At 35.5% G+C, this 72,089-nt stretch overlaps 1 protein-coding gene across 1 annotated transcript; it reads left to right on the top strand.

Annotated features, from left to right (window-relative positions):
• The first annotated feature begins 30,331 nt into the window (after positions 1–30,331).
• Positions 30,332–61,183, top strand: RpL24 (ribosomal protein L24). The gene is made up of 6 exons (XM_081768693.1): positions 30,332–30,473; positions 30,600–30,675; positions 39,157–39,242; positions 40,770–40,931; positions 52,213–52,273; positions 61,060–61,183. The coding sequence occupies exons 1-6, from the start codon at positions 30,469–30,471 to the stop codon at positions 61,135–61,137; spliced, it is 468 nt and encodes a 155-aa protein (XP_081624819.1). The 5' UTR covers positions 30,332–30,468; the 3' UTR covers positions 61,138–61,183.
• Positions 61,184–72,089: the final 10,906 nt, after the last annotated feature.

Genomic DNA, 72,089 nt, shown 5'->3' with positions numbered 1-72,089 from the left:
ACTGAATTACTGTCTTTTACATTTGCATATACATGCAGTGTTTCATTAGGAAAAATATTTGTTCGTAATCGTAATGCATCATTTGTTTTTTGAGTTAAGTCAAATAACAAATAAGTGTGAGGTTCACGTGTTACATCTTCGAACACATTCACAACTTGTTTACTATATCGTGGCATAATTTGTCTTGCTAAATATTGTATTTTTAATTTATCACGAGGATTTTTAAATACTATAATATAATGTGCATTTAAACTTATATCACGAGCATGTTTTCCTTTTGGAAATAAATTTTGAATAAATATTACTGTTAATTTTTTATGATGTGCATATTTTGTAAATAAGTTTGCAACATCACGATTGGTTTCAGACATTAAGTCATCTAATATTAATAGTGAATTTTCTTGTATTTCAAAATTATTCATATCTGGAATACCTTCTATAAAACGAATTTCTGAACTTGTATCTAAATTTGGTATGACTGCACCATAACACCAAACAATTTCATTAAATTTCATAGTAAACATTTGATCACGTTCATTTAATAATAGATTTACAAAACATGTTTTGCCTGCACGTGAAGGACCAGCAATTAAAATGGTTGATGGATGTTGAAACTTTTAACATCTTGTATTAAACTGAATGCATACAATAGATACTTTACTTTATATACAGTGATTCACACACTCACTCACTCACACAATTAACAAAATAAATCTATATATATAAAAGAGAACGTACAATTTTTTGTCCGCTCATCACGCTAATACGGCTGAACCAATTTCTTTCATTTTGGGGGGGTTATTAGGATTTGGACCCTAGATGGTTTTTATCATATCACTTTAATTTTTAATTACCAGTGTCTTGAGATAATTGACCATTCAGGTGTCCATAACGTACAAATCCTTTGTTATTAGTTCATCATAGGTAAAAATAAACGTATTTATATGCAACCCGCATGACCGTGTCACTCGGCGGGTTAACATAAATGACAGGCGATATAGTAGTACTCCCCCGCGTTTGCGCGAATGACTCATCCTCACTCTCTTTTACGACCAGGATATTTGAACTTCGTTCCCTTTTACGGCTAAGATGAATGCTTTGGTACCTCGATTCTGATTGGCTGAGAGAGGTCACGTGACGTTAGGCCCCGCCCACGCGGGAAATTCAAATTTTCAGGTCACGTGGTATGACGTCATGAGTCACCCCGACCTCACCCTGGATTTTTGAAATTTGTTCCCTTTTACGGGTAAGATGTGTGTTTCTGATTGGTTGATAGCTGTCACATGATTTTACACCCTGCGATATTTGAAATTCGTTCCCTTTTACGGGTAAGATGAGTGTTTATGATTGGCTGATAGAGGTCACGTGATCTTAGGCTCTGGGATTTTTTAAAATTCGTTCCCTTTTATGGGTAAGATGAATCCTTTGGTACCACGATGCTAGAGGTCACGTGATCTTAAGCCCTGTGACTTTTGAAATTCGTTCCCTTTTTATGAGTAAGATGAGTGCTTTGGTACCTCGATTCTGATTGGCCGACAGAGGTCACATGATCTTAGACCCGCCACACACCCCATGAGTGAAATATAGAGCGATATGTCGGTGATCCTGGATTTTAGAATTTTGTTCCCTTTTTTATGGTTATCCTTAAAGTTCCCATGGAGGGCTCAACCTCCTCCTTAAATAACCCTTTTTTTGGTATCATGATATTGTACTGAAGTTTACATTAAATATTATCGTTCTCTTTGACAGATAAGATGATTACCAGCTTTTTTACCTTGATGGAGATCCTGTCCTTGAATTAGTAGCCTATGTCTCTGGAAGTAACAATGGTGAAAGAGGGGTGTCGCTTGTAGATTTCTTATAACACATTGTTGTGAGTTTAAGCGATTTTTTAAACGCTCAGTAAGCGCTTCATTAATGGAAACAGTGTTGCCAGATTTTTTCTACCTAAACTGCTCCGATTCTTTTCGAAACGGTTCCGCAGAGTACAAGAAATTTTAAACTAAAAATTTTTCGAACTAAAAAAATTTGTAACTAAAAAATTTTAAACAAAAAATTTTCGAACTAAAAAATTTTGAAACAAAAATTTCAAAAAAATTCGAACTAAAAATTTTAAACTAAAAACTTTCGAACTAAATTTTCAAATCAAAAAATTTTCGAACAAAAAATTTTCGAACCCAAAAAAAAATTCGAACTAAAAAAAAATTAAAAATTTTTCGAAAAAATATTTTAAACTAAAAACTTTCGAACTAAATTTTCAAATCAAAATTTTTCGAACTAAAAATTTTAAAAAAATTTCGAACCAATTTTTAAAAACAAGTTTCGTACTAAAGATGTAAACCACATTTGAAAATTTTCAAATTAAAAATTTTTCGAACTAAATTAAAAATCAAATTTTGGACACTAAAAAAATTCTTTAATTATTTTTTCGAACAAAATCATGTAAACCAAATCTTGAATATATTTTCCACCTTAAATTTTCAAGATTACCATTTATTTGAAAACAAGTGTTCAGGGTTTCAAGAAATAATAAAACATATTTTTTTTTCAACTTGTTGTATTTTAACGAAAAGTATGTGGTCTTCCTATACATGTTTATTAACATAATAAATACAGGATCTAGTTTAATGAATATATTGGACGTATCATCATCTTCGAATGTTGTAGACGTATCCTGTAAAGAAAAAGAAGAAACGACGGATTACTTTATGAATTTCTTTTTTCTGAAACAATAAAAATGAGTCAATATTGATAAGAGAGAAATAAAACTTACTCGTAAATGATGGATGTGCTTAGGCTCATCTTCCCCCTCCTCGGGTACATTTCATCCACTGATGGTGGTTTACGAACTTTTTTCTGGGTACTGCATTTTTCTAGGTGTTGCTCCTTTATGGTCAAGGTTCCTCCTTCGGTACGAGATGACTGCATTTCTTCCACTGATGGTTGTGTTGATGGCTTATGAACTCTTGTGGGTACTTCATTTTCTTCTTGGTGTTGCTGCTTTGTGGTTAAGGAGTGAAAAAAAAGGAAAAGGAAAAAAAGAAATGGCGGCCTTATTGGGTATTTACAGTTTTTTCTTCTTCATCTTCTTTTTCCAGTTCCATCTTCTGTTTTTTAACGTACCCGTACGGAACCGTATCATAAGAATTGAATTCTTTAAATCGACGTTTTGTGTACTGGATACTGTACATTTTTTCTTCTTTGCGTGTGACGATGGTATGGTCTTTGGTCCTGCATATCTTATGGGGGATAGTGATGGTGACTTGTCCACGGCATTGATTTGTAATCATTTCTTTTAGCGTATTGAAATTTAATTGTTGTCCTGCATTGTAATTTAATGTAAATCCTCTAATTTTGCATATGTAACTGGTGACGTTGGTATCCGGATTGTATATTTCTAGGCTGTAATTTTTTGGTCCTCCACTGACAAATGTTTTGATGTATGCTCGTGGTCCGTAAGACTCCATCTCGTCCGATAAGCATCCCAAGTACGTTGAAGGTTCAATGGTTGGCTCCCCGGGCTTCTCCGTAAATATTACAGAATCCGTGTCGAAATATAAAACACGTTCCTGCAACATTTCCAGGTACTTGTACAGTTCCAGACGTGCCTGACATGTTGTAAATGCACCTAACACGACATTGGTGTTTCGGTTTTGAACAGGCACATGTTCATTGTACTCCCAGAACGCATACAACATCGTATCATTGATGGGTACAATTTGATGGAGTTTAATGTCGGGGGAAGTGAGTTTTTCATAAAATTCTTCCGGCCGATCAATAATTGTGGTCTGGCTAAAGTTTGATCTTTGCGAAAGTTTTCCCCAAAGAGCATTAAGACAAAGCTTAGATAAACTTCTTCGTGTAGGATTATTTTCAATTTTGGACCGATCCAATGCAATACCTTCACGCTCCAGGACGGTTTGTATGAATTTTGATTTGTCTTCTTCGGTCACACAGGAACTAGGCCAGCCAGACGCTTCCATTTTTGATTTTAAAAATGTATTGATATATTCCGTGAACAAGCCACCTGTTTTCGTGATGGGATCATATTGTTCAATGTCATAATCCCAAATTTCAAAAATTTCCACTGGTTGATATCCCAATTCTATTGCTTTCTGGATTTCATATGATACCCATGTTCCAGTGAGGCATCGCTCCTGATCATTGTGCGTACACGTTGCTGTAGGGTCTGGGTTCATTTCTTCGGCACACGCAGCACACAGTGGAAAGAGTAGTTTCTTGTTACATCGGTAAGGCAGGAGACCATGATAAAGATGGCGACTTGGTAATATCGTCATTTTGATTAGACCATTGACTTTATTTATTGGTGGTATATTTTCATCACCCTGTAGATAAATTCGTGGATGGCCTACAGGGTATTTAGCACACTTATTGATGTAAGGATAAAGCGAGACAATATCGTAATATTTTATTACTTCCCCCGCTTTTTCATCGACTTGGTGGTACAATTTCACGCAATTGGTCCTTCCTCCAAAAAAGCTATCTCTTGGATTTAATGGTCTGCGGTTCATGTACGGGTGATTTTTCAGATACGTCGCCATTGCAGGATTTTGTTTTAAGAACTGATTAAATTCGCACTCCCACATTTCATGTACAATGTACCCCAATTCACGCAGTCTTGCATTTTTGCGTTGCGTTCGTTCATAACGGAATTCCATGGTGTCTTCTGGATTGCTGTAGATGGGCTGATTACGGCCTGTAGTAAAACATACTTTACACCCGTGGTAAAAGCAGCCGGCATGCTCGTAGACGTGCTCCTCTAACGTCTCAGGATCTTGGTAGTAACCATCAACATGGAATCCCGCAATAAACACTTCTTTTTGTCGGGCCGCATGTAAGATTTGTTTTTCTTCGGTTTTTTCAATGTAGGCCAGCCATTGCATTGCAGCGATCGATTGGGTACTTCTCCATCGATAGCCATGTGCCGGTAGAATTCCAATGGTATTGGGTTTAAGGAAATTCCGGCGGAATACTAAATTAGAAGCACTGGCAATCGTGATCGTCTCCAAGAAGGGATTCACTTTGGTTTCTGTTTCAAATGACGTCATAAACGAAACGCATGCTTGTCGCAGTACATTGACATCTTGAATACAATACTTGAGAATTTCTTTCTGGAAATCAAACGTGTCATTACGATGATCGTTGTACCACTGCATGAACTTGTTTCTGTCTTCGACGGCCATTTCATCTGCACCATAATACTTCGTTTCTGGAAGTGGTCCAATATACGATTGATTCTCCTTGGTGTTGAAGAAATGCGGGAAGTAGCCTTTGGTTGTGGGTAAATTGAACGCTTTTGACAATTTACTTAATGCCATAGGTAGGAAGTTCAACGAGTCAATGAACGTCAGATTATTCAACGTTAAACTCAGTATCTTGGTCCCATTTAATATGACGTCAGGTCTCCATTGACATTGTTCTACCATGGTCTTTAGGATAAAATGTCCATCGTATCCCTTAGCATTGTGCGCGACACAGAAAATCCTATTTATATTGGGACGCCGTTCCCGCAAGTACTGAAGAAAATTATAAACTGGATCCTCTCCTTGGAAAATATGCTGGCGCTGACCACACGTACTGCAAGACTGCTGGATATTATTGTTTTCAACACATGCGTAACATACTTGTTGTGCAACCAATAAATTTGGAATGTGTACATACGTATTATCGCCAATATTCGTGTCCTGCATAGATTCTATATCATAGAATATCAACAAGGCTTTCTTTGCGTGCATGAGTGAAGGAACACCAGGTTTCAAGCATTGGCGATCGGGAAGCATAAAACATTGATGTGATCCTGGAACAATCTTCTTACAAACATTGCAAAAGATCTCATTGCAATCATGATGTCGTTGTCCTGTATGCACAAAAGAATATACTCTGTAACATCTAGTACATTGCTTCACCATTTTGCATACAGGTTCCCCTTGATGATATACAATATTACGATGATTGTTAAAACATTGTTCGCCATAAAATTGACGATTGCAGTCGTTGCATAATATCGGCGTTTGGTTCTTGTCGCATAGTGGTCTCTGTAAACATTTGGAGCATGTTACAGGACAATTTTTTACATGTCTGTTACGATGATCATACTTTTTATGGCACGCTTCACAGTAGAACTTGGTTGCAAAACAAGCAGTTAAAGATTGGATGATGTCAAAATGGCCAGCCAAACAAATCAAATTTATGGGAGTGCGATTTTCGTCGTTCGGTCCCTCGTACATGATGTCACGGCCTGTGAAACTAGTATACACAGTAATTTTATATTCTTTGAGGTATGCCTGGAATTGTCGAATTTCATTTACACTGGCACCATGATCCAAATTCACTCCTGCATTTGCACATAGCGCATCGACTTCTTGATCCACAACACATTTCGATTGGCGTTGATATTGCCAATAACGTTGCACATCTACATTCTTGTATGCCTTCAGACCAATAGCAATAACAAGGGCGTACGCCAAGCACCTTGAATCTTGATTTTGTACACGTACAATCCCTTTTTTGCAACGTAACAATTCTTCATTTTGAAGTACTCCTTGCCGCAAACCGCCATAGCCACGTGGAATATCGACACGATGAAAATGCACGGTGAATGGCTCGTGCAGGAGAAATGCATTGTTACTTTGTAACACTCTTTCGAACGAGGCCCACATCGTTTCCAGTGTCAGGTTTCGTGCTTGGCGAAAACTCACCCAAAACGGTTTATTCGTATTCCGTGGCGATATTACTGATAAACCAACCATCGCCTCATCGTCGACATTGGCTAACAAATGGTCTAGCATTGCTTGGAAACTGTTGTGTACATACTGTATGATATCGGTTCCTACGGGCGGTGCGTTGAATTGAATTTCGAGCATTCTGCCCTCGATGTTAAATCGTCTATAATGGCGAGTGATTTCATTGCGCACAGTAAAACCCGATTCGGCCATGGTTAAAAACAGGAGAAAACAAACAAACAGGTACGGTAAAACAAATATGTAATGTGGGGAAAAAAGGAATTGAGCAGCGTGAATTTACTACAAAAGAAAAGAAGAAAGAAAAATCTTAATCACCTGATAACATTCATGATAAATTCTTAACTAAGCAATTCATGTAAAGGTCCTGAGTTTGATTCCCTAGCGGTGACGTTCAGAATCTCATTATGAAAGCACGTGTACTAGAAATCAAAGTTAAAATAAATAAATAATTATGTTACTGAAATGAGTGTTTTATTGTCGTCAAACTCGAGACCTTTACATCAGCATATAACTGACCTATCATTCTATAGTGATAAAAAGAATGCATGAATGAATGTTTCATCAGTACTGAGATGTGATAAAGTACGCGTAAGCATTTTTTTTCCCCACTCACAACGACCTTTAAATGATGCGTTTGCAAGTTGAAGAGATTCATCAAGCATTAGCGTAACACATACGTAATTGTCGAAACAAAATCTGTATAGTGTATTTTTTTTTTATTATTGTGACTAAGCGGTTAGCGTACATGGTTCGGACGTGGAAGGTCCTGGTTCAAGCCTCGGTGGGTTTGCTTTCCACGTCGGGGCATGTCAAGCCTTTTCTGTAATTTAATATTCTCACACGTTATCATACATTCTTTTCAAAACTAAGCTAAATGGTTGACGTGCACCCCTCATAATACATAAACGTACATAAATCGTCTATAATGACGAGTGATTTCATTGCGAACAGTAAAACCCGATTCGGCCATGATTAAAAAATGAAAACAAACAAACAGGTACGGTAAACAAATATGTAATGGGAAAAAAGGAATTGAGCAGCGTGAATTTGAGTTGATTTTTTGATTTTTTAGTTTAGCGTCCCTTTCAGCAGCGAGGCTATATGAGACGTGGACCTACTGATTAACGTGGAATCCGAACCACATGAGCTCCCCGCCGGGAATCGAACCCTGGTCTCCCACGCCAAAGGTACGTATGCTAACTGCTTAGCCCAGGAAATCATAACATTCATGATAAATTCTTAACTAAGCAATTCATGTAAAGGTCCTGAGTTTGATTCCCTGGCGGGGCGTTCAGAATCTCATTATGAAAGCACATGTACTAGAAATCAAAGTTTTTTTAAATAATTATGTTACTGAAATGTGTGTTTTATTGCTGTCAAACTCGAGAGCATTACATCAGCATGTAACTGACCTACCATTCTATAGTGATAAAAAGAATGCATGAATGAATGAATGTTTCAACAGTACTGAGATGTGACAAAGTACGCGTAAGCATTTTTTTCTACTCACAACGACCTTTAAATGATGCGTTTGCAAGTTGAAGAGATTCACCAACCATTAACGTTATACATACGTAATTGTCAAAACAAAATCTGTATAGCGTAAATCTTTTAACCAAATATTCATGCACTCTTTTTTATTTAAGCGGTTAGCGTACATGCTTTTAACGTGGAAGGTCCTGGTTCAAGCCTCGGTGGGTTTGCTTTCCCACATCGGAGCGCTGTCAAGTCTTTTTTGAAATTTAATATTCTCATGCGTTATCATACATTCTTTTCAAAACTAAGCTAAATGATTGACGTACACGCCTCTGGCCTTGGTTCAATCCCGGGCGGTTGCTCGAATATCACGTTAAGCTGAAGGGGCCGCTAATGCTTTCAAAGGGAATCGAACCATATTATTCTCAGGCATAGTTTCTGAAATTTTGTAATGCATTCTTTTCAAAACTAAGCGCACACATTTTTCTGGCCATGGTTCAATTCCCGACGGGTGCTCGCTGAAGGGACGCTAAACCATATCATTTATCGTGCTTACTTCTAATGTGTGGGGGTTCCTGATTCGTACTCCCACTTTCCCATTCCACTAATTTCTTCATAGTCTAAATATTTCGTACTAAAAGTAAAACAGTGTATGAGTGATCCACCCCCACAAATATAAAATAAAAATGATTTTCGAATCTTGTGTGAAAAATAAAATCTCACTGAACTTACCTCAAATTCAATGAACACAAAGTCGGTGTAGTAAAGCTTCTTAAATGAAGACACTTTTCAAGAACAGATCTTCTTCACACGATAGTTGAGAGCGATGTAGGATTTGAAAAATGAAATTTAGATTTTTATTTAGGTCGCTGTGAAAACGATGTCACCGTCAGCCAATCAGAAACGAGGAAATTTATAAAATGACATCACAACGAACCAATCAAAACGCTCGCTGCTTTTCGTCATGAATCACGAACCAAAACGATGTGTAACAATCGATCGTGACGTCATTCAAGTTTCTCAATAGTTACAACATCTAGTATCGCAATTCCGATGCCAATTCCTTCTGCCAGGATCATGTCACTACTTGTCGTAACTGTGACGACATTTCATTTTCCTCATATTCCATACGAGAATGTCAATGTTTGCTTTTTTCCATGAATCATGCTGACACGTTCGTAGTAAAACAAAAAGTAATGCGATCCGCTGACGTTTGCATTTTTTCAATCATATGTGCTTCTATGTCGTCACACAAAGAAGTCTATCAGCATTTTATTTTAATCCACGTTACACTGTCAGATTTATTTTCTTAAAGTGTATGTGTATCCTTTTCAAGGACCATGGTTCGAAACCCACCAAGCATAATTAAATCCGAATTCATTCATAGCTAAGCGGTTAGGATTCACATCTTTGGTTTGAAAGACCTGAGTTCGATTCCTGGAGAAACATTTCTTAGGATTTTTCTAAACTTGGTTTCAATTTCTAGTTCGAAAATTTTAAAAGTTTAGTTCGATAAAAAAAGTTTGATTTGAGAAGCGTTACACTGTCAGATTTATTTTCTTAAAGTATATGTGTATCCTTTTCAAGGACCATGGTTCGAAACCCACCAAGATCGATTAAAACCGAATTCATTTAAGCGGTTAGCATACACATCTTTGGTTTGAAAGACCTGAGTTCGATTCCTGGAGAAACATTTCTTAGGATTTTTTCTTAAACTTGGTTTCAATTTCTAGTTCGAAAAATTTTAAAAGTTTAGTTCGATAAAAAGTTTGATTTGAAAATTTTTAGATGTGATTTACATCTTTAGTTCGAAACTTTTGTTTTAAAAAATGTTTTAGTTCGACAAAATTTTGTTTCAATTTTTTAGTTCGAAATTTTTTTTGGGTTCGAAAATTTTTTGTTTGAAACTTTTTTGTTTCAAAATTTTTTAGTTCGAAATTTTTTTTTTGGGTTCGAAAATTTTTTGTTTGAAAATTTTTGTTTAAAATTTTTTAGTTCGAAAAATTTTTAGTTTAAAATTTCTTGCACTCTGCGGAACCGTTTCGAAAAGAATCGGAGCAGTTTAGGTTAAAAAAATCTGGCAACACTGTTTCCATTAATGAAGCGCTTACTGAGCGTTTAAAAATCGCTTAAACTCACAACAATGTGTTATAAGAAATCTACAAGCAACACCCCCTCTTTCACCATTGTTACTTCCAGAGACATAGGCTACTAATTCAAGGACAGGATCTCCATCAAGGTAAAAAAAAAAGCTGGTAATCATCTTATCTGTCAAAGAGAGAACGATAATATTTAATGTAAACTTCAGTACAATATCATACCATAAAAGGGTTATTTAAGGATGGGTTGAACCCTCCACGGGAACTTTAAGGTACCAAAAAGGATAACCATTAAAAAAAAATCCAGGTCGAGGGTGATCACTGTCATACCACTCTGAATGTCTAGCATTGGGGTGAGGGTAAGATTATGTGACTTCTATCCTCCAATCAAAATTGAGGTACCAAAACATTCATCTTATCCATAAAATGAAACAAATGAGTGAGGGGTTTTCCCACGTATTCTGTTCACCGTGTGATGGGTCTAAAATCATGTGACTTCTATCTTCCAATCAGTATCGTAATACCAAAGTATACATCAGAAAGGACACCCTAATTTCAAAAATCCTAGGACCTAAAATCACGTGATCTCTATCATCCAATCAGAATCAAGGTACCAAAGCACATATCTTACCCGTAAAAGGAAATGAATTAGTGATGGATTTCCCCGCAAGGGTAAAACATGACGTCATACCATGTGACCTGTTCACCGTGTAGCGGGTCTAAGATCATGTAACCTCTATCAGTCAATCAGTATCATAGTACCAAAGTACTCATCAAAGAGGATACCCAAATTTCAAAATCCCAGGGTCTAAGATCATGTGACCTCTATCAACCAATCAAATTCAAGGTACAGGATTCATCTTACCCGTAAAAGGGAACGAATTTCAAATATCGCAGGGTCTAAAATCACGTGACAGCTATCAACCAATCAGAAACACACATCTTACCCGTAAAAGGGAACAAATTTCAAAAACCCCTGGTGAGGGATTTCCCCGCAGGGTGACTCATGACGTCATACCACGTGACCTGAAAATTTGAATTTCCCGCGTGGGCGGGGCCTAACGTCACGTGACCTCTCTCAGCCAATCAGAATCGAGAAATTTTTGCTGACTCGGCGAGATATACGGGGACCAGTACTACTGATATACAGCGGAAAATAGCTTGAATATTCTGTTTAAAATTTTTAAATTGATTTGCTTATTTTTACAGACACTTTTACAATATGCCAGCACCGGGATGACCGCAGCGAAGCGGGGCGGGTTAACATAAATGACAGGCGATATAATGTTAAGATTTACTGCAATCTTCTATGGTTTTTATCATATCACTTGAAAGCGAGAAAGTAAAAATTATCTAAGTAACAAAGTTTATTGCGTTCCGGGGTGACCGCAGCGAAGCGGGGTGAACGCTGCTAGTTAAAAATAAATTAAGAATAAGTTAAAAAATAAATATTAAAACTTGAAATGACTAGAATCACAGCTTAGCTGATATTATGAGTATACTTTGGTTTACAATTTATGAGTTTGCACAGCAAACGATGGAATAAATAAATAAATAGTGATACTCTACTAATGTTCTGTTAAAAATAAATAAATAAATAAAAACAATCACTTATAAGCCAAGCTAAAATTATTATTGTACGTATCCATGAGGTAAACTTCTTGTCTTTGGTACTGGATCGTCACTTTGTATATCGTCAATACGTTTACGTTTTCTGTTTACCTCTTGGTGTGTTTTTGTCTCTTTACGTGAAAAGATAGTGAAGCCTTGTTTCCGCACAATGCTATTTGGATTTTCTATAGTTGTACAATTAATATTTCCTGTCACTAATCCATAGAAACTCTCAAAGTTTATTCTTTGAGAGGTCCTATCATTTAGTATAATTCCCCGAATTTTGAAAATATTCTGAAATTCCCCTGCGGCATTTTTAAGCCGCATACTATAATTTTTGGCCCTAAGCCTATAAACGTTACAAACTCCCACCCTTCTTCAATTTCATCAGTGAGATCACCCAAATAGCTTCCAAGCTTCAACGGAGGTTCCCCATCTTTTTACACGTAAACATAATACTGTCTGTGTCACAATAAATTACGTCTTCAGGTCCTACAGTCACAAGTAAATCATATAATTGTAGCCTGGCCCATGAAGTAATAAAACCAGCAAGGACGACATTGGAAAATTACAGAGGTACATTTTCAGTTTCCAAGTCTTTATATGTTAGAATAAGATGTTCATCACCAACTGGAATAACACTATGAACCTCATATCTCGGTGTAGCAAGGTACCTATGGAACTCTGCCCCACTATCAATAATTACACATTGTGTCATATCTACGTTGACCCCATTTTCCGTATAAGGAATTGAGGTACAACTTCGCGCATTGTCTAAGTCCAGGGTTCGACCTAATATTATCTTTATTTAATTTTATGCCTTCGTGAGCATAGTAATCGTCAATATATTTATCTTTGTCTTCTTCAGTTTTACACCAAGCAGGATAGCCTGATGCTTCCTGCTTCATCTGAAGAAACGTATTCACATAGTCCCGGAATAAACTAGGTGAATTCCGATCTTCAGAACCCATGAGTTCAAATTCCCATATTTCATAAATTTTGACGATTTTATACCCGTTTTCAAGAGCACGGTGAAACTCTGGTGTACAAAAAGTTCCAGTTAATGCACGTTCAGTATCACTATGTGTGCAATTATCAATAGCTTCTCCTTCCATACATAACCTACAAAGTCCAAATATTAATCGGCTTTGCGCTACATACGGTAAGATGGGAAAAAAGAGTTGTTTAGGAGCCAATACAGTATATTTTACAATCCCATGAAGTTTTCCCACATCTGGGAAAACCGGCCCCTTATGCATCTTAGGTGCCCCCACCGGAAGAGGTTTCCTTGCCATTACGTAGGGGTATAACGATGTAATATCATAATAAAAAATAGATTCATAGTCCGCACAATTCACATATGAACGAAACACTTCAGTACGGCATCCGTTGTATCAACTCTTAGGAATAAGAAAGTCGGAAGTAGTATCACAATGTTCTTTAAGGAACTTTTGTAAATCTACATCTGTGCGTACTTTATTATCCCAAGAGCACTCCCATATTTCATACAAATTCATTTTTAGAATTTCTGTGAAATATTTTCGCCGGATTTCAGTATGTTCGTACCTTTTTTCAAATGTGTTGTACGGACCATGTGCATTATCTATTATGGCATTACGGTTATTTGGAAAACACGTTTTGCAGGCATGCCAGTAACATCCCATAAATTCGAACAAGGCATTGAGCTCTGCATTGTATCCGTCAACATTATACCTTCCAAAAGATTGTTCTCCGTTTCGTCTAGCATGCTGGATTTCTATACCCAAATGGTGTTCCATATATTTTAGCCATTTCATTGCTTTTTCACTGGTTTTCGTTTTATAATGGTACCCCAAAGGTGGTATAACAGAAATACTTTCTTCTGGAAGATATGATGTACGATATGTTTGCATGGCTAAAATTGCAATCGTAGACGAAACTAGAAAACATTTTAAACCACCCGTTTTCTCTTCTATGATATTACTAAATTTAATAACAGCTTCTGTGAGAATTCTCACATCATTTTCACAATACTCCAGCATTTCCTTTTGCAAATTAAATTGCTCTCCCAATTGCACCCGTTCTTGGTGCCATCCCTCCCACCGCTTTCTTTCTTCAGCAGATCGCGATTCAGGATCATAGTACTCTATTCCCGGATATGGTCCTACATAATTTTGGTTCTCTACTGTATTAAACAAATATGGGAAATCTCCCTCGTTAAATTTGCAGAAAGACCTAACGTTTTAGGTAATTTTGATAACTTTACACCAACAAATAAATAACTATGTCTAAAAATGATTTTATTATGAATAGAAATACTAAAAATCTTTTGACCCTGAATTAAAGTTTTTGGAATAATATGCTGGGACTCAATGAGAGATCTCAAGCAGAAAATGTTATCAAATCGACTACCATTATGACTAATGACACATACTTTTCTAAATATGAGTCTATTTAATAAAATATGTGTAATAAATTCATCAATGGTTTTAAAAAGAAAACGAGCGGTTACCGTTTTCATCACCACATGTACTGGAGGCTTCATCAATGCCTTTGTTCATACATTTATGCCATACATGTCTAACACATACCAAGCAAACAACGTGTTCCCGCTCATTATCCGGTTTGAACATGGTTTCTACGTGAAAGACAATATAAAGAAACCTCTTGATATGAGTAGGTTTTACTTTCTTCACATAACATGAGTGACCTTCCTGTAGATGTTCACGACACGTACTGCAAAAGTATTCACCACATGTATGATCGGATTTTCGTGTTCTTAAATCATAGAGTGCATTACAGTTGATGCAAACTTTGACATATTCACACACATTTTTGCCAATTTTATTACCTTTTAAGTGATTGTCAAAACATTCACCCCTAGTAAAATATCTATTGCATGCATTGCATTTCATTTTATACATCGTAACATCTACTTTGTGCATATGTTCGCAAAATGAACACATTAACTCACACTTATGAAAACGATTAATACCTTTAAAACCTATTAAACAATGTAAGCAGTACTTTTCTTTTCGTAAAAATGATGTTATTGTTCGAATAGGCCGGAAATGCCCAATACTTCCTCTTTCATCGTAATAAATAAAGATCGGTTTTGCTGTTCTGTAACTCGGGTCTTTGTACTTGTGTTTCCGGGTAACGTACTCTAAATTCACGTTTGCTTTCGGGAACTTTTTCATAGATAATAATTTGGTAATTCGGACTTAAATTTTTTTGAAATAATTGAAATCGTCATTAAAATCGCAACCATCTTTTCCTTTAACTCTAACACCTGCCTGAGTACAAAGCTTAATAGCTCTACCTTTTAATGTATCTCTAGTTGAATCTGTAAAATTACTCAAATTTCGACGTTTTTCGGTATGCTTTGCTATACCCCAAGCAATACTTTTAGGCAAACAAAGTTTCTCATTATCGGTTCCCGGGAGCTCAACCAAATGTACTAAAAATTCATTTAACGGTAAATATTTATTTAGTGTGGAATTATTGTCTCGTGTTCTTCCAGCACCAAACATTGAATTTACTATATGAAATCGAAAGAGGACATGATTACCTAAAAGGAAGTCTTCATTACTATTTAACACTCTAGTAATAGAAGCTAAAACGGACTTGGCAGAAATATCTTTGCGGCGTCTCCATGGAACATACACTGCTTTCTTATCCTTACTATTGGAGGAATCAATGTACATTCCAACAAAATCATTAGGTCTCGCATTGTTTAGTACATTATCCAATGCGAAGTTCATTAGGTTTTCAATATAGGCCGCAGGATTTCTAATTTCTTCATTTCCCATTGGCCTTACCGCAATTTCATGTCCCACCAAGTTAAACTTAGTGAAACTTTTTCTGCTTTCATGTACTACTTCGAAATTACCTTCCCCTGTATTTTGAACATCTGTATGTCCGCTACGTTCACTTGGAGGAACGTAACCGGAGGTACTAGGCTGTGGAGACCCCATTCCGTAACCTCGAGTATCCCGTGAACATTGTACACTTGATACCTGTTCTTCATTATTTACAACATCCACAGGATTTTGTCCATTTTCACATAACTCGTTTAATAAAGCCTCCACATAATAAGATGTTCCAAACTCATCGGAATTTACTAAAACTGCGGAATTTTGAATTGTTTGTGTACCATCTGCTGCTTCATTTTCTATTTGTTCAGTAATAATTTCATCAATTAAATTAAAATCTTCTTCTTGAAGTATGTTTTCCAAGGGTTGACTTTCTTGGTGGACCGAGGTTACGGAATTTTCAACAGATGGCGACACATTATTATAACCCAAAATAAAACGCGATCCATAATTACAAAATTGGGCTACCTTTGCTGCATTTATCCTATCACCTTGTGCACAATTAAAATAATTAAAATGTACGAATTTGTCATGTGCCCACTGGTACAGGACTTGCTCACGGAAGAATCCGTGTGCAAATAAGTCAACGATGTCAGCACTAGACATCGTGTATTGCGATATAAGTGCTTGATTATCATGGTAAAAATTAAAAAGAGCTGATAGCAAGGTACCATACCTTTCACTGCCACGAAATCCTTGCCTCTGCTTATCCATAATTCTCCACCAGGTCTCCAACACGCGTTCCTTTGTGTTCAGGCCTTCTATAACAGCAGCCAGGTAAATTTCATCGATTTCATTGAACTCGTTTACCAACGATGTGCCGAGGAATTCCATCTGAAAATATACGTAAAATAATTTTCAGTATTTTATAAACAAACAAACACATACAACCTATACAATAAAATTTTCATCTTGAAAAAATCATCAAAACTGCTATACTGTTGAAATATTAAAATTTTTAATAAAACACTTAACGAGTGTAAACCGAAAAATATTTAAAAATATGATCTTAAAATAATAAATACATGTGTTCGCTAAAATCGTTATACACAAATGTATTAAGTTTAAATAATTGTATTGCTTTATTCAAATACACTCATATATATATATATATAACCTAATAAGTATCTAATAAATATCTAACCTATAAGTATCTAATAAGTAACCTAATAAAAATGGACTTACGATTTTCTTCTAATTTAATGTGCTAACTCTGCTGAAAGTCACAACAGTTCTTTTTTCCCTTTAGCGTTTTTTTATGCTGTCTCTTGTGCTCTCTGCTATTCTTAAAATCTTCTTTATATATGTACAACTGCAACAATACAGTTAATATTAATACTCTTTTCTAAATATAATATTTTAGTATTTCTTTTAATATATGTTTGTATAAATGTAATCACTAAGTAAATATCGTGTTGAAGGTATGGTTACCAGCAATCATATGATAATATTTCCTTAGCAACGGGGGTATATATACACAATGCCTAACAAAGAAAACAATAAAACTAGTTTAAACCGGTTTAAACACCTGCAGCAAGGCAAACAAAAGAAATTCCTAGCATTACTGACAAAGGAATTTTTAATCCAGTAACATAAGGGAACAGCAATCATCTTTGGTATGCTCACACAAAGTGTTCGAGTAATTTATTACGAGATGTTAAATAAATAAAAGAGTTTGCACAGCAATTTAAATACGATCACACTCTATGAGTGTTCTATTAAAAAAGATAAGCACCTAAAATTGTTTCAAGTGTTACAAACTTTAATAGTGCATTTACAGATTACATCACATTGTGTAATATTACTGTTACTAATTTAAAATATGGTAAAACACCTGCGTACGAGAATACAAACTATTTGCTTTTGGGTACGAGACTACAAACAAAATGCGTTTGGGTACGAGATTACAAAACTAAATGCATTTGGGTACGAGATTAAATTTTACGCAACAAACTGTGTTACATTCTATACAAGTAATAGTGTTATACTCTGTATTGATATTACAACTAATATCGTTATAAAATTATATTTAATGCAAAGTATACGTATACTAAACGTGTACGGGAATTGTTTGTTCGGTTAAGTTCGGCAACGTTCGGAACCATTCGTGTGGTACATTAGCAACATGTACAGAAATTGTAGATAAACTCTTATGTTTATGTTCGGCAATGATCGTAAAACTTCTGGAAACTTCGGCAATTTTCAAAAATCTTTCATGTTAACTTGTTTAAAATTCCAATTATTACTATTTTATAATAAGATAATACAATATTTGAAAATAACGTTTAGTAGATTAGTTGTAAATTTTTTCAGTTATACAAATATTATAATCTTACTACATATAATACATATCATTAATGCAAAGAAAACACATTAAAATCCAACCGCCATGTTTGTTTTTTTAAACAACGCCATCTGTACACATAACATTGACATTAGTGTGTATAAGACTGTGCTTGTGTGTACATGTATCATAGCAAGTTACCGAGTGTTGTTTGTTTTTATAATCGGCAACACCCCGCGCAGTTTCCGAACGGCAATATTTTACGCGTCCCGCGTCGCGAAAACCTTTTTCCGGGCGCAAAAACCACGCGGCGCGCACCGGTAGCGGAAAAAAGGCGCGAAAATAGTATTTATTTTAGTAATATCATTTATTTTATCTATTCATATAAAAATATCTTCTAATAAACATATTTCCAAAGTTTCAAAAAAATCGACGCCATATTGTTTATGCAAATTCATTAAAGTTTTATTTTAAAGTTACAATGTTCTAACTGATATCGTAGTGTTCCTTAGGTCCTAAGGTTCAAGAAAATACCTTTCTTTACTTTCTACGACGAATAGTTTGCCGTAAAAAGCGAAAAATAAAAAATGTACTTTTTGAACACCCCTTATATAAATTCGAAAAAAATAAAAATTGTTCAAGTTTATCATGTAGGGTGTTTTCCTATATAGATTTTGACCTGATAAATCGATTTCTGTTGTCCAATTTGTCCTACGATCAATAGTTTACGTTTTATGATTATTTAAAATTATTTTAAAGTTACATTGTTCTAACTGATATGGTACTGTTCCTTAGGTTCTGAGGTTTAAGAAATTACCTTTCTTTACTTTCTACGACCAATTGTTGGCCGTAAAAAGCGAAAAATGAAAATGTACTTTTTCAACACCCCTTATATAAATTCGAAAAAAATAAAAATTGTTCAAGTTTATCGTGTAGGGTGTCTTTCTATATAGATTTTGACCTGATAAATCGATTTCTGTTCATTTTGTCCTACGATCAATCGTTTACGATTTATGATCATTTAAATTTATTTTAAAGTTACATTGTTCTAACTGATATCGCAGTGTTCTTTAGGTCCTAAGGTTCAAGAAAATACCTTTCTTTACTTTCTACGACCAATAGTTGGCCGTAAAAAACGAAAAATAAAAAATGTACTTTTTGAACACCCATTATATAAATTCGAAAAAAATAAAAATTGTTCAAGTTTATCATGTAGGGTGTCTTTCTATATAGATTTTGACCTGATAAATCGATTTTTGTTGTCCAATTTGTCCTACTATCAATAGTTTACGATTTATGATCATTTAAAATTATCTTAAAGTTACATTGTTCTAACTGATGCCGTACTGTTCCTTATGTCCTAAGGTTCAAGAAAATACCTTTCTTTACTTTCTACGACCAATAGTTGGCCGTAAAAAGCGAAAAATAAAAAATGTACTTTTTGAACAAGCCTCGTATAAATTCGAAAAAAATAAAAATTGTTCAAGTTTATCATGTAGGGTGTCTTTCTATATAGATTTTGACCTGACAAATCGTTTTCTGTTGTCCATCTTGTCCTACGATCTATAGTTTACGAAATACGATCATTTAAAGTTATTATACGAAAAAATCTTAGTCTTTTTCCATCAGCGCCATCTATATACCAATACATGTCAGTAGTAAACAGGCTTTTGTGCCGGTAACACCAAAACTTATCGGGTTAGTCTTATTTGTACAAACGGCAATGCCTCATACGTTTACCGACAAAAATATTTTGTCATTTTCCGTATTTTTTCCGCCATATTTTAGTTGTTCCTATACAGTTCCCGTATGTGCTTGAAACATTGAAGAGGATCACATTTTGTGTTAGGTAAGTATCAACGTTTTAACATTTTTATAATTTGCGTGTGCTTTGCAATACACTATAATGTAGCTTTACATAGGCATATCTGCTAAATCCATTTGTAATGTTTCAAATGACAAACATATCTTTAAAGTAATGATAAATAGCTAAAGAAAAAAATAATCACTTAAAAGCATTTACATGTTCACTTACAATCTCAATTTATTCTGAATAAGCCGCGCGCATAATCATTCTGCATACGCCACTAATTTTAACAAACAAATTATTCGATTTCGTTAATTTAATTCAATCATTTACTATTCGTTTTCTCTTGGGTTACGCGAACTTGCAGTTTTGCTTTTGAAAAAACAAGCTTTTTTCCTTCCTTTCAAAGGTCGTAAATTCCATTCCATTCAGCTAGCAATAAAAACCGCCTAAAGCGTACGTAGCAACCGGAGCTATTCACGCTTTTTTTCCTCGCCTCTCACACACACCAACGCATTTATGCGTGCTTCGAGCATTCTCTCTCTCTCTCACACACACACACACACACACACCAACGCGTTTATGCATCCTTGCAGACATTCTCTCTCTCTCTCGCTCTCTCTCTCTCTCACACACACACACACCAACGCATTTATGCGTGCTTCCAACATTCTCTCTCTCTCCCTCCTTCCTTCAAACTAACAACAACAATATACCCTCCCGCCCTCTCCTAGTTTAATCTTTCACGCAAACTTTTTTCTTTTTTTCTCCCTCTGTTTCGTTCCTCCTGTTGCCATTCATAATTGTTTCCAATGGTAGGTAACCTGTCTGTGCCCTATGCGCTTCTTGACGTTTCAAATTGTAGCTAAACCATTTTTTCAACCTTCATAAAACTATCCATAAAATACATGGCACGCGTATTTTAATCTTAGAATCTTCACAAACAAAGCTCAATGTCTTTTTCGCTCATAACAACGGTTATATCCTACATTTGTCCAATAAATAAAAGCAAACACAAGTCATTTTAATTCATGTAAATACATTTAAAATCCAAGTTCAATATTTTTTATCATATTTATTTATATAAATGGTAAATTTTAACTTACCTTTCCTTCCAGTAATTCCAAAATTATTCTCTAAACAACACACACCAAAATACACAAGGCAAGTTTTCACAACGCCAAAAGCACACTATTTAATCTCATCTCATTTCAAACTTCCTTATATATATTAGTTAACCTGCGTGCTTCGAGCATTCACACACACACACAACTGTTTTCACCCTTCCGTTTTTTCACCAAAACAAGTACAATAGCTATTCTTTAAAGTCAACAAGAATCTTTTCCAGAAAAAGGCTTTTTCTTTTTCATTCTATTAGGGTAGGTACCATGTTAAATGAGAGATTTTTCTGTCTAACAAGTCAAAAAATCTTTTTTTCTAAAAGGGTTACATTCAACTCAAAATTACAGGGGGCTCTCAACCGTCAACAATAAATGCCACATACATTTTCTCAAATAACTTTCATAAGTGACATCTAAATGCTAACAACTCAAAAGGGTTACACATACAGGGGGTCGCAAGTAACATGACGTTTTCTCATCCACACAAAAAGGTTTCGCTTTCTATTGTAGTAATTTTCTACATGTCCCTTTACGTGTCAAGGTCCTTAACTATTACCTAACAACTCGCACGCCAATTAAAAGCAACCCTTTGCTCAAAAAGAAAGTACAGTTCCCATGCAATCTTATGTCTGCTACCTCAGTATGGGGCCAATACATTAACTTTTTACAAAGTGACATGTGACATTTAACTATCTTATTCTTAAAATCTCTATCCTTTACAATAATAAGTGCTATTTCTCCATAGGGTTCAAGTCTCAGCCCAATTTAAACAAGGTCTTTTGCTCAAAAAACGACATTAGAATTCGCCCCTCCATCACCCTGGAACACACACACACACACAACCAGGTGTCTCTCTCTTTCTCCTTTCTTTACTCCCCCATCAAAGGGTTCTCTGCCTCTTTTAACTCTTAGCTTACATTTTGAAACTAAGTTATTTGACATGTCTGTCTCACTTCCTGCTGTTAGACTATTCTCACACATCTATATCTCACTTTTAAGTGACAATATCTTCTTTCTTTTAATGACAGAAGGTTCAAATTATGATAGTGTTATAAAAAGCTTCTCAATTTCAAATTCTAACCTTTCCTATTGTGATTCCAATGTTTCTAAAAGTTATTTAACATGTTTTTCTCACCTCCCATGGTTAGACTATTCTCATACAACCATATGTCACTTTTAAGTGACACTTTCTTCTTTCTTTTAATGACAGAATGATGAAATTACGTGACACTGTTACAAACAGCGTATGTTACGATTACAAAGGGTTTCCTATTGTAATTAACACCCCCCTTTTTGAGCACATTTTACACCAAGACTACTGCCCATGCAATCTTTCATATTCAAAGCTGACTTTTTTCCTTCGTGCAATATTAAACCTAGACATTGATGTTAAAGTACTTCAGCTCTGACAGTATACAGTACATCGCCCCCTTCAAACGAAATTTGCACCATAGAATGTGTTTGTAAAGTGAATGCTGATCCTGGTTTGAAAATACCAGATCAACGGCCACAGTAAAGGCACGTTACTATTAGCGTAATATGAAGACTGTTGGACAAGACGAGTGTAGTTAGGTGTAGATCATTCCCGGGACGACATAAACGAGACACCTATCCTACACTTAAAGTAGCCATGTACAGAGGTAGTGGGGTGGATGTTCTGTTGAGTTACAGCTCGCGTGTAATGTTGCGTCAGTGGTGTCAGTGGTGTACATAATAGAAAGCAGAGTGTTTCTACAGCCAATATCTCATGTTTCGCGGAAGTGTTCCTAAAAAGAAGGATCATTCGAGTCACTATAACTAACAGGATGACAACCGCCAGGAAATCAGAACTACCAGATTTCCCCAAACACTAAACACAATGAAAGCATGAACGCTAAACAATCGATTGTTGAATATTAGTCTACTATTCTGCGTCACTTTCATACGATAAATTCTGACACCTGACCATCGACAGGAATGCTTTCCGTCAGAAAAGAATGTAATTACAAAACGAATGAAAGTGGTATTCAGCGACGAGAATACTTTTTATCTTAGATACAGGTATCGTTATGTGGGTGTATGTAGACTTGCAAGTGAGAGGGAATATCCAGTGTGTTCTCATTCGTTATATAAGACCCACAATCCATTTTCTGGTATTTGATAAGAGAGGGGGAACTGACTTAATCCTGCTTTCTCTCTGTCAAAGGAGTATGATTACTGCGTCGTCCATTCAGAATTTCGTTAATCCTGTCTTCCGGTCTTATCGGGATACTTTCTGGAAACTCTCCTTCCAGTAGCATATCGCATCTTTTCATGCTGCAAGATGAACCAGCGTACTCCACCTGGTATACTCCTTCTACTCTAGCCTCCTGAGTGTCCGGATTTAAGCCTTACTGAGCACGTGTTGGGCATGATGGAATGGTGCCTGACCATCAACCTGGCTTTGAAAGCAACAATCTCACTATATAAACATCCAACTATATGTCCGAATAGTTGCGTGGTTGTTTGAAGCAGTTACACATCTCTATTGAGACTAACACTATACGTATTTTCTAACATGTTCAGAATGTGCCATGGGCGCCTTATTAGGAACAGTACAATCTATTACCACCATGTTTTTGTATACTAATTTTAGGCCAGATCAGTGACTATCCATGCGGTTGCGGTTACGCCAGTGTAGTTCTATAATCCTTATATATATATATATATATATATATATATATATATATATATATATATATATATATATATATATATATATATATATATATATATATATATATATATATATATATATATAGTTAATGAAATATTGTCTCTCTTAAGGAAATCTTATGACGACTCTAGTCATTCCAAATATTTATGTATCTCTTCTAATTTATTCTTTAAAAAAGTAATATGTATATGGTCTACTTTACATTTCCATTATATATATTATCTAACTTGTCGATTAGCATCTCAATTTCTTTGCGATTTCGTTTACTTCGTTTCCTTTTTTAATGCCCAAAATACACAGTTTATGCTTTTTGTATATAAGTCAATGCATTCTTTCCTTCACCTCAAGTATGCATTTCGCTCGTTAAAAACTAATTTCCATTCTTAGTTTATATACCCTCGTAGTAATTTCAACTTGCAATCTTTCTATTTCCATGGAATATTCCTCTATATAGATCATTCAAATTTCTCTATCGTTCCTCTTATCGTCTCTACATCTATTATATATCTTCCCTTTTTGTCGCTTTCCCTTCTTAATTCATAGTTCAATTTTCTATACATTATTTTACATTCTTCAGTTCAACTTTGTTTCCATAGTTTCTTTTGAATAATTTTCCAAAGTTTCTTATTGAATGCCACTCATTCTAGCTTTGGAACTTCTTGTGTGTTGAACAACGGATAGACAATTAAAAGTTTATGTTTTTCAAAAGTGAAAGTTATTCATACACAGGTGTGCCAATTAAAAGTTTAGCTCTTAAGTGAAAGTTGATCATTAAAAGTTGCATTTGTATTAATTAAAAATTGCTAAAGGAAAGGACGAATATGATTGGTTCATGGAATACCTCCTCTCACTTTAAGAAGTATATAAGCTGTAATCTTAGAAATTGTATTTCATAATGTGTCTGATGAAGGCAAAGTTAATTTGCCGAAACTGTAACGCTATTATTTATTAGTTAATATATGCTTTGGTCAGAATTTGTCTGTTATTTTATACAAGTTTCTTATATAACCCATCTTTCATACCTATGCTACGTTCATGATATCGTACGTTTACTTGCGAAGTTCAATATGTTTCCACAATTTGTTAGTTCTGTATTTACTTTCTCCCAACTCATATACTTTTCTTTGAAGTTTCAAACAAATCTTCAAACTTTTCCATCTTTTAACTTTTCAGTACCTAACTTGTCTCCTATTATTTCTCCTATGTTTTAAAATGGTATTCCATCTCAGTGAGAACAAGATTGTTCAGTTTCAGTTTCAGTTACCTCCCTTACGGGAGATTTATAAAGGAAGTCCCAGCCTTAGAGCGCTGTGGACTACGTCACTATATTTGGTTTAATTACAAATTGTTTAAAATAATAATATGTACTAAAATGGCACGTGCCAAGATGGCCGATTTTGCCTGTTTGAAATATAATTGTTTATCACACTATTAAGGTGGATCACTAGGTGTTCTCGGTACTATGCTAAACGCTGCTTGAATAGTGCAGGGTTGCCAGATATTGTCGAATGTTTACTGCTGCCATATAATAAAGGAAGTAATGATGGAATTCTACTTAAATACTTACTGGAGAAATTAGTTTTCGACCCTTACCGCAATTCATAGCTAAGTTCCGCTTCTCAAACTTCAACGCTAGAATCCCATCATTTTCTTATTGTGACTACCACACTAAACGTTCAAATTTAGCAGCAACGCATTTTGGCGATCTGTGCAAGTTTCTTGTCAAAATTTATTTCCTTAAATGTAAATTAATATTTAAATAAAATATGAAACATAATACGAAAAACGGTCAAACAATATATCTACTTCCTGATAAGATCATTACTTTAAAATACTTTACACATACAAATAAACATTTCATAAAACTGAGAACTTCTATTAGACTAAGATCTAACAACAAGTGTCATCTTGTTTGCTCATTGTAAAACGAATCAAATATTTTCTTTTATTTACAATCTTTTCCGATATCAGAAGGCACAACCAAATCAATCAGTGTCTTGTGTTGTAGCTGAAACATAATTCTACCTTATAGTGCAATATTTACAATATATAACGTTTTATTGCGCAGTAATTAAGGAAATGAGCTAAAATATGTATTATTGACTTCCGGGTGGTGATCCACCTTAATGTAATAAGGAAAGATAAGCGGTGTATGAACATATTGAAAATGTAAAACAGTATATGAAGATTGTTATAAATAATAAAATTGTTCAAAGTAAATAATTGTAAATAGTAAAAATTGAATAAAAAAGGAGAGCAAAACTCCCTAATACTTAGTGTTTACAGCGCCATCAACAAGATTGTGATCTAACAACTTTTGCATTTTTACTGATCATTGGCATTCAGCATTGTTGTCATGACATAACCAGTGGTGCCTCCCCCCCTCATGTCCATGACACCCCCCCTTAATTGTCTATCCGTAGGTGTTCTTCCATGAAAAAAATCTTTTCGATTAATTTTTACACCCCCTAAAACATATTTATATAGATTTTAACCCCCCAATATTTCAATGACGCAGTTTGCGTCATAGCCCCCCTTTGTGGGCACCCCTGACATAACAATCATACTATTTAATACAATCTATTAATTGTAGCGTTTCTGTACATTCTTTTGTTTTATTCACCATACTACGGCACGCAGAAGAATTTTTTTTTAGAAAACAGACAATTTTATGTACTGTAATTACATACGCAACGTAATACTACAACTTAAGAACAATCATAACTTTCACATGTTCCTTCTATTTCTTTAGTTCTTCCATGTATGTACTTTCAACCTTTATCCATTTTCTCCCTATACATTTTTTAGGAGGATGCGTCTCGCTGGTCCCCAGAGATGCTCATGGAAATCTGTCAGTTTTACGTCCCACGTTTATGCCGTGCAAGCTAAAGGAAATTGTGTTGATGAGAATTAATTAAATGATGGAATGAAGAAAGTGAGAGGAAACTAGAGAACCCACGCACACGGTGTTTGTTCACTATAAATCTCACTTGGTGCAAGTTCGGATCCAACCAGGGGCACTACGCACCAGAGGTGAATACTTTATTACTGAGTCCCTGCAACCCCTAAAGAGATTCGAAATAAATAAGATTGATAACTAAATAATGACTAATAACGTGTCTTTGAACAAATTCTACACATAGGTAGTTAGTTCATTTATCTCTTCGTAGAAGTGCGAAATGAAATTAGGGTAACATTCCACGATTATGAGCTTTACGCTCAAGGAGATGGATGATTACTGAAGGCTAAAGGGGATGGAATTATGATGAAATTGAACTTTTGTGTTCTTCTATCCGGAACAAAACAGGGGACCACATGCAGGAAAGCACACTCGCTAGCCACTAGGCAAAAGGTTTAGGCTTGCTTCTTTGTCTTTCAGTTAAGCTCATTCCCTTTTATTACGAGGGGTTCTTGTTGTAGGTAAGGAACTCAATACACGTACTTTATTACCTTTCATATTTTCTCCTTTTCTTTAAGCTCCGTATAAATAATCGGTATTATGATATAGTTATTCAAGGCCTTAGCAGTCATTCTGCCCCGTGATTAGAGGGATACTAAAGAGTTCGACTAACATATGTTTCCTAAAGTACTCAGGCCTTTAGTATGACGCTAATCATACGTCAAAACGATTCTGCTTAAGGTGGTCATTGTCTGCAGTATCTTATAGACCCCCCAAAAGATATAATTAAGTCGTTTCGCACACTATCTGAACTAGGAACAGCAAATCCTAACTGCAAGAACACTCATCACGTGGACCTAATTATGCTTTTTCCAGAGAATTCGGGTGACATTTGTTTCATTGATACCTGCAAATACAGAAAAGTGTTTGGAGAAATATTTTAAGGGACATTTTATAACAATGGCTTATATTCATTTTTGAATTTGACATGGAAATCCACATTGGTACAAACTTGGTCTGAATTTTAAACCATCTATTCTCCTTTATTTCTTGTTCTCAAATAAGCATATTGTAATACGTTATTTTGTTTGTATTTGGAATTGACAATTTTCAACTCCCTTAAGGATGCAATAAATTTTTTGTACCGAAACAAAATTAAACCTAGGGTGTTATTTCATTCCGTATTGTTCTTTGCAAAATTTAGGGATTGTAAAGCAACGCAAAAATGAAATAAAGAGCAATTATTGCCCACTTTAACAATTAAGGCAAAGTAAAACGCAAATTTTGCAATGATTTTGAGTTTAGCGTCACTTATAGCAGCAATCAGCCAGGAATCGAACACGGGCCGAAGACTCATACGCTAACAGGTTAGCCACGAGTAGAACAAATTTTGATCTTTGATGTATGTAGTTACGGAGCGAAGTTTCTCGTATTAGGAAAAATTTTACGCTTATTGTTGGATTTGACCAGTGATGCCAATTTAGCCTATTTTTGTCTAAATCTAACCTATTTGCAGAGGCATTTAGCCATACAAATGTATGAAATTCTTATAGCCTTAAATATAGCTTATTTAATAAAACTCTTGCCATTTTTGGCTTTTTTAGCAGTTACATTAATGCTAAAAATACCTTTTCTTTGAAAATAAAGTGTATTTTTTAATTAGCCTATTGTAAATTGTCATTATATATTATCGTATTAATTGATTTCTCTAGACAGAGAGTGTTTTATTACGCAACAAACACTTATTGTTTTATTCTTCTTCTCTCTTCTCACCCACAGATTTACAACTACTTAACAATAGGTCTAGTTATTGACTGAGAAAGAATTTTAATGTCACTCTAGTGACGGCCCCGTTTGCTATTTTTTTTTTTTAATTTTAGAACTTTATTGCAAGAATGAAAGTTTTCTAATACAATTTTAGTAAACTGTTCGGTTCTTCAAGCCACAGAGATTGTTTCTGTTTATTAAAGGGAACAAAAGCAGTAGCGATTTGTGGTCTGTAGAAGCACCGGTTGCAATGTTGCAATATCAAAAGTGTGTAGGTACGCGCAAGTGTTCCCTTCCTCCAGCATTCTTGAATCTTATCCAAAAAATATTGAGGAAATATGAAGAGGAAAGTTCTTTTAAGCTCTACTTATATATTTACTGATTGAAGGTATTCTCTAATATTGGTTTAATATAAGCTATTTCCGTTTTTCTAAACAACCACTATCAATGTACGTTTATACACTATTTATAAACAAAACTTCTTCACTCGTGTCATTGAACAAGAGATAAATTGAATATATAGCATGTGCTGTAAGCCATGAATGATATTGTTAACCCAGAAGGAAGAAAAAGCAAGAAAATTGCATATATTCATGCACGCAGTTAAACAAAATTATTTAATTAAGTAAACTATGCATTTTTTTAAAAATGCAAGATCTTTCTCCGTTCTTTTCGAGCTTCAAAATTTTCTAACTTTATTGAAATCTGCAATGCTGCTCGCCAAGTTTTTCTGAATAGAAAGCATCGCTACCGCAAATATTTTCTGCTTATTTTCTTTAGGGTACAGAAACACCTCTCTCCTCCGACAATATGCATTTTGTTAGCATTTCTTTTATGAATAGAAGGGACAGAGTCCATTTTCAGTAACCACGTATTTTTATCTGCTGTTCTACTATAAAGAAGCATGAAATCTAAGATTTTTTCCTTCGAAATGAAAAAAATATTAGTTTAACATTCCAGCAATTTAGGCTAAAGAAGACAGATGGGTATTGAAAGTGAAGGATTTGAGATTAATTTTTTATGCTCTCCGCCGAAAATCGAGCACGGGATCATGTGCACGAAGGACACAGAGCTAGGAATTAGACCAGTGGTAAGACATTTTCTGCTTCAAGACGCAATTGTCCTCGCCCCCTAGAATAAGATCCTTTTTTATTTTAAAAATAAAACCTATAACAATAATGTTCACCTTTGTATTATAAATGTAAAATAAAACCTATTGACTTCGAACGACCGCCCTCCCCCAAACATTCAGCCTAGATCCGCCCCTGCTACCACCAGACGCGTATTTGTTCTTTGCGAGTTTCTGTTTTGTGAATAACTTCTTTCTTCCAAGCATGTGTATCTCACTCACTCTATCAATTGAGTCAAGCGCTGCAAAGCGGAGGAATTCGTAACTAATACAGAAGTTGACTATATACCTGTGGCAGACAAAGATGCAATTGGAAGGGAGCAATACGGGAGGATAGCAGCGACGCAGGAATAAATCCACTTCCTCATGTTAAGAGATAGGAGCTCGCTGCCATATGCTCAATGTTACTGCTTCCAGTGGCAACGCTCACTGCAACTGGATATGTAAATCACTCTCTTTATTTAATTTTTTATTGCATTTTTTTAAGAAATGCATCAATACTGTTTTGAGCTCAAATAAAAGGTTGATTCCATCCAGTTCCAGCGAATCGGCTAGTTGCAGCGATATCGATGATGACTTATTTAAATTCAACTCATAATATGGTTGTTGACTTTCACAAATTAGATGAGTTGTTGATGGATTTTATTGTAATTTACAGTCATGTATGTTGCTTCTTAGTATTCAACGAATAAAATTCAATTTCAAATATTACTATACCTTACTTATAATCTTACACACAAAAAAGAAATTTAAAATCTACAATGTGGGTAATAGTTTTTTTTTTTTTTTTTTTTTCGTAAAAAGGCTTATGTTTGAAGGCATATGTTGAAGGCCATCTTCAGAGGTTATTGGCAACACTGGATTTGACTTCAACGCTTCAAGCTGGTAACATTGCTTTCTCTTTCGTGCATGTGTTTTTGTGTTGGTGGCAACTCTGACCGTGAAAACGTAGGAAAGACAATATGAAGTAAGTATTGAATATAAATTTTCGTAATTAGAATCTGATTTAATACTAATCATCTGGCTATAAATGTAGAGTTGAATGGTTATGTGATTGTTTCAAGATTATAAATATTCGTTTTTCCTATTTCAGGATAGGATTGTGTGCTTACAGTGGGTATAAAATATACCCAGGACATGGGAAAACTATGGTTAAAGCTGATGGCAAGGTAAGGTTACGTTCTATTACATTTTTTGGCCGAAAAATGTTTTGTAACAGTTACCTAAAAATATGTAGTATTTCTGTCTAGATGTGTTAGTAAACAATAGGTGCTGTTTCCCACAGTAGCATAATAAGTGTTCTACCGTATATTGGCTGAGTTCTAGAACGCCCGCATCTATTGAGTTATAGTAAAGTAATCAATCTGGCTGCTAACCAGGCTTCACTCGCTCACTTGGCAATGATAATCTGATCTGCGTATTAAGCTTTGGTAAAGAAAGGAACAAACGACTAATAACCCACTTTAACCTGTGTGTTAGGGCCAGCATCCTTTGAGTTGAGATTGAGGATACGTTGGCAAACTTTAGTTAGCAAGAAATTGGCTATTTTGTTCCAAAAATTAGTCTATGAACACATGGAAAAGTTCTGATTAAGAGTAGTCATACAATAATTTTACGGTTAAAATGAATGAGTACTTATAAAAGAATTTTATAGGACATTATATTGCGCTATTAGAGGAATTTTTCACAACGTCGGGAATCAGTATTTGTGTACTAGTGTAATTTATAAGTATGCAATAGTACAAGTTACAATGGCTATACTAGAGTTAAAATGAGCTCAAATCAAAGACTGTCGTACAATATATTGATTCCTACCGGTGGAGTATTTTGTACAATGTAGGAAAGCTTTTATGGATATAGTATACGTAAAGCCGCGTCAGTTCCGGAAGGAGCAGGACGCTCATACTTTTAGGGATTATTCATTGAGTATCTACGAACTTACCAAGGGGGTAACAAAGCGACTTTTATTTACTTATCGACTGATACGAAAATAAAAAAGAACGTACCTGTACTTTATATCTGCATGTGTAGTGCCCTTGTACTTTATCTATGTGTGTGTGTGGGGGGGGGGGGGGAATTGAACGCATATCGCATGTCTTGTGCACATGAATACTTCTTACTATTGCACTACGTAGAAAATTTATGGTATTTCATGTAGAAGCGGTAATAGAACACAGAAGAAACGCAGATCAGGGGGTTCTCATGTATACTATTACCGCTTGTATCTTTTGCTTGCAAGTATTGAGTTATTAGTGTGAAACGTACAAATACTCTAATCTATATGATTTTAGTGAATGTTTTTTTTAGGCTATCCTCGTTTGTGCATACTCCGCTCCCCCGTTTGCTGACGCGCCTTCTTCCTGTGGACGCGGACCTCCTACTGTTGCATTCCTACTTTTACTCGGTTAGATAGCAATCTCACCTTTAATGTCCACGTAGCACAAGTTGGTTCGTGCTTTTTGCAGTCGTGTTTATGCCGTATGTCCGAAATGAAATCTTTGTTTTACGTCCCACGAGTATGCCGGTTAGGCTAAAGGAGACGGTGATTATGTGAAATGAATGAAATGGTGGAATAAAGAAAGTGGGAGGAAACGGGAGAACCCCGAGAAAGCCCACGAGCACGGTGTTTGTCCACCACAAAGTCCACACGGCGCGAGATGGGATCGAACCAGGGACCCCAAGCACCGGAGGTGAACGCTCTACCACTGAGTCACCGCACCGAAGGCGTATATATATCCATAAGGGGAAGTTCTCTCGTAAATTAATTATTCCCAAGATTGCATACTAAGAATACGCAATTCCCAAGAATGCAATTCCTAAGAAACGATTTGTAAGGTACTTATTAAATAATTGCATTTAAGAAGATAGGGCTTTTGTGTCAAAGAGTAGGTCCAGTATTTTGAAGCTTAAAGACATGAAAGTGTTATTTATGACGGAATTGACTGTCACTACCTTGGGAAGAATTTCCCAAGAATTCCAAGGTGTACATTCATTTGAAGAGGCATCCGTTGTGCGTGTAACTACTGCGTCCGGAAATACACTATAAAATTTACAATGTAAGACCCATAAACTAACATGTACTAAGTGACCAATAAAAGGCGCGAATACTATTTAACCGAGTCAGGGCAGGAGCGCAACAGTGGGGTGAGTGGCGCGATGTGTTGTCAGTGATGGTGAATGTGCGCATAAACTAAGATGTTGCTAAAAACACTAGGTTACATTAGGTTAGTTTCATTCTGAAAGCATTCACTGCTATTAATTACCTTTATGTTGTGGTAGATGACTTCAATAAGTACTCTGATAAATAACCTTTCATGTGGTCACTTTTTTATTTTCACATTTAAATATGTAACTTTTTATGTTTATAGTCAGTCTACATTTGAGACGTTTTCAGCTTAATTTCTTGAATTTGTGCCCCTTCACAAAACGTAATAACTTCTGTTCTTCACCAACATATGCTATGACACTGAAAATCGAAATGTGACGTGGAACTGCCATTTTTCAAGAAGTTGCCTCATTACAATGTATATACGATGTTAGCGTGCTTCTACTTAAAATAGTACCAATATGGCGATGCTTTTATCATGTCTAAATAGTATTCTAATGTTTTGTATAAATTTTATGGAAAATAAGCGATTTACTATTTCCTTCTGGTAAAGTTTATGTATTTTTCGGTTTTTTGGGCCAACTCTCCGGCGGTTAACTTTAAGATAGCAAGTGTTAGGATAGTGCGTTGTCATTTCCAGGGCACATTAGTTTGCACGCATATTGTCAATTCGTAAGCAATTATTTGGGCATGCGCCAGTGTAATAACAATCCCCGTTGTCTTAGTGAATCATTTAAAGCAGGAAACTAACTCCGAAGTCGCACAATGCACGAAGTTGTATTACAGTAATGACTTAATCCTTCTACTATATCAATGTTGTTTTAAAAGTATAATTAAGGTAACACCCCAAAAATCACAATATTCGAAAATGTAGAAAGCACTTTCCCCTCCGACTGACGCGAAAGGAGAAAAAAAAAGTGCTCTCAATATCACCCGTAATAGATGAAATGTAACCAAATGCCTCACAGCGCCAGTACGCACATAGTACGTCAATATTATATAATCCATTCACAGTGCATAACACAATGAACCATTACAGTATGGTGAGAAAACCATCAGCTAAAATAAAGCACTATATCAAACCGTTCTCAGTGAAGTGAGCCAAATTGTAGAAGTCGATAAGTGAAGCTTGTGCAGTGCCTTTTGGGGACATTTAAGTATCGTCAAGAAAAAATTTTAGACCAGTGAAACATCACAGTAATTGATATTCGAAATAAACGTCAGAATAATACTAGGAATCGCGATAATTTCAGACTATTTAAACTATCAAGTTTATAAACACCAAAATTAAACTTTATATTGAATTTTTTTTAACAAGAACAAGTTGACGAAAGATAAACTAGTAAAACACAAGGTAAGAATATATGTAATGTCACGTAGATTTATTATCTGCGATATATTTCAAGGAAAACCCGTTCTCGACTTTGGGCAGCGACCATTTTGATAATTTATATCACCCTATTCTTATTTTCCATATTGTTTTACTGCTTATCCTAAGTGTATGAAAAAAAGTGAAAATTAAACAATCAAAGAGTCAGGGTGACTAAGTGGTGGAGCACTACTCAGATGCAAGTGCTCCTGGGTTCGATCCCGACTACGCGATTTTGTGGTGAATAGCTTCGATATATGGTGGTGTTTTTCAGGATTCTCGCGTTTCTTCCCACATTCTTTCCACCAATTGTTCTATAATCATTCACTTTCATTGCTCATTGGTCTCCTTTAGCATATATTTTATTAAAAAAGTAATTCTACTTACATGATAATTCATAATAAATATTTGAAGATGATACACATGGTGAATGCTGGAAAACTGTGAAGATGTATTCCTGACTTTAACTCGCATATTAAGGTGATACCGAATTCGGTCCATTTCCAAGCTTTCTGTTCTCCGGCGGAGCCTTTTGTTCACCGAATATAGATATAGGAGTGAAATTGATAAAAAGCATCAAGGAGATAAAAGAAATGAACGTACCGGGATAAAGCAGTGCAGAAACATGTTGGTTATACGTTAAAATGACTATTATATCGTATATGAACAAGATTACAGGGAAGAGTCGAAAGCTTGAAAACGCGAAAAAATTTCAGGAATCAGTATGTCAAGTAAGTGATATGGTTTGTTAGATTTAGTTCCTTAATGAACTAACTGGATTCGTATCGAATATTAATAAAATTTGTACTTAGAAAAGTACCTGAACATAAAAATGGTACTCGTGACAGTATAAAATTTAGTGACTACTTGTCAGCTATGTCAGTATCTGTCCACTCCAGTATTTCTTAAGAAGCTTTTTACGTTGCCTGCAGAATCGCAGTATCAGTATAGAAATAATATTTTCCTACGTGTATCTAATTTATTTCAGAAATACCGTATTTACTCGCGTAATTTTTGCACTTTTTTAGACAAAAAAAAGTTGTTTTGAAACAAGGGTGCGTAAATTATGCGGGAGAAAAAATTAGCCACATCAGTGAACATCATCTAATTTTTTCCCCAGTCAAAATAACACGAGACGAGGGGGGTGAGTAATGAAGTACTTGTTTTGTTTTGTTGACAGGGCTCAATGGAATGCAACAATGGCTTTGCTGCATTGGCAATTGTTCATTAGCTACCGTAATTGATTCCTGGAAAAATGCTGTTTCACAAAAAGTTTCCGCGTGCGCAAATTACGCGAGGAAAATAAAATATGCAGAAAATGCCCTTCAAAATTGGGATGCGAAAATTACGCGAATATTTACGGTAACACTTGAAGGGTTAATGAGACACTGTTCTGAGGTCCTGCTTTCCCTTTTCCTGTGTTCGAATTCGAGGATAAAGAACTGACGCATTCACTTAAATTTCGCTACTCGCTCAGCAAACCAATACATTTGATAAAACTATTCTCTGAGCAAAGCAATGCTTTTTATTTTCTTTTAAAGAACCTAACATGTAACCGATTTGCAAGCCACTTACGTATCAACTAGCCAAACATGTAATTAATTTTTAAAATAAAAAGTGCTGTTCTCAGCGAGTACTTTTATCAATTTAAGTCTATAAATAAGCAAAGATAGTTTATATGAAAAATATGACGTATTCAGTTACAAACCCAAACGTTACCAGAACCTTAGTGTTTCATCTTTAAAGTTTTATTTCTAAATGTAGAAAACATTCATAGTCGATAAGAAGGTGGGTGTTTTTTTTTTCGTACGTTGAAGAAAACCTATTGTGTGATTCTACATGCAACGTAATATTCCTTAAGGGATTCGAACTGGTGAAGGTGTCAAATCATTGCTGAAACATATGCAGTCAAAATTACCAGTTTTATCGTTTGGGGACTGCTGATTACTAATTTACTTAATATAGATCTAGTTCCTCTATTGTAGGTCTCTCATTCGGTCTCAAAGTTAGTTTCTGGTGGACATCGGGTCCGGGGGTTTTCTCGGGGTACTTTCGTTTCCTCCCACTTCCTCATTCCGCCAATTCTTCCATCATTCACTTGCTTTAATCATAGTCCCCCTTAACCTAAGGGTCATAAGAGTTAAAGTTAATTAAAAGGAGTTCTTATTTTGTCTTGAAGATTTAATTTCAGTTTTTTAAAATGTTTCACTATTATGTTCTTTAGACTAAAGTAGACGATTAATGAAAGTGAATGATTGTGAATTTTGTTTTGTGCTCTCCCACCGGTAATCGAACCCAGAATCACATGTAACAAAAGCACACGCACTATGTACTAGACCAGCGGGGACGGTTATTTATGGAAACAAAAGTTTTAGATCTCTTAGTGTGTTAGTGTAATATAATTTTATGATACGTCCACATGGAGTAAATTTAAACTTTAAAAATAACATGATCATCTTTCTAATAGCTCTTATGAACTTCTCTGTGCCTTCTGTTTTATCTTGATTCGCTTTGTGGAACTGAGGTAGTAAGGAAGTTGAATAGATTTGCTTTAATTTCCAAGTAAGTGTCCTGAAGAATTGTCATACACATTAGTTTTCTCTCTATTCAATGCTTTCAAATTTTTACTAGTCTATAGGTATACAGTTTGTTTCTTCATTTACATTTTTAGTTTCGATTGCCTTTGTTAGAAATTATATGTGTGGTGAGAATTTAAACACGCTGATCAGCAAATCGTCACTGAAATATTCTGTAGCATTTGCTGCTTTGAACAGTGATTTGAGAGATGATCCGCCATAAATTGTAGTGTATGTATCTCGGGTAAAAGTAACTACTTTCAGTGAAAGTACTGTCTCCATGATTTTGATCAGGTAAAGTTTTGTTGTGGTATGCAGTTGTTCACTTTACCAACCTTTCTACGAAATTAGACGAATTTAAGGATTTCTGTACAGTGAGATTTACGAAAAGATATTTTTTATTCATTAAGAATTGCTACCGGTATATTTTATCCATAGAGAAAAATATTTATACCTATTGTCCTAGTTACGACTAAAATCGCTGAATTTTGAGTGTACTGTTTAGGATTTAGTGATTTTAAGCTGAAGAAAAGCTATAAACTCAAAGGTAATGTTTTCCTTCTTAAACATTGAATGGATAATATGTTCCTCTTCACTGTTTTTAATTTTAAGCGTAATTTCACTAGTTGAACAGTAGTGCAATGTGTATAAAGTTTTTCTCTACTGAAATATTAAAATGTTATTGTTACTGTGTCGTACAAGTCTACGAAGTAAATTGTATAATTTAAAGTTTTCGCTCGTATTCTTAGCTTAGTTTACATGAATTTTTCATATATTTTAGGCAACCAGTAAGTCAAGATGTATAATTTCCAGAAATTTCATAGACAACCAAAACGACATTTAGAATATGATGGTTGCAGCATAATGTACACTTGTTAAATAAATAAATAAATAAATAAAAATGAAATGCCAGTTTAAAAACAATCAAGACAGCTAATCCTCAACTGAACATACTACATACAAGTACTAGATACGCAAACACACCTTTTTATGTATTCCACTATAGGGAAACGAAACTGGTGCTTGAACAACAACGTCTTAAAAAAAAAGTTTAAAAAATGTACGTCCCCCCAAACTTTTTTATTGGAAAAAACTTCGTCCCAAAAAAGGCTTTTTTGCATCTGTAATACAAGACACAAAAATCCAAATCACAGCTTGACATACATACTTTGCTTATCATTCTACATACATCCGGTAAAACTATATTCATTTTATTGTGGTATAATTTGAGTGTTTGTAATCATAGATAGGTTATCAATAACTTAGTGGATTGCATTATCAAAATTTATTCTTGCACATTTTTATATTGTCCCATATTCTGTTTGTTGTCTGTATTCGGAAGCTTTGTAGGTAAGTAGAATGATTCATAAGTTTTTCAAGCTTGATTTGGATTTTTGTGGGTCTTCTACGGGTTGAGATGCAAAACGCCTTTTTTTTTTTTATAGGACGGAAGGCTTTTTTCCTTTTTGTAGAAAAACACGGAAATTTTCGCTTTTTTTTTTAACTTTTTATTCTTAGGGGTAGGTTTGTTACGTACGATTTTCTCAACCGACTCCGGAGATTTGTTCATTTTTCGTAAATAAATATTTCATTAACTCTATAATGTTGTGTAATTTCTTCCTTATATAAAAAAAAGTTTTAGGAATGAGTTTCTTTTTAAGCTGCTTTTTCAAAAACGGCTCAATCGATTTTGGTAATATTTCATAATTATTCCATTATTATTCCTATAATGTTGTAAATATCACTTAAGATTATCCACGACTTTTTTTTTTTTCATACAGTTTTGTAAAATACCTCTCATGCTATTTTGTTCTCTAAACCAATTAATTCAGTAATAACGCTAACATATAGCACTGGTGGTATGAGTGAAATTCTACTAAGCAATATTTTAATATTCTTGCTATGATGCTAATTAAAATCTGTCAATCCAATGATTTTTGTGATTTTAAGCAAATACTGAGCAAGTAATCTACACATCAAATTGTCTCCTGTAGTGTAATTTGGACGGTAGTTGAAGGTAGTTGCGTTGTTTTTTGCTGAAGATGAGTTAATTGTCCATTGCTATAAGAAAATCTACAACGGTTAATTTACTTTTGGGGATGAGTTGTCTTTGTGTTAAGTTTTCTGAAAACGCCTTAAGAATTTTGTGTTCATATCACAAAGGCACATGACCCGTATTTTTTATTTCGTTATAAATTTTATCCATATCAAATAATAATTATAAGTTTTTAATCTACTTCTTTTTTCTAAAGGTACTATAATACCATTATTTTGTAATAAATCTTCGGTTTCATTGTTATTCCTGTCACAGTAGATTACTCTTATGGTGCAAGGTCTCATTTAGCGTTAGCACATATATTAAGTGAATTTATATTGACAGTTTTAATAAATTTATTTTTGCGGAAATTCCCAAAGGTATATGAGGCTGTGATTTGTTGTCAAGTGATCATGGTGCTTTTCATTTTTGTCCTAAGAGCACAGTTTTTTAGATTCTTACTGATCATCATCTGAGTTAATTTTAGTTGATTTCAGAAATAATTTGATAGTTACAATTTAAAGTAGAATATAAATAAAAATGCTTTCATTATTTTTTAAATAGGTTTTCACATTTTTGAATGCCAAGTGTGAAGCCTCTCATCTTATGAAGAGAAATCCTAGGAAAGTGACATGGACAGTTTTGTATAGGTATGTATTAATGTGTTACGGGGAACGTTCGACTCGTAATTATTGGTGGCATGAGTAAAATTATACCAAGCAATATTTTAACATTCTTGCTATGATGCTTAATAAAATCTGTCAATCCAATGATTTTTTTGTGATTTTATGCAAATACTGAGCAAGTAATGCACACATTATCCAATTGTTTCCTGTAGTAGTGTAATTTGGACGGTAACATTTTTTGTTAAGGTAATTGTGTTGCTTTTTTGCTGACGATGGGTTAATTGTTCCTTGCCATAGGTATCCCCTGATAGTTGGTATCTAATCGGCTTGGTAAGTTCAATGATAGAGTAAAAATTTTGTCTTGTGTTAGTTCAGATGTAACCATTGACGTATTATGTGTGAATTTTGTTCACCAAGAATGTAATTTTTCAGCTGTCTTGCAAGAAATTTATGAACGTTCACAATATGCTGTATTATGAACAAGAAGCTAGAACAGAAAAATACTATTTCATGTCACCGAAGACTATCGATGTTTGAATCAAGAAAATTACAAATGTCGTTTTGAAACTGCTTTACAATTTCGATGGATTTACATTCATAATTCATTAAATAAATAAAAACCCGCGTCTATTAAATAAGCTATGTAGAATATTTCTGTTCATTCGAATCTATAGAAAGTACTTTAGTTGCCACATTGATCAACTGCTGCTACAATATTGAAAATTAGTTTTGAAGAAAAGTTTTTTTTTTTTTTTTTTTTTTTTTTTTCCTCTTTCGGGAACTGCTTTGAAGTAAGTAGAGTATCCATCAATTATTTACGTATTGGTTGATTATTATTATTGGCAGTATGGCGTTAGATTAAAATCTGAGTGCATAATCTCGATTGAGTATATGGTATAGTGAAATTTGATGTTATAAATCCTACAGAGCATAGAAATAAACTATGTAGACTATTTATTATGGGAAGTTTAGGATGATGTATCCTACCTTACTGCTATTCAAAGCACAGAACATTCACTCCTAGTGTAAAGGGTCCTTGGCTTTCCACGTAGTTTTCTCGTCCTCCTACCTATGTTCTTATTTGACCATCATGTACTTTTATTAATCGTTTATGTCCTTTGTCCTAGAATGTATACTGGTAGAAAAATTTCATTTTACAGTAATGAACTATTTTGGAGATAGTGTGAAAGATCTAATGTAACGTTATCTTAACATTGCATGAATTCCGTATGCAGCAAATTTAACAAAAATAAATTCTCGCAGAATATGTAAGTAAATAAACGTATTGAAAATCAACAATAATCGTTCAGGTGTAGAGTGACTTGAGATAGAACAATTCAGTTGTCTTCAAATTGGATCAGAAATTGGACAATTTGCTTATTAGAGAAACCATTTCTCAAAATACGCCTACTACCCAAATAATTGTGGATATATTGTTAATCATATTAGTGAGTGACTCAGTATGTCGTCCATTTGCTTTCAATTAAATGGATATAATATGAATAGCTATTAATTGAATGTTTTTCCTAAAATGTTCTATTCCTTTTGTAGACGGAAACATAAGAAAGGCCAGGAAGAGGAACAGGCGAAGAAGAGGACTCGAAGGACACAGAAGTTCCAGAGAGCCATAGTAGGAGCTACTCTTTCTGATATCATGGCTAAGAGAAATATGAAGCCAGAAGTCCGAAAAGCACAGAGAGAACAAGCTATTAGGTAAGAGAGCATATGGAAAATTTGAAGTATAATTGTTAATTTTATACATGTATGTTGGTTAATTTGGATAACACGATCGGGAATTGAGCCCGGCATCCCACGCTGAAAGCTATATATATACATAAGGTTATGACTTTTTGACTTTGTAAAATTCCCTGTATCATAAATTGATGAACTTTTGTGAAATACTAATAAAAAAGGGTTTAATTCTGTTTAGTTTTTTAAAAAGGTCATCCCAAAACAAAATTTCTAAAATAATATATAAGCAGTTTACGCATTTTTTTATGCAATGTGCAAGGCTTAGTACTATAGTTTTCTGAAGACTTCTAAAGCTCTCTTCTCCCTTTGGCACTTGCTGACAGACAAGTTAGAGACGTGTGAAAATAGTGTTAGACGATTCCGGTAGACAGCGCTGTTTTCTACTTTCGAGCGCGCCATCCAATAGCCGGATATCTGAGAACAAAGAGTAGGCGGCCTGAAGCTAGAAGGAAACATACAACATCGCTTCGGCATAGTGACTTGCAACGAGCGTTAAAGAGCCCTGTTGTACAGACAGTTATTGTAAAACATTGTTCGTGGGCCGTGTTCAGGAACAAAAGAATATATACAACGGAAAGTGTGTGTGCTATTGACTGTAATTTTCTGAGTCGCATTGTGTTGCGTTGTATATAACCAAACCATGCAAACTATCCGCAATAATTACAACCTCCTAGTATCATTTGTAATCAAAATGTGTCATAAGAAAAGTTCTACCACCGAAAGAAACAAGAAAATCGCGAAGAATCTAGTGCAATTTCAAGAATCACATGGAAAAAGCTGATATCTTCCTAGAAGAACAATCAGTGGAAAACAAGAGCAGGATACCACTCAAAATTCAAATTGTTGCTCGCTATTTGTTCCTTGGAGCATCCATCAAGGCAAGGAAAGAACGTGTAAATGTAATCGCAAAAGAAGTAACAAGCTTATGGCAAAATAAATTAAATTTCTCCTGTGTATCTATACAAGTCGTAGAATCAAAACTGAATAAGGTGCTGCACAACATGACAAATGTGTAAAACTAGGAAAATACAATCAATTGGATGGAATTTTTGACATCACAAAAGAAAATGGTGAATGGTTGTGGAGTGAGGATAGATTATATCATATTCAGATCGAAGGCAAAGGACATGTTGGTTATGTAACTGGGAAGACTTCGAGTTTTAAAACTATCCATCCATCCAAACGAAGGAAAACGCCATTGCAGTCTACTTCAACAGCAGCAGCAACAAGTACGTGAACTTCTGAAACATCAGATTCTGAGAGCGATTAAGAAGAAGCCCAAACTTCAGACGAACCCTCCATAAGGACAAGGAAGGATAACAAAACCAAAACTGCAACAAAATTAGTAACATCTTCCAAGGTATCAACCAGCAAAGCAGCAACCATTTGCCGGCAGTTATCTCAAGATGGATTAGACATTGAGACGCCTTCACAATCTGGTATTTACAAGTCTACTATTAAAGAAGCTAGAAGCTGTTAAAGAAGAAATAAAGAAAACACTACATTTAGAAAGTTGGGCGTTGCATTTTGATGGTAAACGTATTGAAGGCTAAGAATATCAAGTGCTATTGTTGAAGAATGAACGAAGAGAAGTTCGAAGCGCTAGGTCTACCAAACGAAAAAGCAGATACTGTAGTTAAAGGAATATCAGATGTTCTCGATGAATACAATTTATGGAATAGTATAAAGATTATTATTGCGAACACTACTAATGTGAACACTGGAAGAAGGAATGGGATTATAATTCAATTACAAAGGCTGTTTGCTCAAAAGAAATGAAGTACCACAATTCATTGGTTGTCAACACCATGTTCTTGACAGAATGCTTCGCGTTGTGATGGATGATGAATTTGTAGGAAACATCATCTCCCAATATCCATTTGTCCTGGAGCTTGTAAAGAACTACGAGCAACTTAAGATTAATTTTGAGACTGGTGAAGAAGAAATAACAGAAACAGCTGGATGGCATGATGATGAGAATTTATTTCAATCAACTAGAGTTTTCCGGTTTTTTGAAGCAACTGGGAGTTCCTAAAGTAAAGTTTCAGAAAATACCGAGATTGAGTAATGCAAGATGGAATTCTCGAGCAATACTAGCTCTTCTGGCATTTATTCTTCTACGAGAAAGAAGAGACTCTCTACTCGAAATTTGTAGATTCATCTCTTACAAATGGGCAGACCATTGGTGTTTACTGACCAAATCTACAGTGTGGGTGATTATCAGAAGTTTTGGAATTAAGAGCCATCGAGACTAAGAATTCCCAGAACAAATCAACGTGCAGAACGAGCTGTCAAGTGTCTCCTAGATCTTAATGACGTCTGTAAAATGAAGGATAAACTTAAGCTTAGATTTGTTTTGTCTAACAAAACATAATAATTGTTCATTATGCTATTCGTTCTAGTAGAATTGGTATGTAAGATTGTAATTTTCAATTTATTTAAATGTTTTATGTTATGCAATAACAATAAATAATACATATACAATAAACAATCCATATACAATATAATAAATAATGTAGAATGAATAATATAGAATAAACAATGCAATGCAAATACAAATAACTAAACTACATATACAAAATGCTTCCCTCGTGGCGGAATGGTTAGCACGCTCGCTTCTGGTGCGCGTGGTCCCGGTGGGAGCACAGTAGTTCCGACCCCACATTAAACTGTAGGTCCCGTCCTTAGGACATCATCATCCCATGGAAGGCAATGGGAAACCACCATCAGTTCATCTTGTCCAGAGACCTTCGGGTCAAGGACCTGCTTTAGGTCAGAACACCAAATCACCCTCACAATATACACGTATATTGTAAAATAGTTTTTTTTAGGGGTGACCTTTTTTGACAACAAAATCGAATTAATGCTTTTTTAGTTAGTTTTGAATAAAAGTTCATCAATTTGTGACACAGGAACATAGGGTTACAAAAAAAGTCAATATATATAATGTAATTGTGTATGTATGTGTTATGTAGATATTCATGCATAATCAGGCAACATTTAATCATAGGTGTGTAGGAGATTTATCATCTATAAGTTTGTAAGTCACTTGTATGTATAATTTTCAAAATAACGTGGCCATACCGGTCTCCTTTAAAGATTGAATTTTCAGAGCCACGTATAACATAAATTTTTTGTTAAAAGTAAAGATTAAAAAGAAAGTACAAGGCTTTTTAAGAAGAGGTGGATGGCAGACTTTTTTTTTTTTTTTGTAACAAAGTGTGCACTTCCAAATGTTAATAAATTAATTCGTAGTGCCACACGTACTACGAATATAGGCCTAGTGATGCGTGCAAAATGTTCTCTGATATAATTTACTATATTGTCTGATATCGTTTAGGAATGTTTAAACGAAATTGAATGATATTCGCGTCCTGTTATAGGTCATTCGTTCATTGGATGAGTATATAAAAAATCATCCAGTTCTGTTAAGGTATTGTCATTTGTAGGTGCTCTAACCATACATTAGGAAACAGTGAAGTTGTACTAATTAAACAATTCGTAAAGGGAAACTGCATAATTTATACCGTTTACCTAAAATTAAGTCATTAAATCTAGGAGGCTTAGATGGACAGTTCATATAACCAAAGTGAGAGGAAGTAGGAACGCTTTCAATATTTTAATTGGAAACTCAATCGCAAAAAGACTAGTAGGAATGTGTAGGTGTAGATGGATAGACAGTATTAAGATGGAACTCGCAGAAATAGAAATAGAATTTAAAGTAGAAACTAATCCAGTTGGCTAAGTACATTGTCTTCCAAAAATTCTGCAAAAAAGTAAAAAGCTGTAACTTTGTAACCATTTATTGTAATTGTACAAAACTTTTAGTGGACTTGTAAGAAAGTCTGAAATTTTGTTTTCAAGCATTTTTTCAGTGCCAAACCTCCAGCTGAGCACCATTTACGTCCAAACATTGCTAAAGTCTTTTCGGGAATCCAAGAATGGCATTCCGACGTGCTTCATCCGTAATACTCCCAATCACATCACATATCTTCTTCCGGAGGTCCTGAACATTTTTCGGTTTTTGCTTGTAAACTTCTGTATCATTTTCTTACGAACGATATTGTGTAGCGTTGTCATTGTTGACACTCGCAGCTTCAACTATTTCTTTGGACTTCGCAAGCCGCTTTCCTGCACGGACTGAATCACATCAACACTGTTGTTGGCCTTCCGCTACGAGGCAAATCCAAGACACTTCCAGTAGCTAGGAACTTATCGTACTATCTATTGATACTTGAACCTGCAGGTGATTGTTTGATATTTTTGTCGGAATTTTCTTCTCACCAAAACACTAATTTTCACTCACAAAACCACGCCACACACTGCGCTTTCTCTTGAGTAGACGCCATCTTTGTCACGATTTTGCGGTTATGACGTCAACATTTACATTCGCTCATTGGTGCCAACAAAAATTTTAACATTTCCACTAAACATTACAAACAAAATACAAAATTGTAAGTAGTACTTTCAAAATTACAGCTTTTTACTTTTTGGCGGGACTTTTGGAGAACTCTGTATAGAAGTCAACTGAGACCTTTTATGAGTCCAGCATAGGCCATAGTCAACAATTTGAATGTAGAAAGGAAATAATTAAACTCAAGCTTTACATAATTAAGTCTTCAGACTATGTATCGTTGCTTCGAAGAAAAATATCTTTTCTTTGATTGCTTGTGTTAGATGTTCCAGTATGGGATATTGTATAACATTGCTACTCGAATTTAATCTTGCAAGGACAATGTAACAAAGAACTGCTTAATATATATATATATATATATATATATATATATATATATATATATATATATATATATATATATATATATATTGTATTTTCCATTACTTTTTCTACCCTTTGCAACACTAATCAGGTGGCGACCGTAGCGCTTGCTGTTGTGTGGTAGAACATACCCTGAGCTATGCGATGGGAAATGGAGTGACAGCGTGCAATGAACTCGAAAGACGTTGATAGTGCAAAACGAGTAACTCCTCTGATTTCAAAAGAGGGTTGTCGGTTGTGGTGCGACCGTAAATGCGAAAATGGCAAGTGTGTTGGGTTTGTCACGAGGGACAGTGCCCAGAGTGATAACGATCTACAAAGCTCATAGTCTATTACATCGGCGAAGAGGAACAGTAATGGGAAGAAAACTCTGACAGGACTAGCCAAGCATTTAGTCTGATTGTTACTCAGAACCGTAACGTGACGGTGGTGCAAGTGACCGACGTGAGAAACTGAAACATCTTTTCCCGCAATTGTATCGACAGTTACCAGTCCGCGCCGAGTTACATGACATGAACATATGGCGTTGGATTGCACGGGCAAAACTACTGATAAGGGGCCTTAACGTTTTACACGATGTTAATGGTGCCGCGAACATGTAACATGGACTCTGATGAAGAGAAACGTGTAACATGGTCGGAGGAATCATCGCGTACCTTATTTGAAACTACGGTTGTGTTTGTATGTGGCAGAAGCCCAAATAAATGTATGAACCGCAATGTCTCTGCCCAACCGTAAAATATGGCGGTACCTTTGTGATGCTGTAGGCTGCAATATCCTGGTTTTTAATGAACTCTGCTGATGCTCACCAGTCGCGTCACTGACCGTGATAATGTCGTGATTTTAGACCATGTGCATTCTATGTTCGAGGTGTTTTCGAGCAATAACGCATATTCCAGTATGATAATCCATCCATTCTTATACCTGAAACTGTTGTGGCGTGGTTTGAGAAATATCGGGATGAAGTTAGCACTCCTTGCCCCGCACAATCTCCAAATCAGAACAGAAATATTTGTGGACTGTTCTGGAGACACGAATCCTATGCAGATTTTCCTCATCATCCTTTTTCACAGAACTTGATGCACTGAATATGGAATGGTATAAATATTCCTCTTGCTACCGGTCACGATCGCTATTACTTCATTCCATGTCGTATCAAAGCTGTTCTGAGAGTGAAATGTGGTCAATACTTTATTAACTTGGTAAACTGCACTTTTTCAGGTATTTCCATTAAATGGATAAGAATTTGTATTTTATCACAGGAAGTAGTTATCTATAACTTTTAGTTTGTCATTTAATTCCTCATAAGATGGCAACGCTGATAATAATTGATTAAAGAAAAGAAAAATAGTACGATCCATGAAGGGTTTCTTCCTCTTCTGTACCTTGGTCCGGATTATTTTGTTCTTCCATCTGTCAGAATGTTGTTCCTGTCCGATTACCTTTATCATTTTCTCTTAGTTTTCGTGCGTTAATTTATAGGAAAATCAAGTTTTCGTAGTTGTTTTTGCTTGGGGAAAAGGAGGATAAATTAAGATACTGATTCATTGAAACAGCGAAGTTACTGAAACATTTTTTCTACTTTAAGAGAACTTGACATATTGGCAATTTTTATCTTTAATTTCTCGTGTAATTCTGTATTTTTCAAAAATATGCAAGGTTAAAATCGCGCTTAATTTCAAGGTTTGATTATTTAAGTTTTTAAAGTTGGCCCACCAACAACATGGGGTTACACAAATATTAGTGCTCATTTCTAAACATTGTTCGGCGCAAGCTCTAAACTGCGATAAACAAAGCCACGTGAAACTAAATCTCGCTGATTTGCTGTTGTCCTACCGACGCTTGTACTCCTCCGCAAAATAATTTGTGATTCGATTATTACTTTTATTATGAAGCTTCATATAAAACTGCTATATTATTATAAATGACAAAAATATAATACGTATTATCTAATAATACTGCAGTCGAGTGTGGCGAATGAAGCAATAGAAATAAACACTAAGCATGCGCAGTAATTATGGCGCCAACTCAACTGTAGACGGGTGTTATGCTTTTAAAGTCTGAAAGATGGCTGGCATGAATTCCGGGTCCGCGAGTGTTGTGGTGAAACACCAACAAGGCAAACCTCACTAAGCAACAGTTGTTTACGAGCGAAATTCAAATACTTTTTTTAATTTTTCGAGTTTTTTTTTCTTTTCTGCTGCTGCTGTAAGTATCAGGACAACATGAGACAGTATTGTCAAAATGCACGTGTATCATTTGCTCCTCCCCGTGGGGAGTGGTAGTGATACATCACTAGCAAATCATATTTGTGACAAGCGGAAGGATACAAATATTTTGTTTATCGGAGTTTAGAGCTTACGCTAAATGTTGTATAAATATGGTTACGACTCTTCTACTAATAGTAAGCAGCAAAGCATGCCCATGTTCGGTGTTATTGGTGTTTATTTGAAATTATTAAATTGAAACAATATAGTTGCAATTAGATTACTGTGGAAATGCATAAATATATATGCTTAAATCTAAATATCATTATGGTTCTTGTCTTATTTTGATATATTAAATTGAAATAATACAGTTTCCAAGATTCGGTTAAATTGCCATAACAGTTGCATTTAGTCATAATTGGCAAATTGCCTGGACACTAGTGACACATTAGCGTCAGGCAAAAACAAGCGCTAGCGACATCTATTACTATGATTGCTTATTGTTAGGAATTATCGCGATGCGCTGAGACTAAATTGGATAATCTTATCTAGTTTACAGTATCGTTAATGTAACTACTTATTTACCGTAGATAAATAGAATCTTATTTGACCATATTCCGGAAAATGTGTAAAAGGCTTTTACACTCAAAATGGTTACGTAGTCCATGCAGTGATGTTGGGTCCGGCAGAATACCAGGATATGGCTGCCCAAATCATCACTGAACCACCGCCATGCTTTACTTTCGGTAACACAATCTGTATCATACGCTTGTGGTGGCGTTCTCCACACGTAAACTCGGCTAGCAGTCGGAAATAATATAAAGGAAGACTTATCCGACAAGATGAAAATCATTTGTAGGCACTCATGATCTATGAGATTGTGCCTCTTGATACGCCAAACATTTAGTATGGCGGTACTTTTGTCACGGAAGCGTCCACCAACGCGCACCTAGAATAGCCCTCTTTGAAACTGTCAGCTCAGATATGAGTCACATTCACCTGCACGGACCGGTCGCTGAACTGTAACTAACCCATCTGTTCGATTGGCCAGGTTGTGTACCTCATATTACCAGATGAGTCTTCCACTGCTCCATTGCCCAGTTTTTATGGGCGTGTGCCAGTCTCCGTATAGCAGCATGGTAAACAGTCACGAATGGTTTAGGAATTACATATCTTCCATAAATATCCTCCTTGTGGAGTTCTCTTTTGACTGTTTTGGCGCTATGGTGATCTGCTTGGCCACAATTCTACCCGATGGGTGTCCGTCCCGTCTGTTACACAACACACATGTGCATCCACGCCAAAGCTTTGCTGATGAGGTTTTTCCAGAACACTCGTAGGCACTAATGATCTTCGAGACCATGTCTTTTGATACATCAAACATTTCCGCCACTTTCGTCGCGGAAGCTTTCACCATGAACGCACCCACAATTGCTGTTTGAAACTCGGTCAGCTCAGATGATTCACGATGACCTTCACGAACCGGTCGCTGAACTGTAACTAAACCATCTGTTCGATTGGCCAGGTTGTATACCTCACAGGATCTTCCGGTGACCACAGCGACAGCGGTGATATACCATTCAGACGTAAATCGTGTTTGAAATGACTACTTCTTTTATACCATGTGTTTCCATATTTTTGTCCATCCCGTATATCACTGTTTGTGACTCTAAATCTCCTGAACAGCCTGACTGATCTCGATCAAATTTGAAACATGGATGAGGTTCGAGGCTGGGCTGGTTTTTGGCTATTCACTTTGATGGTAGAACTGAGGGAGGGGAGAGGGTATATAGAAAAATAAATAAAACAATAACTCCTGAACAACTCGACCGATCTTGATTAAATTTTCACCATAGATGAGGTTCAGGCCTGGGATCGTTTTTGTGATTTAGGTTTGACGGAGCAACGTAGGGGAGGAGAAGGGGCGAAATATATAAAAATCAATTTCTACAGTATGGCGTTAAATTCGTTGTACAAAAGCAGAGGAGTGATTCCTCAGAGTAAAACAAACAAAAAAGTTTCAATAAACGTAGGGCGAAAAGTCCATCGTTTACGTGTTATAGGCTGCCGAAATCATGAAAAAATGAATTTTAAAGGTTCATAGCTCTAAAACTATGGAACCTACCTTGGTCGGGTCAAGACTTCACTTAGGAACTAGTATTTGCCCTATCCAAAAATGCGTGTTTCAGAATCCTGAGGTGCTTCCACAACGATTTTTAGAGAGGTTTGACTACGGTCCATTGATATAAAGTACTCTTCAACTACCTCCATAAAAATTGTTGCGTGAGTACCATAGGATTCTGAAACATGTATTTTTGGATAGAGCACATACTAGTTCCTAAGTGAAGTCTTGACCCGACTACAGTAGGTCCCATAGTTCTGGAGCTATAAACCTTTAGAATTCATTTTTTCATGTTTTCGGCAACCCATAACACGTAAGCGATGGGGTTTTCGCCCTATGTTTATTGGAACTTTGTTTTACTCTGAGGAATCACTCCTCTGCTTTTGTACAACGAATTTAGCGCCATACTGTATAAGGCTGAAAGTGACTATTTTTTGTAACTTAATACAACTTGAAGTATCCGACCGATTTCAGTCAAATTTTCAAGATACATGAGGTTCGGATCTGGAAGCATTTTTGTAATTTTAACGGTAGATCCTCGGAGAGGGGAAAGTATAAATAAAAACTAATAAAACTTAATAACTTTTGAACTACAAAAACAATCTCGATCAAATTTCCAACATATATGAGGGTTGGGCCTTGGGTATTTATCATTTCACTTTGACGAGCCAACCTAGGGAAGGGATAAGGGGGAGATATATGTAAAAAGAAAATTAAAATGACTGCTTTTGTGACCGTCACTCTTGAACCACCCGACGGATCTCAATCAAATTTTCAGCATACATGAGATGAGGGGCAGGGATTACTTTAGGCTATTCACTTTGACGATGCAACGTAGGAGAGAAATTTAAAATGATAAAAAATGAGCGATATTAGTGTTGAATCCATAGTTTCCGGGGTCGATGATGAAAACAGTGACATTTCTGATGCTGTTTCAATCCAAGTTCAGCCTGATAGTTGGGGAGGGTACAACGCAGGGGAGGGGGATAAACATTTAAAAATGATCGAAAATGACTAATTTTAGTGTCGAATCTATAGTTTTAGGAGTAGCTGAGATTAACAGTGACAATTCTGATGCCGTGTGCCGCAGCACGGAGGAGAATCGGAAATGACCAATATTAGTGACTAATCCATAGTTTTCGGGAACATTCAGATGAACAGTGACATTTCCAATCCGGTTTAAATCCAAAATCAGCTCCGCCACTTGGGGGAGAGAAAGAGAGATTTAAAAATGATCGAAAATGACCGATATTAGTGCTGAATCCACATTGTTTGGGGTCATTGAGATGAACGGTGACACTTCCAATGCCATGGCCCGCAACATGGTTGAGGGGAACATTATATATTTGCTTTAAAGTAACTAGTAGTTGGGCGCAAGCCTTTGGCCCGCTGCTGTAAGCTTTAATAAAATTAGTTTGCTCACCAACTCCCCACTCATCATATTTTTTTATATAGTCAGTCAAGGACTTCAATACACACAGTAATCACTCAGATAGCGACATCTATTAAGGTCAGTATTATTGTTAAGAATTAGCGTGATACACTCGGACGTGTCATTAATTAGGCCTATAAGAAATTCTAATTGTGCCCCTTGTCGTTCTGCAACCGACATTACAAATCTCATAAACAAGGTTGTATGATATTTCAGGATACTCTTAGGCAGATATATTTTCCCTTTATAATCTCTAAGATCTGTGTGTCTCAAATTTTCAGTTTCAACATATTTTCATTAGCAGAAACAGTATTCGATACCTGATGTTCTTATTCACTGTCAAGTGGTTTATACTTAGAAGTAGGAACATCAAGAAGAGATGAGAAAGTTGTCTTAATTTATTTCCTCGATTTGTCGTGCTATATTAGTGGTAAGTCAATCAAAAAACACAGTTGACTTCGTTCTATTATACAAGATCGTAATACTGTATATAAATGATGAAATGTATGGGTTAAAAATTTAAGATGACTTTGGCTGTATGGAACAAATACTGGCGTAGGGGAAATTAGTCAGACGAGCGTTAAGAGATGTTAAAAATAAAACTTGTTAAAGGTACTTAACATAATAATGTTGTCTTAGCAGAAGATGTAAAATCTGTTTTTATTTCATGTGAATCTCCTTATATTATTCTTTGTATATTCCAGGGCTGCCAAGGAGCAGAAGAAAGCTGTGAAGGCTGCAAAGAAAGCTCAAGCAGTTCCAAAGGTATTTTTTCTTATCTTTTGGTACAGCGATATAAATTATATTTAACTTTGTATTTCCTAATTCGGACAAACTTAGTACCGTTAGAGTAAGTTCTAGTACCAAGTGCTTTCTTGATAAGTCATTCTTCGAAAATGAAGTGTAAACTAGGGATTTCTAGTGATCATGAGTTGTGTAACGAGAATAACTGTCACTAATGTAATTACTATATGAAAATCAAATTATTTATAACGAGCGTTTTCACAGCCATCTATCTTTGCTTGTAGTTTTATAGGGTTCGCTGTATAACCGATTTTTTATAAGGATAATATAAATATATGTATAAAACTGCGGTTATTCCATTTATAATTCGACTAACGCAAATTCTTCATGATCTGCTGCTGTTACCTCCAAGCAGATAAACGAGTGTGCAAAACTTAGGGAGGAGATAAAGTAATGTATAGTCGATGAAAATGAATGAACAGCCAACAGCATGTTGTAAGAGAGTTCCCACACGTAGATAGGGAGTAAGACGTTACATGACGTGACATCAGCGTGGCCGTAGCGCCGAATAAGTTTGCCTCCTCAACACGAAGGGGTTAAAAGTTACGAGACAACTTGTGTCGGTCAGAGCAGAGCAGAAAGTTGAGGCGCGGCCGTTTGATCGCAAGGCAATCCGGGATGAGCTGCTTCGGCGTGGGTGTTCGTTGTTGACTGGTCGTAGAGGACTGTTATACAGATTCCATATCCTTATTGGAAATAATGCTGTTCTTATGCCGCCCAATCGTATCGTTCCTTCACGTTAGACGCAAAGGACAAAATTTTGTTTTGGGGTGTTACAGGCCGCCTACAGTAAATTTTATTTGGCCTATTCGTCCTATTTCAATGTAGAGCTGGTGCCTATAAATGCCTATTTTTTTATGAAATCTGAAATAACTTTATATTAATACAATAGAGTATCAACTATCCGGCCTAATGGGCAGATGAAATAACAAAAAAAGCATTCAATAAATACTTACTTCCTGAAACACCCATACCATTAAAAGCACCAGTTTTTATTCGTTTCTTCTGACCTCTTGATACAAGCCAGTACTTAATAAACACTTCCTATTGTGTTGAAACAGATTTTGCAAGAAAAAAAATGGATAAGAATCTAATATGTACTAAGAAGAACTATTAAAATGTTTTTTTGAGAAAACAACCTTGCTTAAGTGACAAGAGAGACTTATTAATTACGAGGGTAAGTCAACTGAAAACCATAAAAGTAGAAATAAAAATCCGCATATGGCGCCAGTGAGCTGTAAGTTGGCATGCCTGTTTACGATAGTATGCCGGATGTCTCCTAGGTGGCAGCAGCCGGCAAATGCACAACACCGGCGCAACAACAGTTCCAAAATGGCAGCCCCACTAGCCACATGCACCGTCGTTTTGGAAAACCGCCGTGTGACAATAGACGAAATTGTAGCATGTGTACACATGAGTCATGGATCGGCACATCATATTGTGAATGATGTTCTCCAGTTTCATAAGGTGTCTGCAAGATGGGTGCCCCGACAACTTACGCCTGAAGTGAAACAGCGACGTGTTGATGCGTGCGAAGACCTTTTGTGGCGTGCTGAACGTGACGGTAATGCCTTCCTGTCACGAATCGTCATTGGTGACGAAACATGGGTGCATTACCATCAGCCTGAAACAAAGCGAGCGAGCAAGGAGTGGCGGCAGGAAGTTCCACTCCGATGAAGAGGTACGCAACGCGGTGCACGAGTGGTTGCGCCGTCGCCCAAAAAACTTTTTTTCTGCAGGTATTCAGGCTCTTCCGAAGCGCTGGCGGACTTGCATTGAACGAGGAGGGGACTATATTGAAAAGTGATTTACTTCTGTACCCTGTGTGACCAATAAATAATATTTAAAAAAATAATTATGGTTTTCATTTGACTCCCCCTCGTATTAGAAACATAATTAAAGTGTGATAAACACGAGGGATATAAGGAGGATACAGGCTGGCAAAAGGGAGGACGGAAAGCCAAAGACGAGAGGAGAATACAGTCATGTGGGTGAGAGGACACCTTATACTCATGTAAGACTTTTTCCTATTTGTAAATCTCAGTTGGAAAAGAATCTGAGCTAAGTAAGGTCTCTTGTGTAAAATATTTTGTGATTACAAAATTTACGTTATTTCAATGTAATCTTATCGTTTTTTGCATTTCTGAATAATCTATCTCAGTGTGAATAAAATTTGCTGACTTAAGTATTCCTCCCGGTTCTTTTACTTACTTCCATGGAGAAGAGATAAGAACCAGTATATTTGAATTGACAGCGGCGGATACTCATCATTACTGATACTGTAACATTCTTTCATTTTTATTAATCACTATGTTTTGTACTACACATTTTAATAATTGATTATAGAAAATGAAAATATGTACAGTATTGTACACATTTTAAGATAAATTTAATAATGTCTGACTCAAAAAATCAAGTACACAGTGCAGTATGAATATACAGTGACATCTTTAAAATAACTAAGCATTAACGATTTTTTTTTTACACAAACTACACGTACATCTTTTTACACAAACTACATGTGCTCATTACATATGTTTTTTATTAAAAGAAAATATTCTTTTAAAACTAAGCCGCATAGTACGGAGACCGAATAGTCAATAATTTCCCACGGTTTCTTCCCATTTCTTTTCAACTGGTAGTGACAAGTTGTGCATGATATGCAGAAACTTCGCTGTGTGCAAGATGTTATTTTTAGTTTTTGCAAAATTATTTGTGGAAGTGTCTCGCAATTTCCAGTGCCTCTTTTCATATCTTAGTGCCTAAACATCCGGGCTCTAGTTATGAAATACATTGTAACATATGTAGGTAGGTAAACCTATTTGAATAAAAGGTTTTGCGGGCGTCATTAAGTTGTTCCGACACTAACGAATTTCGAGGTGCTTTCTTTCGCATCGTTTTGTGCTGATTTGTTCGTTTTTTTTTTTTTTTTTTTTTTTTTTTTTTTTTTTTTTTTTTTTTTTTGCGTCACCGGATGAGGGTCAAAATGGGCCTCCAATGAGAACGAAAATGACCCACTGTTCCGACATGATCGAATTTCGAGGTCGTTTCTTTCGCATCGTTTAGGGCCCGCTTTGTGCGCCTATTTCCACGTTTTTTGCGTCATCGGAAGTGAGTCAAAATGAGCTTCAAGGTGAGACAGAGATGACCCACTGTTTCGCCACTATCGAATTTAGAGATCGTTTCTTTTGCTTGTTCTGCAACTATTGAATTTCGAGATAGTTTCCTTCACATTGTTTTGAGCCGTTTTGTGCGTCACCGGAAGTGGGTCAAAATGGTCCTCCAAGGTAGGACGGAAATGACCCACTGGTCCGACACGATCGAATTTCGAAGTCGTTTTTTTCGCGTCGTTTAGTGCTTGTTTTGTGCGTGACTGGAACTGGGGCAAAGTGAGCTTCAAGTGGGATGAAAATGACCCACTCAATATAAAATTTCGAGGTTGTACTTTTAGCGTCGTTTATTGTCTGTTTCGTACCGTTCTGTGCGTCACCGGAAGTGGGTCGAAATGCGACTTCAAGGTCGGATGAAAGTGAACCAGTGTTCCGCACTATCGAGTTTCTAGTTCGTTTCCTTCACTTCGTTTTCTGCCTTTTTTTTTTTTTTTTTTTTTTTTTTCGTCACTGGAAGTGGGTCAGAATAAGCGTTAAAAGTGGGACTAGAATGATCCACTGTTCCGTACTATCGAATTTCGAAGTAGTTTCTTTCGCATCGTTTTGATCCTGTTTTGTACCGTTTTGTGCGCCTATTCTTTTTTACAAACGGTACAAAATAGGCACTAAACGATGTGAATTAAATGACCTCAAAATTCGATAGTGGCGGAACAATGCCTCATTTTCGTCCCACCTTGGAGACCCATTTTGACCCACTTCCGGTGACGCACAAAACGATGTGAAGGAAACTACCTCTAAATTCGTTGATGGCGGAGCAGTATTAATTTGTTCCGCCATGTTTGTAGGTGGGTGACGTACAAAACTTGGAAATAGTCACTAAATGATGCGATTGAAATGATCTCGAAATTCGATCCTGGGGGGAACAGTAGGTCATTTTCGTCCCACCTTGGAGGCCCATTTTGACCCACTTCCGGTGACGCACAAAGCATAGAAATAGGCGCACAAAACGGATGAAAGAAAGACCTCTAAATTCGTTGGTAACGGAACAGCATTAACTTGTTCCGCCATATTTGTAGGCCCATTTTGATTCCCGGCGACGCACAAAATGTGGGAATAGGCGCACAAAACAGTGGGATGGAATCGACCTCGAAATTCGTTGGTGGCGGAACAAGTTAATGGCGCTGGTTTTGCGCCGAAACGTCTCGCGCCCAAATGTCATGGGCCCTTGGGGTGGGCGCGAGATCAATAGTTATCCAGGAATTGTCAAAGGCGCTGGTAAAAGAATGAAAGTCCATATCACAGCAGCTCATTACCAGCATGGAAGGACGTTGCAAATCATGCATAGCTGTCCATAGTATCACACCCTTTCAAGTACCAATTTACTACTTTATCATGAATCGCTGTGCTTTTAGTATAAGTTATTGCTTCTGTATAAAGTGCAATTTTTGTTCTAATCACGTGTTCTTTCCGTTTCGTGTATCATACTGTATCACTATTTTCCACGTATGGTTAAAGTTTCACTAATCTATGCGAAATTTGGGAGTGGCACAACATTCGGTGGCACAACATACGAAACTTTCGTCCTTAAGTATTGCACACCAGTGTATTGACTATATGCTTTTTTTTTTTTTTTTTTTTTTTTTTTTCTTGCCGCATATCTAAAGTCTAATAATTCAGCTTTTCTAATTACTAATTTAAATAATTAACCAGTCATTAATCCTATTTCATTGTAAAAGACTGTTGTTTTTAAATTACATATGTATTAAAAAAATAAATGTTCATAAGATTATACCAGAAAAATAAATCCCGTTAGGGCTAATTCATTATTTACTTTATACAAGCGCTGAGATGGTACCCCTGTATTTTTATTATTATTTGAAGTGGTCAAATTTCTATATTCAGCATAACATTGCAATTTCCATACTTATAAAGCAAAGTATTCTATAATTGATCAAAATACAATGTGAGAATAGTAAGAATTATCCATTTTGATTACGTAATGATAAATATACGGTGTAATTTAAATTACATCCACCCAATGTTTAGTAACAAATCATACATATATCGAAAGCAAACCTTTAAAAGAAATGTGTACCTAATTTGAAGTAAATCATAGTAGTATATACTTATGCAATAATTCAATACAATACTTCGACTACAAAAACTACATCTACGCAATAAATATCAGTATATTATTATGCATGCGTCCAAATTAATTCTTCCACATCATTTATTAGACCATTACATTACATATATCGAATCACTCGTAGCCACCTATTGCAGGAGGTTAAGAAATTGCTGTTAATGTGTGAAACGAAATATATTTAAACTGAATTATTAAAGGAAGTAATTTTGATCATAAATTCACAAGAGCAATGCAGGCCTTTTGGATTAGGTTAAATCAGATTCCAGAAACGTTTTTCGAATGGGTATATTACAAAATAACCATCTCATTGAACCTACCGGTGAACCATAATTTAAAATTTAGTTTGGCTTTTGTTCTAAAGGTGAAATTACGGAAATATATTCAACATGGTTTGTTTGTGGCAGGGATTTTCATTCGATGGCATTGTGAAGCAATGTAACTGTGCAAAAATCTCCTAAAGTAATAGAAGAAATCTTTTAAATATGTAACCTAGTGTATTTAATGCATTCATTTCAACAGATACATTCTAATTATTTGCACTTAAGAACTAAATGCTGCCGCTGTTCGAACTGCTTCCAAGATTTATATTTGTATTTTGGAGTACCTTAATTTTGTAGAATATCATGTCGTACGTTGTTTGCCAACTTAGAAAACTTCAAAGCAAAGTTATTCAACTAGGCTACAAAATTACTTGATTTTCGTAATTTCTTCACTGCCGATTTATTAAAAAATATTTTATTTCCATTTGTCAAGTCTAAAACGATTGATACTTGATGGCTTTAAGATAAAACTGGCTACATAATTATTGGAAAGGTTATTTAAGAACTGACCTCTTCTAGTTCTTATTATTCCACATTTACCGTGAAATATACGGGGTGGTACGAAATACACCGACAAACCGAAGGAGTTGATAAGAGACCAGAAATTAAGTAAAAAATGTCTAGTGAACATGAATCGAGGGCGACATCATCTAACTTGAAGGGCATTCAAACCCGGCGTAGGTCCTGATATAATGCCGATTATCCTGTGAACGCGGAAAGATATCGCTGTCGGCTTGTCAAAACCTTACACAAAGTCGACCCTGGTAAGTGACATACTCATGGTGCTAGTAATCGCCTCATTGCAGGGCTCCATAGACGATAGTATGTTTCAAAGCTGTATCAGCAACTGTTCCGTGGAGTAAATTTCTTACTATGATGCATGTATTATTCTGTTCCATAATTGGCCATTCAGTTCAGCTGCTTCTGATGTCTTAAAATATCATGTCACTGCTTCCTTGCTGTGGAAACCTGAATACAACTTAGTGTAAACATTCAAACTCATGTAAATGTAATATTTTTCTTATGGAAATAGCTTATTATAATTTGAAAAATCAATCTAATCTCTGACAACTGATCAAAATAATTCTCACGAAAATAAATTCATTAAAATAACCCTTTCCTTTTCTACAATACTAATTTTAAATTTAGAAAACGAAAGGAGGTTTTATTGAATTTATTTTCGTAAGAATTATTTTGATCAGTTGTCAGAGATTAGGTTGATTTTTCAAATTATAACAATACATTAAGACAGTGAAAACATAATTATTTTATAAAATTAACGTTAAAAACAGTTAAAATGTTATTGTACATGGTTTGAGTAGGCTTGAGATCTAAGAGATTAGTGATCTGTAAATAAAAATATTCCATCTTCCAGAAATTTTCTTTATATATATATATATATATATATATATATATATATATATATATATATATATATATATATATATATATATAGGCCCGTATTTATATATTGTGCGCCCCTTTGTTCTAAATAATTTGCCGCCCCCTCCCGAAAACAACCAATGTTAAGAGTTGAATTCATAGTTTTTGGGGTCGCTGAGATTAATAGTGACAGTTTCAATCCAGTTCAACTTAATGGTCCTACTCCACTCTCCAGGGAGGGGGTAAGATTTTTAAGGTAATCGAAAACAATAGATATTAGTGTTGAATTCATATTTTTCGAGGTCGCTGAGTTATCAGTTTTCATGATGATGATCTTCTCGCCCCTTGGGTTGGGGGTGGGAGAGGATGACTTTTTAAAAACAATCAGGTAAGGTAGCTAATTAGTAACGAGTACTACTGGAGCGAATTAAACACATTAACATATTTTCTCGTGTTTGCGCGGGACTGTGGGTTGCTAGTTTTAAATATTACTTTATTGTGAACCTTAAAAAAAGAGTTCAAAAATTTTGCCACCCTGTACCCGAACACAGAATAGCACTTACCTAAATACGGGCCTGTATATGCATATAATAAACTACGGTTATCAAAACGTGGATTGGATGTTACCCATAGATGTTGTAAATGTTGTGGATTAAAGGAAACATCCACAGCGATGATTATAAAGCTTAAAGGAGTAGGTCATTCAGTACCACATCAATACATTTTCGCAAGTAGGCCCTTGTGCAATCTTTTCGAAAGTAGTATGGTGAAGTGTAAACGATAGCATGGGCATGATTTCGCTGAGGAGACAGATTCAGTGTGTGTTCGCTTGTCTAGAATTTCTGCAGTGTGCATAAACGTCATTCACCTATTGCTAGTTACTATTTCTGGATGGTATTAATACAAACTGTCTTATATCACTTACGATTCAACATATCGTGAGGTTCTTTTCGTTGAAGTTTGGAATCTGTAGCGGTATCATTCCACCGGATTTTTCTGTTCTTCCAGCAACGAGTATTTTATTCATCAGATAGATCTTTTCTCACGCTATGTTTATGCAGATTATGCATTGCTGGCGATGTAATTTGTGTTTTGGTATGTTTTACGTGCATCGATACCAATCATGTGTTTCCCACGCACTCTGTTTTCATCAATCAGTGAGGTGACATATTCATAAGGGCTAACCACTGCCAAAGTGTTTGTCCCGTTGAAACTTCATGAACCACCAGGTTACTAGAGTATGAGACATAGTACGGTAGAAATAGGGCTCTTTAAACGGTCTAGTGGTTGCTTCGAGAAACCTACATTCTCCAATATTTGATTTTTTAAAAAACAAGATGATGCGCTTTGTTGGTTGAGTTAATAAGCTTGCTTTCTTCTGGAAGTGTAAAGTGTAGATATTTGAGTTGAGATATGTAAGTTGAGAGCATTGGAGATAAACAAATATCATAAGTTAATTTGAATTAAAATGTTTTAATATAGGTAACAAAAGGGTATCAGTTTACTGTTTCAATATGTTTATTTTTAACTGATCGGAATCGCTATGTTCTGTAGTAGTTACAATAAGCATTTAAAAATATCTGAATGTATGAGAATTACACAATAATACACGTAAATTAGAAATATACTGTAGTTTGCTTTACTTTGTGGAAACTGAATTTTGTTGGATATATTTTTAGTTTAATATATAGATAGTAAGATTAAGTGTATTCACTGTTAACTTAAAAAAAAAAAAAAAAAAAAAAAAAAAAGTCTGTTGTTAATATGTATTATCTTTTCTTTTTGTAGGCAACAAAGCTGCCAGCAAAACAGAAGGCTCCAAAAGTTACGCAAAAGTCTGCTCCTCGCGTTGGTGGTAAACGATAAATGTAAATTATACATTGCCTTGTAAAAATAAAAGTGATCAAGTCTCGGTTTTGTGTTTTTATTGTGATTTTGCTTAAAATGATAGTTTGAATAAGACCTGCAATTATGAGTTGACACAACCAATTTATAGCATATGTGTTAGAGAGCGCGAGCAAGCTATACGCGAAGTGGGGATTTATATAGCTTGGATGCAGCTATGATCTTACAATAATGAGAGTTGGTATGATCGTAAAATATTCTGTTTACGTTTAGCTAAAGTATCACTCACATACTATCAACGACACAGCTGTGCTTGCTTCTATTTTAATATTACTTATTTTGTACTTTTTATAATCAGTTTAGTGGGAGTTTCACAAAAACCACATATAGTTGTGGCGCTTAGTTGGGTACGTACTACGTGCTGAAGGGGGCAAATTTTCATGATAAAAGAAAAAAATGCAGAGAGGAGATATGGATACCAGAGCATGGCATGATAGTATGTTACCATTTGTCATGTGTTAGTCTACAGTTTATGCATGGGAGGGTACAGAACAGGGAGTGTAAAAATGATACTTTTATTCTTTTTCTTTTGATATTTTGACCCATTTCTGTCGCATCTTTTCGTATAAATTATATGGAGAAAATCCACATTTTTATTTTATATATATACAGTGAAACCTGTCTTCAGCGGAATCGAGCGGGACTTGCAGAAATTTCCGTTAAATTCAGGTTTCCGCTTAGTGGAGGTAGACCTTTCCTTTCTTTCTTTCTTTTTTTTTTTTTTTAAATACATGCTTCTAAAAGGGCATACTGAGAAAATATATTGCTTTACGTACATTGTTCGATTACAGTACTTCTTTCTTCTACGAATAAATACACAAAAAATTAAAATGAATACAAAATATACTATGCACACGTTTTCTTTATTTTTCTAATAGCCAAGCAGGGTTTTCTGTGTACATTGCTGCTTGACTTTCCGCATACACTTTAGACTGAGAAATTATACTATAGTAAGTGAATCAGAATCATTTTTCCGTAAGGCAAATTTTTGCAGTTCCTTTAAACTTCTGAGAGCATCTTGACGTATTTATTCTACACTCTTCTTCGAACTCGATATCGTATTCCTCTTCTTCCTCTATCTCGTTTTCTTCTTTCCGACATTCCGTATGATTCTTGATTAAGTTGCGGGGATTAAGGACAATTTGTGGGGGTGAATATGAGAAGTGGTTGGGGAAGATCAACACTGTCCAGAAATATTTAACAAAAGAACGAACATTTTATCGCAGACAGTGCAATGTATATGTCTCACAGAATGTCTAAACGCCGTAGTCCGGAACTTAGAATTTTCCGTTAAATGTTTATTTTTTTTTCCGTTGTCCGCGTAATACAGTTTCCGCTTAATGAAGGGACTTTTACACGTTTTGTTCTCCAAAATTCATGGGACCGTGAAATATTTCCGTTTAAGACAGTTTTCCGTTTAATAAAGGGTCCGTTGAAGACAGGTTTTACTGTATATAAGTTAAGATCAAACCATAAAATCTGACATCAGACCAGAGCCCAGCAAACCTAGGCCCGAAGACAGCCCGGCCTGGCTCGAGCTGGGCAGAGAACGGGCCGGACCCTAAACTGGCCGGGCGTAACCGGCCTGAGAACAACCAAGTTGATAAGTCAATCCTTCAATATGCAATGGAAAATGAGAAATGTGTCGTCATAATATTGCAATGTCTATTTGTCCTTCTCGAATGGGGAAAATCGTTTGAAAGGTTACCCAAGGTTTGTTTTCTATATCCCTATTCTGTCTATTTGTTATCTGTGCTTGCTCTGTCCAGCCATGTTTATTATACAATAATACAGCTCAGGGACGTAAAAGTCTTATACTACGCTCATTAGTGCATTACGAGTAACAGAAGATATGTAAAATTGCTACACCATATGTGATACTAATACTACTATTACGATTGCTAGTGCTAATTCCACTTTTGCTGCCACTGCTACTACTATTACTATTATCACTACTGCTATTACTACTAATCAGCAGCGTAGCGTAAGGGAACGTCGGTATGCCCGGCATCCCCTATTAATAAGAAAAAATACGTATTTTATTGTATATAAATTGTTTGCTTGTAATTATCACAATTATTTCCACTGCAACCTTCTGGATGTGCTCTCTCGCCTTACTTTGATAAGCGGAACGTACGCATGCGCGTCACTCAGATGCACATTTTCTATATTTCCGCTTGTATGCTATGTTCCTTGGGCATCCAGGTCTACTGCAAGAAACGGGGTTTTCGTCTGCTTTCTGTTTAGTGCGCATGCGCAACTACCTGCTTTCTTAACTCCCTTTATAATAATAATAAATTTTATTGTCGAATCAGCTGCATAGCCATAGACAACGTCAAATTATAACTTACTACAATAATGTACAGCAATAGTGATTGTTCATTATCTACAATAACTGCTAAAGTACTAAAGTTCACCACAATAACATATCTTAAATATTATTACCTTACAAAAATTAAATATCGTATTCAAAAAATTCATCTATTGAATAAAATGGTGTTTTTACTAACCAAGAATATAATCTATTTTTGAAGCTACCCATAGGTAGTTGTGTCAGTTCTATAGGTAATTTATTATACAACCTCACACTCATGGCTTCATAGCTATTTTGTGATTTTGTTAATCTCAAATTTGGTACGTTGACACGTCTATTATTTCTAGTGTTGTATGAGTGTATGTCATGCCTATAGTGTATTTCTGACGTTTTGCCCTTTATGTACATCAACACATTGTATATATATAAATTGATTACCGTCATTATTTTTAATCTTATGAATAATGGTTTACAATGACACGTATTCTCTGCATTCATCATTATTCTCAACTTTTTTCTGTAACAACAGAACGTCCTTCACATGGCTACCATTTCCCCATAAAAGTATACCATATAGTAAGATACTTTGAAAAAACGCAAAATATGCGGATCTTACATAGTTTTGTGGTACCTGATTCCTCAAATTTTTTATCAAATATATAACTCTTGAAAGTCCCCCTGTAATATATTGAATATGAGAGTCCCATGATAATTTATTATCAATAACAATGCCCAAAAATTTTACACTGTCCAAATTGTTCTCGGTTGCCATACCTCTTAAACTGAAGTTTAAATGTTTCATTTTACCTTCATTAAGGAAAAAACCATTCGTCTTAAACCACGATCCAGCTTCAGATAATGTTCTTTCTGTGATTTCTTCTAATTTTTCCAAGTCGTGGCTAACACTGAGAAATGTTGTGTCATCTGCATATAAAATTGAGTGACTAGTTACACAATTTGGTAAATCATTAACCATTATAGTAAAAAGCAAAGGTCCAAGTACTGAGCCTTGCGGTACACCATATACAACCTGTGCAACTTGTGACTTTTCCCTTCCCACACATACCACTTGCCTACGATCCTTAAGGTAAGTCCTGAATAAATTTAGACCAGTATTTCCTACACCATAATACGCTAGTTTATTTAATAATAGATTATGGTCAACACAGTCGAAAGCCTTGCTCAGGTCACAGAATGTGGCCCTTGCAAAACCCCTGGACTCAAAAACTTGTAAAACCTTTACCCCTTGCAACTCTATATTTTGCTTTAGATATACGCTGGCATATCTTCAAGTATTTCCAACTCTATCTATTTTGAACTAAGCTATAGTTTCTGTACAGAACGTACGAGCGCTAACGTCAAAGAAAGAGAACAAAACAGAAATGGCTAGTTCAATGCCTTTTTGAAGCATGTCGGTTATGTAAATAATAGTATAAAAATAGTTATGCTTTAATCGTAATTAAATGCATCGTAATTGTAAACGTAATTAAAAACAAACTATTAATCTTCATCATAAATACATAGTATGCCCAGTGGCGTGACCAGAAACTCTTTGAGGGAGCTCACACACACAAGCATAAATATAAAGCATTCTGTAGAATCACGGTCACCGATCTGGTAGGCCAAGAGAGCCAGCATTCTCGCCCCTCGCAAAGATTGCTTGGGCCCTTCAGTCATTAGCACATATCCCGAGGAGATGAGGGGGACATGTCCCCTCCACCCGATTTGAAATTGATTTGTATCCGAATGCCACAAAGGAAAGTGGGATGAAATTGTTTCCCTTGACTTGTTTCATTTTAAAAAGAATCGTGTTTTTTTTTTGTTTTTTTTTTAATATTTCATTATCATTTATTATTGTTAGTCTATTTTCAACTATTTGTTTAATTCCTGTAACGCTTCCTATAATGCTATTGTGATCATCATAATTTTGCGCAAATAAGAGTATTGTTGCGCCGTACATAGTTGATTTTCTTTCATAGTTTTGGGAAAGTCATTATTTATATTATTACAAGTGTCCTAAAATTTTAATGTGGATCATTGTGGATGCGTAAATAGAAACATATCAATTTATGCATGTATTCAGATTTCAGAATGTGTTCACACTTGATACGTATTACAATTTTATCTACATCGCCTGGTATATAATATACAACAGGTTCACCTTAGAAATCAGATTCATCTACCGTAATATGAGTTGCATCACCCCTTCCCCCAGAGTAAGCCTCAAATATGCCCTCTTTCCTCAAATCTGCCCTCCTCCAAATGTTGGACAACTGATCCTCCACAGCATTATTTTTCAACTTCATAAATATTTTGAACATCGCTTTAAAAAATGGGAACGGTCTTACCCGTTCCCCAAATGTTGAAGACAGATTTGCGCCCCTGCCTTCAGTATCTGGATATCTGACAACGAAATACATACTCAGAAACAGGCCCCCAGAGTTGGTTTAAGTGTTTTCTATTTACATCTTCAAATGATATACGTATACACTCAGGCCCATATTCACGAATGGGCGTCTGAGTTTCGGACTCAAGATGACACATTTCTAGGGGTGACTTTAAAGAACGAGATTGAAATATGGTATGCGGGGGAAGAAGCTGCCCACGAGAAAGAAATAAAGGGAACTACACTGGAAACAATGTTCATACAACAGCGGGGCCGAGTTTTCTTGTCACACGGTAGTGGTAAGAAACATGCCCGTAGTCAGGGGGGGACTAGGGCGGGCTCAGCCCCCCTAAATTTTTTGTAGCCCCCCTAACTAAAATCATAGTTCGAATTAACGGGGGATGCCGGGAAAACTCCCCTTCTGTAAAAATTTATGTCCGGCTCGTATCACAGAAGTAACATAACATCCCTGTCTGGGATAAATTTTCGCCTTCTACATTTACAGCAACAATACATAAGCATCCCCCTCTTGTTCGAAAGTTTAATTCGAACACTGACTCAAATGTTGGAAGAAATTGTATTTCCAAATGTACTTTAGAGTGCTAAATTAAAATTTACATTTATTATCCTTATTTAAAGTATTGGCCTATTTATGCGCTACGCTTCTTTGAATTACTAATATTTCTTTGAGCGTGAGACTTTTTTTTTTTTTTTTTTTTTTAATGCTTCATGTGCAAACGACCCTCGCTGCAGGAGAAAAATAATTTATGGTTATTCTATCGGCAAACATGCATTTGTATTCAGAAACATCATACTTTTACCTTAATCTGCGGACGAAGAGTTTACTTCTTCCTGTCCGTTTTGGAATTTGCAACTGAAAACATCCTTTTGCTGTGAGTCATTGGGTTTCGGTCAATATGCGAGAGATTGAAAAGACAGCATCCCTCAACAGGGGGTCGCAACTGCTTCGCTCTAATAACCACACAGGTGTATGGGTTTGTTTTGTGTATATGGAGAGAGGAAGGGGGGATTTTGACTACGTTTTTTCACGTAATAACGGAGTAAGAAAAGTTTCATTTTCTGAATTGTATTTACTCTTGTTGTATTGTGAGTTGAACATGGTTATAATTGAAAGTTGATCGATGCTGGTTTCTGAAGATGCACCGAAGTTGACTTGAAGAATGAGAGTTGTAGTGTAGCAGCAACTTGACTATTTGTTAAATAACTTGGAATAGGTAAGTAATATTTTTAATATATCTTTAAACTAAAGATAAGTTCAATTCACTTAATCTTTATCGGGGATGAATTATTAGATACTTATATTAAAATAATTTAATAATTGTTGCCAATCTTTGGTGCCAGAATCAAAAGTTCATGCAGATCATCAGAGACGTAAGCCTCAGGGCCGGCGCTAGCAGTTTTGCCGCCCTGGGCGATACTTTCACATGCCGCCCCTTTAATGTGCAAACCTTACTTTGAGAGATTATGTTTAGGTGTCACTAATCAATAATCTTGTCTAAAAAGGTAATATGCCCCATTTAAAAATATATATGAAATAGAAACGTAAACAAAAAATTCAACTACCTCTTTCGAATGCTTACGTAATATTTAAATGACTCCATACACGACACAATATTCAGTATGCTCGATTTCACTGTATATCTGTGATATACAGCAGCGCGTACAGAAAATAAAATTTTAAAAATATGCTTTAGTCATGACTAATAAGTTTAATTTTAAAGCTTATTTTACTGTATATCAAAAGGTGCTTCCAATAAAATATGGAGCATAAAGATAATATAGTGAATCAGATATTACGGCAAAACTAAGTGATTAGCCTAAACTTTACAATGTACTAAAAGACATTGTGTAGAGATACATAAATTTAACACACTTTAATTTAAAGAAATTTTTCTTGCTCTTATATGTGCAAATTTCTTTATCAGATTCGCGTAGTCCAATGTTTGAGCCAATTCGTATTCTATTGATATCGCTAGACCACTCAAGCATGTTTTAGGCGTGGAAGAACGTAGATAGTTTTTAATAAGCTAAAGTTTCGAGTAACTTCTTTCTCCACTTGCCACTGTTACCGGTAAGGTTAACAAAATCCGCTAAGTGCAACACCGACATTGGGAGCAAAGTCATGTTCCATAATTTTATTTTTATTTATCTTTTTTTTTTTTTTTTTTTTTTTTGTGTGTGTGTGTGTGTGTGAACTTTCACAGGCTTAATTGTAGTGGATAATACTTTCAGTTCGTCTTTCAAATTCATCCTTCAATTCTTCGTGTGTTAAAATGCTGGCAAGTTTAGTATACTTTTCAGACAACAAGTTCAGGAGGTATCGTAACGGAAATCGAAATACTCGATACGATGTTTAAGTTGCTCAAACCTTTCTCTTCAAGCTAATAAAATCACGTCTAGAACTTCGTAATAAAAATCAATCTTGTATCTTGTTTGTGGATCTTCAATAGCTTCATCCTCTGCCTCGTACTGAAACTGTCTCTTCTTCTCTCGACTTCGACCATGCAATGTATTACCTATCCATGGATCATCCATATCTAATGCTGATGCCAACTCCAGCGCATCAACTAAGTAAGATTGAAACTTTGCATCATTTCCGCTCCTCTCAAAGTACGTATATATACTTTCAAGAAACCCGACTGCATCCAACACATGAGAATCAATGCTTTGGAGACTTTTGCTTGCTATGTTTATGTCAAGTAAAATGTCATATCAGATAAAGAGTGAGCAAAGGAAAGTAAAGTCACACAGCTGGTTTGCTATACAAGAGCATCGTGGGCGACCATTCTATCTGTTCTATTGTCGTTACTTATTTGAAGTAAGGTATCATAAACTTCACCTATTTGATATCTAAATGGAGTCAGAGCATCAATTCAGCTCTCTCACATTGTAGTGATTAATGGTTTTAAAATGAAATTGCTAATATGTTCTTTTAGTATGGCCCAACGTTGAACTAACGCAGAAAAAGGTCATAAACTTTTTTTTTATTATACAAAAAATGAAACTGCGTACTGAGATGTTGTAGCTGTATTGTTAACGATAAGGTTTTGAATGACAAGAAACATAGAAGGCTCGGGGATTTATTTCTAAAATTCTCTTCTGAATACCTGAATGTTTGCCTTTCATATTGGAACCATTGTTATATCCTTGGCCTCTCATGTCTTCTACCAGTTTCAGAAAATTACCATTATTACTTGTGTAAAATTTATCTGATGTTCCGCGTTACGGCAGATATTCTTAATCTAAAAGCTGTATTATTGCAACTAATAGTTCTATTTATTACGTTCTTCCAATGTTGTGCTTCGGCATTTAACATTTTCTAGTGTTCTGCGTCAATTGTAAGACCACTCTTCATTCTCATTGAAAGCTCCATCCACCTTCTTTGCGACACAAGGCGAATAGGAGACCTATCATGACTAGCCAAAGCTTCAGAAATGTGGCACCAATGGTTATAGCCATCAACTGTGAAAGATATTTTACCTCTGGAAAATAATTTGCAACAAAAACAGAAAACAGCATTCTTTCTGAATAAATTAACCACTTTCTGAACATAGATTCGCCATTACATAATGAGTACTCTTAACAGTTAGCTGTGAACCGGCGGTTGAAATTATCTCTGGGACAGTCGTCAGACTTGGTTAATTGCTCTGAAGGACCTCTTTTGACTAAGGGGTTCTAATATTCGGAATGATCAATTTGTAAATTGGTTAAAAACTCGCTGCTAGAACCTAACCGCCTTATGCAGAGTCGTTTTGACGTATGATTAGCGTAATACTAAAGGCATAACTACAGCAGGAAACATATGTTAGTATAACTCTTTAGTAATATACTAATCAATCGTCAGATTGACTCTGCATAAGACCCTAAACGTCTAGATGCTGTAAGCTAGAAAGGCCCGTCTCAAGTGGTAGTGTACCTTTTGCAAGCTTGGAGTGGAGCGTTAGAACATTGCTGAATAGAAAAAATATAAATGACCTAATATAATCTTATCCACCCTAGCAGGAAATCTTATCTACGCCGCTGCAAGGGAAATATTGAATGAGAGACCTGTGGCTAGTAGTTTAATAATTGAAAATAAGGGAAAATGCTCGGAATTTCCTGAATGTGAATGAAGTAAGTTCAATTACATTCTCAGGTGAACACAATTTCATTTTTCCAAGTGGGTTTATTACGAGACATTATATTTTGATAGTTTTCTTTTCCAAATTTTGCCGCCCATTAGACTTGCCGCCCTGGGCGGTGGCACGGCTCGACCCCCCCTCGCGCCGGCCCTGGTAAGCTAATCATCCAAAGTTACTATTTTGTAAAAGAATACCTTACAATCTTCTGATATGTAAACAAAAAATGCAACGGACTAAACGGAGGTAGTAGTTGCACTTATAGGAAAAACAGGATTTTCAATTAAAAATTGAACCTTATTGGATGATATGTGTAATGCTTTATAAATTTAAAATTTGACCTTTGACTTAAAACGGTGCGTTGGTGAGTTTAGCGTCCCTCTTCACCAGAGAGGCTATATAGACACGGGATCTATAGCTTAAAGTAACATCCAAATAACTATCGGTTTGAATCCGAGGAATCCCAGTAGGTTTGAACCCGAAACCAGACGCGCCGAAGGCGAGCGTTGTACCCATGAGGCTACGGGGTAGCCCACAAAAGTAACAATTTGTTAATGTAGTTTCATTTTGAAGAAGAGATATCTTCAATAGAAATAAGTAAATAGCTGTTTAAATCATTAGTTCTTAACTTAAACTTTTTTAGTACTTACGAAAGCAACTAATCTTGAATTCTTATTTGTACAATGTAAAGAAGAATTTTATGTATACTTTGATATGAATTGTACTATACAAAGAAAATTTAATGAACTGTTACTTCTCTTATCAATTTCGTTTCGAGAAAGAAGGTAAATGCGCTAGAACAGGGAACTTTTTTGGAGTTATTTCTTATTGAATGCTCGAGTACCAAAACATAACAGATCATTTTTACTTAACCATGACTTTAGTAGCAATCGTCCTAAATGATTGTTGATAGTATGTTCCAAAGAGTCTAGAGCAGTGGTTCTCAAACTGGAGTCCGCGGACCCCGGGGGTCCGCGTGACCCGGCTACGGAGTCCACGACGTCTAAAAATTGAAATGTGTTGTGATAAAATGGAACTCACAGCTGTTATGCAAAAAGTATTTTTTCAGTTACTAAAAAGAAAGCAATTAGAAATTATACCTACGTATGTAAATTTGAATATTTTCTTTACTAAATTTCTGCCCTGAAGCCGCTCAACCGTTATATAGGATTACTTCAGGTGAGAGGAATACCTTCTTTGTTAGGGCATTTTTTTTTTTTTCTCAAAAGGAGTTGTACATTAATTGCACGACGCCACGAAATTTCCTGGATTTCATCTTCCAGTGGGGGAAAGCTCCCACCACTACCACCAATTTCAAATTTCTTTTAAATTATCTTGGAAGATAGATCGCAACAGAGAAACAAGAACGTTGCTTTAGTTCAATCACTTTCAATGAACAAATACACAACATTGGTTTATAACCTTTTTCTTTCCAGCAAAGATAAAAACAACTCTGAAACAATAATATAGAACTGTGGTCTTATTGTTGAAGCAAGTTTTTTTTCCTCCTTTAATTTTCCATGAGTGATCAATTAAAAAAAAAAAAAAAATAAACTTGGGACTTGCTGTATTGTTAAGCAACAGAGAAACTACACTCGATGTTGTTGTTTTTCTTCAATATCAAAATCATGTGATTAGATCATAAAAGCACTGATCTTTTTCTTGTCAGTGGTAATTCTAATCAGTATACTGTATATATTTTTTAATACCATGTGAAATTTCAGATAACATTGCCAGGTGGTCCGCGTTATCGGAAAGTTTGAGAACCACTGGTCTAGAAGAATAAGCTGGTTGCTGTTTGGCGGGATATTAACAGATAGAACTAAATTTGACAAAATAAAAGTGATGATTTTGTTGCCTTAGGTAACATGTTTCAGCTAACATGATTTGATTAAAAATTTCAACAATACGTGTATTTCGTACGTTCCACAACGTCTTTTGTGAATACGATAATTCAGTAATTACTTTTTCAGTCGATCAAAAATTAAAAAAAAAAAGTATTTCCTGTACTAATTCTTTGGAAATTTTAATGATTGGTTCGTTCGGCCAACTATTTTTTTTTTTAAATATTCTT

Source organism: Thermobia domestica, chromosome 1, assembly GCF_964235325.1.
Source record: "Thermobia domestica chromosome 1, izTheDome1.hap1.1, whole genome shotgun sequence".
In the NCBI taxonomy this organism is placed as follows: Eukaryota; Metazoa; Arthropoda; class Insecta; order Zygentoma; family Lepismatidae; genus Thermobia; species Thermobia domestica.
Note: the sequence above shows the minus strand (reverse complement) of the source record. Positions and strands in the feature narration are given on the sequence as shown.

What these genes read in the sequence shown, in the direction of transcription:
- RpL24 (XM_081768693.1), top strand. An exon ending in ACATGGACAGTTTTGTATAG is followed by an intron (nt 39,243 to 40,769) that starts GTATGTATTAAT and finishes TTCCTTTTGTAG; the next exon opens with ACGGAAACATAAGAAAGGCC. An exon ending in AAGCTCAAGCAGTTCCAAAG is followed by an intron (nt 52,274 to 61,059) that starts GTATTTTTTCTT and finishes TTCTTTTTGTAG; the next exon opens with GCAACAAAGCTGCCAGCAAA.